Raw genomic sequence first — 54,236 nt, 5'->3', positions numbered from 1 at the left:
CTCCCCAGAGACAAGCAAGTGCATTACGCCATCTTGACTGCTGTCGGAATGAGGATCCTCTATGCACCTGGCAGCCCAGCACAGGCCTGGTAAGATTTCAGATTTCAGCAAGACAAGACTTTTAGGTCCTACTCATACTTGTATTGACATGGAGTTCTCATTCAGTCCAAGAAAGTAGTCAGTTTAATCTCCATCATACAATTTCCTTCAGAGTAAGAAAAATTCACTCTCTGCATGAGTATCTAGCTGTGTCCTTCATGAAATCAATACTTACAGGACATACAGAGTATTGTTGTCTCTGGGGATTAAAGCCAAGATTATGTTCTGGACTGGGTCACAAAGGGCAAGGATGGATTCTCAAAAAACCAAGAAAGAATAACCATACTAAACCACCAGACACTTTAATTACAGTAGATTTCATGCTCTCGGGGCAAGAAGGGAGGTTCTTTAGCCAATGAGCAAAAATAGATACAAAGAGCAGTTTGAATGATACCCAAGGATTGTAAAGATGAGACATTAGATTTAAGGAAGGTAATTTTAAAGGAGTATAAATTTTAGCATCAACTGAACTCTAAAGTAAAGGAAAACTCCAGAATATAAAGGGACTCTGACCACAAAAGCTGACATTGACTTTTTAAAATTGAATAAAACTAATTTATTTATATATACCCAAGGTCCAATACCTAAGAGGTGCTATGAGAATGCCAGAATAATATTGCTAGAGCCTTGCCATCCCTTCTCCCTCTCTGCCTCCCCTCCACTCCACACTCCCATATCGTCGCTACAGCCAAATCACCTCAAAACCCAGATCTAATCCTACTGCTCATCTGTACATAACCTTCCTTGGCTATCCAACCACAGAACAAGCCCAGCTCCTCAGCTCCCAGTGCTCTCCACCATCTTTCCCCAACCTACCTTTCCAGCCTATTTCCCACCAGATCACCTCTTCCTCTGCCCCCTCCCAGATACCTCTCCTGCAGGAATTATCACAAAGACCCTGTGCCTCTGTGCTTTCCCATCTCTAAAATGCTGTTCCTCTGTGCCTCCCCAATTCCTCTCCCTCATCATCAAAAACTTTGTCTTTAAGGATTTAGATCCAATGCCCCATCCCTCCATGCCTGTAGCCCCTCTGATTAGGCTTTTTTTTTTATCAGGACTTCTCATGTTTTGCTGTTTAATGTTTAAACTCCCTGAATGCAGAACTGTATCATACGTCTTCACAACTGTTATCCACAACGTTATGTAGCACATAGAAACCCCTTGTTTTAAGAAACTAAGTGCAAACACTATTCTGAAGTTGTAATATCCCAAGAATAGGATTGACTTTCAAGTTGTGGATTTGCTTGTCCCTCAGTGAATACTCCAAAGCTATTTCTGTCCCCTCCCTTTCCCCTCAGTCAGCCTAAGGAAAGGTAGAAGCCTGGCGGATTTAAACACAGGTTATGTTAATTGTGGGAAGACATCTCTGGACTCTACCAGTCTGGAATGTTAATCACCTTTTACCATCCAACCCATTAATACAAATGTCTCAAGAGGAAAAACATACTCACTCCTACACCAACGCTAGCTTTTTAAAAAGTTATTTCAAAGCTGCTTCTGATCACAGCTTCCCAGAGGCTTATGTTTTCAGCATGTTTGTCATTACTTTACTCTGGACAGTATTTAATTAGTTTTTTGAGTTGTAACTCTCCTTATGTGACACTTTAGAACTCAGTTATACTTCTCATATTATCTTTCCAAATGCGTCTTCTGGATACAAATTTCCTGGAACACATCCTCTTCAGTTACTGTAATAATTCTTAAATTTAGTGCTTTACTGCAGATTATATAGGAAGTTCATGTACATTTAAAGGAAATGACTATAATGTAGATCACTTTGCTTCCTAGGATGGTCTGTACAAGCATGTACACACACACACACCCCTACCCCCAGGAAAATAAGATGCAGTGGAGCAGGGGTTACACACAGCCTCTGGAGAAAGTTTCCTGGAATGGGAATTTTGCTTGAAGATTTAAGGAGTTACTAAGAACAAAAAAACATTTTTTATGTTAAAAGCAACATGAACAATATGGAGTAGTTTTTCTGAATGAATTATAAAATAAGCCTTTGGCAAAATTGTGCTTTGCAAGGGGTCTCCTCAGGCCATAGCCCCAGGCAGACCTGTGCTTCGGCAGAAACGAGAAGCCCGAGTTTAGCAGTACAGAGCATCTTCACTGAACTAAAATTGCCAGAACTTTGAGACGACATAAGATCCAAACACCAGCTTGAAAGCAGGTATGGTGTTTTTAAACCCATCTTACAGATGGGGAAACTGCCTTGCCTAGAACTGGTCATCTCGCTCTGTTTTGCAATTCTCATCATGGAAATAGTAAGGAGCACAATCGGTCAGGAAAACTGCACTTCCTAAATCCACTTTAGAGGAGGGGTCTTTCCAGGTCTGAGTCAATCTGCAGCCTGAAGTTAAGTTATGTTAGGACAAGAATCTGTTGTGTCAACTTGCCTCCTCTTCTTCTGGTGTCTCCTGCACTCCCTCAACTTTTATTTTTGGTTTAGTTGATGTGAAAATTTCCAGTCCATCTTAAAGTGGGAAAACAGTTGTGAAGTGAAATGGAGATTACGTTTTTAAGTTTGCTTTGTTACTGTCTCATCTTTTCCCACGTGGAATAATTTCTGACAAAGCTCTTTGCTTTTGCTCCTCCTTCCCCAAGCCTCATGAAGGGTTTAGGGTTTTCTTATTGTTTTTGTACTGCCACAAAGCTATAGAATCAGGGCAAGATACTTAATCTCTTTTGGTCTTTTCTTTAGAGCACTGAAGTAGATCTCAAACTCTTTCACACCAAATTTCCATACAACTGTGTATCACCGAACTTTACTGGCAGAATCACACTGATAAGTAACCTATTGTTTAAAATACATTATGTATTTTAATACCTTAAAAATAGTGTCTCATCTGTAGGTCCTATGGACTATTAAAAGAAGAAACACAGCATCTTCTAATACATTAATAAAAATGTTTATGGGAAAATGTCATCAGCTGCTTCCCTGCAAACAGACCTGCTCTTAGCAACTCAAAAGAAGCAACAAACAAAAGAGTGGTAATTGCTTTTTTCTCTAGTAAGAGTTGCTAGTACACAAAGTAAATGAGCAGAGCCAGTGACTCCAGGGAGTGTTGGCAGCAACCTACCGACCAGGTTCTAACATTTCTCTTTACTAACCAAGCCAAGCAACCCAATGCTGGTTCCATGCATTCTAGATAATTCCCAAATAGCTAAACACTTGGTCTAAGCAGCTTAAAATCACAAAATCATAAACCTGTCTTAAACAGTTATGATCTTTAACAGGAAGGAAGTTGGATGGAAGGAGTAAAGTCAATCACTAGAGAAAAGGAACGGTTAACAGATGATAAAATTATTAGTGAATACTAAGTGAGAAATAGAATCCAAAGATAGGAATGTAACCCAAGTTATACCAAAGTGCTTTCTGGGGCTTTGTCAATATTCATTCCCCTCACATCCTCCCCAGCCCCACACAATCTTCTTCCCAATTATGGTGGAGGCTCGTGATGAAATGAGGCCAACTCTACATTTTGATTTTTCAGTTATGTTAAAGGAAATCCTCTACTTTTAGGGCGCTTAATGAAGTTCAGATTGGGTTTCCCAAGTGATTTAAAGAGTTCTATTATGGTGACTACAATAAAACTACAAGTACGCATTTTCTCTACTCAGAACGATAAGGATTTAAATAACCTGTTTTATGTGAAAATCAAGATCAGTTGTCACTATAAAATATAAGCATAATGCAGGCATTTTGGCTGCTCTGCTCTAAGAAAATCTAGCAAATCAAATCAGTTATTTTATACTCAAAGATTAAACATTTCCTTTTAAAACATCTATCCAAAGTTTTAAAATACTAACCCAACAAAGGATAACAAATACATTGCACTGATCGAATAGATTAATTGGGACAATTAAGTCCTCAATTTGTTTTCTTAGAAACATAATCTCCCTCTCATGCTGTTTCTCTCTTCTTTTAGGTTCTCATTTTGCTAAACTTCGCATTCTTAAGTCATTCCATAAATGTGAAGCAAATGAGCAAAAATTTTCTTCTGTTCCTTGAGCTGTTTCAGATTGTCATGGTCTTCTGCATTCTGCCTGTGGTCCTCAGTGTGGACCACAAACTGACAGCATCAGCTTGTCATTATCTGGAAGCCTGGCTGAAGTGTAAATTATTGGGGCCCCTCTCAGACCAACTGAATCAAAACCCCTACAGATGGGATCTAGGAACTTGTCGCAATGATTCTTAGGCACACTACAGTTCTAAAACCACTGCTGTAACACATTTGCCCAGTTATCATGTTGTTTGTTATTTTGCTCATGCTTAACATAGGCAACAGAAGACATCTCTACAAGACTTGAAAGAGAATGGGTGACTTAACACTCTTCGCACTGTACCTGAGACCAGTTCCTATTCCTCTTCAAGGTACAGTTCAGATCTGGGTCTGCTGCTACTTGCTTTTCTAAAGCCTACGAAAAAGAGCCAATGACTGTGAAGGAAAAGGCTCAGCTCAATTTTCTAAAAATATTTGAACTTTGCTTTCTCTTCTGAGATTGTTAAACTGTCTATATCAGTCAAGAGAGAAGCTCTCACTTTATTTCTCTCCAGATTTGGGGATGTTAGTATGATTTTTTCAGGGATTCTGGAGGGTGGGAATAAAGATAGATAACAGAGTAAACTGCTCCTCTCTGCTCCACCCTGGTGCAGAATACACCACAGAGCTATGGGTAATTCAGCAACAATGAAGCACACGCAACTGGACCATAAGGCTCAAGAAGTAGTTTAAGGTCCCAGAGTGGTGAGACTTTAGAGATCTGAGTGCCAGCCTGGGAGGGGGAGATAGGGGCTGTTAGCACTGACTGGGTTAAGAAGCCATTAGAAAAATTACTTACTGACAACAATTTTTTCAATGTAAAATCTGTATTCCTAAATACAGTTACCATATAAAGTGCTCTAGCACAGATTTAATTCCAGAAAGGAGGCATTCCTTTCACATCAGTGTAATAAAAGTTTATTTTCACAAAGCTATAGAGGTAAGCTCCCAAACTTTACAATTCCTCATATTTCTCTCAATAGATTTTTTTTAAGTCTCAATATTAAATATCAACTCATGCTTTAAAATTTTGTACGCTATTTTTAAAAATCTAAATTAGTTAAAATTATGACAATGATAAAATGCCAACCAATCAAGTCCCCAAATTAATAACATTCAAAATAAGAATCATCATTGGGATCCTGTCATATTTTGAAAGTGGTAAAGGCTGATCAACTGTTGTTATTAATCTTAGTTCCATAAGTAAACAATGCATGTACATTTTGAAAGTATATTTATCCTGCACATTTTGATGAGGTATAAAGCCATATTTGCCACCATTTTTAAAAGTAATCTAACAAATGTCTTTCATAGCAACTATGGTAAAAACCCCAATAACATTAGCCAACCTGCTGTCATGTTCTGTGGTCCTCTAACTAATACAGTACATTTATAAACGACACAACCACACCAATTTGTAAGCAACTATGTAATAAGTTTTGAAATATTAGGAATGGAGCCACATTCCAACTTTCCCTTTTTTCATATTTTTTTATATTCACACTTCTTATTAATTTTTTCACTACTCTATTAAATCTTAGATTTAAATATGGCCAAAGATAAAATAATATTGAAATGGTTGTCAACAAAATAGTTGAGTTTTATCAGTGACCAAGCCACTTAAAACTATTCTCCAAAAGACAAGTTATTCACCCAAAGCAAACATGGCAAAGGTTAGAATTAAATCTTAGAGACTCATGGTTGGCCTGCCAGATGCATGGGAATATCCAAAGCTCAAGTTTGGAAGGTCTAAATGTCACTACTGGAATGTCTGTCACTGAAGAAAGACCCTACACACACTCAGTAGTGTGTTCAACTTGCAAAAGTTTCAGCTGGTACAAATCAAGTTAACAAGGTTTTAAGCCTTAGTCAAAGATAACAAAATATTACACTTGACTAATAACCTCTAAGTAACCTCCAGCTTAAATTGTATTGACTTTTGCCTCTGTATGATCTTAGGTTAATAGTTCTGCAGCCTTAATTGAAAGGATAAAGCATTTAATCAATTTTCTGCAGTGAATTATTAGACTAACTTCTTTTTCAGCTAGAGACTACAGTATGTTTCATCTTGAGGCTGTCACAATCATGATTATTATCAGACATGCATTTCAACAAATATTCACAGACAAATGAAGTATAAGGTTGTGCTAAGTGTCTGGTGAGTCCAGTGTTAAATTGTCTCCTAACTTTTCCTCAAGTCCCTTAACTTCCACTAACAAATCTAGACCTACCACTTTTATTCCTATAAGGAAGCTGAAGTACATTATGACTTGCTGTATGACTATTTTTCTATATTATGGTCCTATTTCTGCTAACTTACTGTTTTTATCAATTTAAATTTAAAAAAAAAACTATCTTTTTAGAACTCTGGAAAGATATTAAATTCACTGAATAAAAAACTTTTCAATTTTGTTTCTCAAATATAATAAATTCTGATATATGATGTTAGACAAGTTAAATTATTAGACAAGTGATATCCATTCACCTAATATTAATGTTGTAAAGAGGTTCAACTAAACTTTCTTTAGTGAGGCAAGTTTTAATTATCCTAATAATGGTAAATGATCTATTATTTGTGTGTGAATCTAAAGTTTATCCCCTAGGAAATTATCTGTGAGTCAAAAGCAAAAACTTAGGCAGACAACTGTTAAATATAATGTTAACAGGTACGCTGGGCAGTAAATTCAGACTTTTTATTTAGCTTACATCTGCTTAGTTTTTTATTGAGTTAAGTATAAAGGCCCAGTTAATCAATTCATTAAATTGGTCAAGGCAAGACACTTGAACTACGTAACAGGATTTAAAAAGCAGTTGGTCTTTTAGTAGTTCTCTGGTAATCACACACGCGCACACACACACACACATACACACAAACTGGTAGAGTACTCTGGATATAGGATTTACCCCCATAATCTTATATGATGCCCTGTTCACAATCTGCAGTATTTTGAAAACTATATAAATTGGATATGACCAAATTAGAGATGTCTGATAAACTCTTATAAAGTATTTGGGAACTTCAGCTACAGTCCTAAAAAGATCAATTTTAAACTATAAAAAAGGAAAATTCATATAAAATCACAACAGATTTAACAGACATCTTTGGAAAAAAAATCAAATTGCAACTCAATTTTCTACTTTTTCAAATATGGCCAAGAAAAAAAAGGTACAAGTGGTAATGTCTTCATTTTTTTAAAAACTATTAACTGAGTAGATTTGGGGAAGAAAAAAGCTATACAGTATTATTGCACTCCACGAATGTGCAGAATTCAAAAATGTGCCAGCACTGAAAGACTGTCTTGCATTGAGGTTTTCCAAGAGGTACAACGAGCCTGCCAAGAAAGCATCTGGTCTGTACTAACAGCTTGCTGTCTTCAGTACAGGCCTTCATAATGTCAGTCACGCTGCTCTTGTAAAAATCCCTTAATGTCTGAAAGATACACAGAAAAAAGGAATATTTTATTTCAAAATTCACTCTTGTAAAATCAACTCATTGATCAGAAAAGAACTGAGAACATCTCTGCTAAACAAAATTAACTTTCACCTCTCCGTGTTCATATACATTTGCTTATAAATTTTCTATCCTGAACATGTGAAAAGGATTTGCATAGTTTTAGGAACTAGTTATTGAAGGTAAGGAGAGGGTATGTATGTAGGAAGCATAATGTATGAATTCTAGCCATCAGGAGTTCACAGTCAAAAAAACTGATGTTATAGGCCCAATTATTAAGCTTTAAACTTAAAATTAATAGCATAACCTTACTTTATTTTGGCAGCTCCAAACTCTCTCTTGGTCATTCATAAATTCTTTTTTTCCCTCTTGTTTTTTTCTTTTTTTTTTTATGAGGGGGAGGTAACTGAGTTTATTTATTTACTTTTGGAGGAGGTACTGGGGATTGAACCCAGGACCTTGTGCAGGCTAAGCATGCACTCTACTGCTTCAGCTATACCTTCCCCCCATAAATTTTAATGAAGAAAATATCCGTCTGTTAAATCTTAAGTTGGAAACTCAAGTGACAAACATGTAATATCTATTATTAATATAATATATATTATGCTAATATATGTAATATCCTGTTGATTCATGAGAATTAACTGATACCTATACAAAGTTATTGTATTTTAAAACTACTTACAGGGGGAAGGGATAGCTCAGTGGTAGAGCACATGCTTAGTATGCAGGAGGTCCTGGGTTCAATCCCCAGTGCCGCCATCAAAAAATAAATAAATAAACCTAGTTACTATTCCCCTCCAAAAGGAAACAATGTAAGCTACTTACAAAAGAGTTTTCAGTGCTGATAGGTGGGGCTATGATCGATGATGTGGGATTGAATCCATATGCACATTGAGCTTCATTTCATTGTCAAGAATTTGAACAAGCTGTTGCATGGATGGAAGGTGACCAGATTCCAGCTTAGACCACACAGGAACATCTATAAAAATAAATGGTACCGCCCCCTCCAAATTAAAGACGATTCTATAATACACATTCATTCTATAAATGTCTATGCACACAGCTGGGGATATGAAAGTGAGCAAAAGAATTAAGCTTCTTGCTCTTACAAAGTTTACATTCTAGTAGGGGGAAATACAAAAAGAACTATAAAAAATAGCTACAAAATCACATTTGTATACTAAGAATAAAACCTAGAAGATGCTATGAGAGGGACATATGAGAGGCTGGAAAGGAGCCTTTGTACTTACTATTGTTAAAACTGAGAGATATTAAAATTGAGAGAGATTATTAATGTGAAAGCTGAAATACAGAAGAGTAGTACAAGAGAGGCTGGAGAAGTTGGCAGTGACTAGATCAGGGATCAACAAACAAAGGGTCAGAGAGTAAGCATTTTCAGCTCAGGAAGACATACAGTGGGTCCTGGCTACTTAACACTCATTGTAGCCTGAAAGTGGTAACAGGCAATACATAAATGAATGTGAATGATTGTGTTCCAATAAAACTTTATTTACAAAGCAGGCAACAGGGCACATGGTCCGTGAGGCTATGGTTTGCCCATGCCTAGGCTACATCATGCAGGGCCTTTTGGCCATGTTACATGTTCTTATCCTGAGAACAAAGTAAAGACATTCAATAGATTTGAGGCAGTAAAGCAATAAGAGGAAATGTGTATTTTAAAAAATTTATTTTAAATAATTCAACTGTTTGGAGCAGATGCTAGCAAATGTTTCTGTAAAAGGCCAGATGGTAAATATTTAAGGTCTTATGGACCAAGAGGCAAAATCAAGAATATTACATAGATACTTACATAACTAGAGAGATAAATTTTCACAAATTTTTCATTGATGAAACTCAAAATTTTAGGTACAAATACTGACATTGTGATTTCATATAACTTCCATATCACAAAATATTCTTCTTTTTTTAACCATTAAATGTAAAAGCCACTGTTAGTTCATAGGCTGTATTTGCCAATCTCTGGTTTAGACAATGTATTTGAGCATAACAAGATCATTCTGGCTTGGATTAGGGTGGTTAGCAATGGAGATAAATAGACGCAGAAATGTAAAAGGCAGAACTGAGAATTTGGTAATCTATTAGATATGGAGAGTAAGAGGGAAAGTGACGTTATCCTAGGTTTCTGATACGGGCAGCTGAGTAGAATGTTAACAGTGCCATTAAACAACTGAGAAATGCCAGGGAAGGAGCAAACTGGAGTATAAAAGAATTACAGGAAGCTGACATAATCAACAGTTTGGGAGTAAACACTGTTTAGGATTTCTGGGTATAGCTCCTAGAAGAGAGGACTAGAGCTCTCCAGAGCTATACATTCAAGGATCATTATACAGATGTTATTCTAAAGCCATGGAAGTAGGTGAAGACCATAGAAAGAGGTAATTTAGCATAATTATGAAAAACAGAAACATCTGATGCTTATTGTAAATCATTTAATATTTATCATAGAATGCAAACTATTCAGAACTCACCATTCAAAGTTATCTCAAATGCACCCGTTGACATACACTGGTTCTCAATCATGTTGCTCAAGAAGAAGACCATCATACATGCATAGACCTAAAAGAAAATGCAATTAAGTGCAACAGTTAAAGTCAGTTTGAAATCAAAACATGACAAGACACAATACTCTTTTAAATATATAGCCTCATTTTTATTTGGTAATTGCTCTTTTTAAATCTACCTTAAGTTTCTATACAAATTACTACTGCTATTCCATATGTTTGGATAATGTACACAGAACAAGAAAATTACAAGATTAATTCACATTTATACACATTCTGAAGAACTTACATATGTTATTCCTAATGTAAAGATAAATTTTTTAGAGATCTCATAATAGCCTTAATAAGTTAAACAGAAGAATACCAGCATAAAAAGGGTTCATTTCCACATTTTTATAACAATGTATGAATTCACAAGAGACTAGTGATGCAATAAACAGCAACTCCATGTGTTCAGTATAACCTGTCCATGTTCCAAACAAATCATTTTAAGCCAAACTTAAAAAAAGTAGTTTAGAAAGCACTAGCATATTAAGTTATATTAATTTACCTTTTGAAGGCAAATTTGTACCCTCCCAAAAGAGACTGAAAGCTCTTGTTGGACAGAAAGTTTTTAATTTAATAAAATAACCTAACTAAAAAAGCAGAATGTAGTTAGGATGTCAATTCACAACAAGCTGTTTCAGAAAAATAAATCAAAAGGCCCACAGCAGATGAGAAGGAGCTTTTCCCCAGGCCCTACTTGAGTCAAGTGGGCTCTGATTTCATAGAAGTTATCCTAGCATTTGGGAACAAAAGTCTATTTTCAAGAGAACAATACACAAGGAAGTGTCATGAAAGCTACAGCTTTCAAAGTATCCTCTTCCACAGTAGATCAACAATGTTAGATGTCTACAGAAGTAAAATGCACTAAAGATAATTTGGAATCAACAGAATTAACCAATGTAGCACAAAACATCAATAGGTACTTGCAATTCTTAATCCTATGCAAATCAGTATTTTGTTAATAGCAGGGCAGAGACACACTTCAATTAGAGGTAGCACCTGAGGAGGTTTACGTTAAGAACCCTTGCCTGTTATTGGAAATAGTGGTTCCCTAAGAAAAAGAAGTACTGCTATGTCAGGAGTCAGCTGAAGACAGTCGCAGCCTAGAACTGAAGGACAAGACCAGGTAGAGGACTCCAAGAGAGAATACTTCTTAGAAGGAAATCTAGGCAATGTCACTCGAGAGAGAGATAAAAATTAGTTCCATTTCTCAAGCAGAAAGGCAGACCCTCCAGAAAAGATGATTTTAAGTAAAATAGATGGGAGATCTAGAACATGCGCTGTAGTAAGACCCTACAAAGGAAAAAAGACATAGCACGAGACTCTTATGTATACTTATATGGATTATTTCAGGTAACTTGCTTTTTGGATCCCCCAGGAAGATTCAAAGAACAAATAATAAAAACAGTTTTGATAAAAAATAAACCAGTGGAAATCTCATTTTTAATATGAATAAAGCCATTAATACCCATATTAGTTGGTACAAAAGGCCTGCATTATGTATGTTTTACTAGATATGATTTGGCCCAAATTATATAATCAAAATTAGGTACTGAATTATTTTGTGCCCAGATAACACCTAAAGTAATACTTCCCTATCCTTCAAACAATAAAAAGATAAGACCTAACCACTCTTGATACATAAATATGGAGAATAAGACCAAGAAAGGTTAAGGGCTTTGCCCAAAGATAAAAAGTGGTTTAAGTTGAAATAATACGTGTAAACAGCAAAAAGTACTTAAAAAAAAAAAAAAAGAAAAATTCATTAAAATATTTCATTGACAAACTAAATACCTACAGCTATCAAAGCTATTAAGTTACATACCTTATTTTCTTGGCCCCACTGCCAGATGCTAGGAGCTTGCATGCCGAAGAAAGCAAAAGGATCCTTGCCAACAATTATTAAGCCTATTAATACTAGTTTGAAGACTGACAGGAAAGATGCTATGTGTCTATGAAAAGAAAAGAAATTCATCAGAAGCTGCAATTTCTCATCTATTTCAAAATTTCATAACTCAAGTGTATGTGTATAGACATTTTCCAAACACCAAATCTAAAAGTTGCTAATTATACTAGAGAAAAGACAGTTATTAAAGTTTATTGTGCAGTTTTAAAACAGAAATGTTGAACAATTTTTAAATCAAAAATTAATTTATAAACTTATACAGCATTGGCCTTGAAAATACTATTATTTTAAGAGTATAGAATTTTATACAATTGACTTTCTATAAAAACATGGGAGTTCTTAGTCTATGTCCACAATAAAAATTACATAAGAAAACACATCTTTAGAAGGGTTACCATCTCTGAAATGATCTTCCTCTTTTCCTTCTTACAGAAAAATGCTTCCATATTTGGAGCAAATAAGCATTATTTAAATTATAACCAACTGTAAATTAAACTAACTAAAGAATTATAGTAACCAAGTAAAGTTAACTGAATCATTTCACAAGTTTATTCACAAGAGTGAAAAAAATTCACTTAAAAATTTCTTGGTAAGTTACTGAAATTTCCTTACCTATATATTGGTTGAGGGAGGTAATTCTCTCCTTCAATGCGGATGTCTGGGTACCGCTGGCTAATAACCCGCATGTACTCCTCAAACACCCGCCTATAGCCTCAGGAAACACTGCCGAAAAATAAAAGTGCTTCCATTAAGTGGTTTTAGAATATGCCTAGATTTGTTTTGCAGTTGTACAAAGCCTAAAAATTATTAACAAGAGTAAAAATGAGAAAAGTCACAAATTAATGATGATTGATGCTGGATACACGGAAGTTTTTTCACAAGTTTCACATATTGAAGTTATCTTCCCTTCAAATAAATCCTTCTATTAGAAAATTAAACTTTATAGATTTGTATTACTGTTGGATAGAAAGGAAATACCTCTTCATATTTTGAGCTCTCAAATCAATTTGCCTTTTTTTTGGTATCAACAATTGTATAAATACTGAAATGAAAACAACTCTTACTTATCAGAAATAGGGACTTTCATAACTGGGGCACAGGAAGCATAAAAAGGTACCAAGGCATGATACAGGATACTTTGCTTCTTATTTCCACTCTGCCCTCAACTGGGCAAACATGCTGCTCTGTCACAGTAAAAGAAACTTAAATTCTTAGATGCTTTCTGACTCTAAAATTTGATTCTACCTTGCAAAAGGAAACAAAGATTGGGAAGATAATTTTCAGCAGTATGACAGTAATCTATGTCAGTACTCCAGAAATTAAATCAACAGCATCCAACCATATCCATTAAAATCCCTGAACAACTAAACTGTGCATATATGATACATGCTGCCCCAGCAAGAAAAGGGAGATATGCCACCACAGTGTATTTATAGAGGGAGAAAAAGTGCACTGAAAACTTTAAGACATTGATGAGAGAAACTGAAGACACAAATAAATAAAAACATCTTATGTTCATGGATTAGAAGAATTTATATTGTTTAAATGTTCATACTACCCAAAGTAATTTATAGATTCAAGGCAATCTCTGTCAAAATTCCAATAACATTTTTCACAGAAATAGAACAAATAATCCTACAATGTGTATATAACCAGAAAAGGCCCTGAATAGCCAAAGCAGTCCTGAGAAAGAAGAACAAAGCTGGAGGCACCATGCTTCCTTATTTCAAACTGTATTACAAAGATACAGTAATCAAAACAGTATGTATGTAGTGGCTTAAAGACAGACACATAGATCAATGGGACAGAATTCAGAAATAAACCCACACATATAAATATAGTCAATTAATTTACAAAAAAATGAGCCAAGAATATACAATGTGGAAAGGACAGCCTCTTTAATAAATGGTGCTGGGAAAATTGGACATGCAAAGAATGAAACTGGACCATACACAAAAATCAACTCAAAACAGACTAAAGAGTTGAAAAGACCTGAAACCATAAAATTCCTATAAGAAAACATAAGGGGTGCTTCTTGACATTGGTTCTGGCAATGAGTTTTTGGATTTGACACCAGAAACAAAGGCATCAAAAGCAAAAATAAAGAAGTGGGACTACAACAAACTAAAAAGCTTCTGCACAGCAAAAGAAAACATCAATAAAATGAAAAGGCAATCTACAGAACAGGAGAAAATATTTGCAAATATAACCTCTGATAAGGAGTTAATATCCAAAATACAAAAGAAACTCATACAACTCATAGCCAAAAAATTAATAATCTGATTTTTAAATGGGCAAAGGAACTTTAATAAACACTTTTCCAAAGACGACATACAAATGGCCAACAGGTAAATGAAAAGGCGCTCAGCATCACTAATCAACAGGTAAATGCAAGTCAAAACAACAAGTTATCACTTCATACCTGTTAGGATGTCTATCATCAAAAAGACAATATAAAACGACGAAGGTACCACTTGGTATGAAGATAGCAGTTATCAGTAATTAAGTTACAGTAGAGGGAAACCTGAGGTGCCAGCTTTGCCAATCAGTGTCATTGAGGAAAAAAATACCAACCACCACCACCCCAAGGGAACAGCATCAAGTTTATATCTGACAGGGAGAACCAGTCCAAATATTAGTAAATCTCAATGTAAGAAAACTCATTTAAAAAAAAAAAAAGAGGGAGTGAGAAATTCACCACTCTTTCTTTACAAATACCAATATACATTTAAAATGAAAATTTCACAAAAGATTAAGTCCCTAAAAAGTATGAAATTTTTGCAAAGGGAGACAAATCTCTATCAACTAAATATTTAAAAGAACTTAAGAATCTCCAGACACCTTATCCCTCTTTACTAAACATTCACCTTCTGTTGTTAGATTCATTAAGTACTAGTATTTTGCTACAACTGCTTTTTATATAAGAATTTTTTATAAGAAATGTTTAATGTTGCTTTTGTTTTGGAGATACTACAAAAATTATGTACAGCACCTATATGCCTAACTACCCTGAAACCAAGAAATGCCACCTGATTTCAATGCCTAAGTTTGCATCGGTGATTACAATGGAGTTGATTATCTAAAACGACAGTATCTAACTTTTAATGCAATATTTGAGCGCTGGAGACCTACTTGAATTGAAACTTCCTTTTTTATAGGTGAAGGAAAAAAACTGAAACCCAGACAGCTAAAGGGACTTTTCCACGGTTATACATCCAGGTATTATTAATTCACTCACTCAAATATTTACCGAGTGCCTACTACATGTCAAGCACTATATCAGGCAGTAGTTACGTAGTAGTGAGTGGCAGATATGATCCCTGCCCTTAGTCAGGGCTGAAACTAGAATATAGACTTTGTGATTTAAGATCCTAGGCCCTTCCCATTAGACCTCAATAAAATAGATGATGTAAAACGCAACCTTCCCTGTGTCCAGGAAGTAAGTTCTCTTTGTCCACAAAGCCACAATCAAGTACCCATATAGTAGCAGATATCTTGAGGTTCTTCCATGATGAAGATGTATATTCTCCCTCAGGGAGAACTAAGCCTGTGGGCCTCAAGTCTTCATATCTACTCTGGGAGTTCCCACCCTTCACCATGGGGAGTCCCGAGAAGCCCAGCTAGAGAGCTATGTCCATGTACAGGCAACACTATTGGTCAGATTCCTCCTAGTCACCCAGTTTCCTGGCTACTGTGCTCAGAAGCCTACCTCTATCCTTAGTTCTTCAGGTTCCAATTCCTCAGTTAAGTCTCAGACCTTTGCATCAAACTCCAAATAAAATCAACTCATAATCTTGAAATCTAAAAAAGACTTCAAATCTACCTTTCTTCAAATTTCCAGTTATAAAATAAGTAAGTTGAGGGAGTGTATAATGTACAGCATGGTGACTGTAGTTAATAATACTGTATTTCATATTTGAAAGTAGCTAGGAGAGCAGATCTTGAAAGTTCTTATCACAAGAAAAAAAAATATGTAACTATGTATGGTGACAGATGTTAACTGGACTTAATGTGGTAATCATTTTGCAATATATACAAATAGTAAATTACTACATTGTACACCTGGAACTAATGTTATACCTCAAAAAAAAAGTACAATTCTTACCTCTGAAAAAATGAAGTTTACCAGAGTGACACAACATATTTTTAGATAAGTTTACTTACACATAAGTTTTTCCTCCCTATATTTGCCTTCAGACTTATGAAGAAAAACCAAGTAACTTCTTTCCTATGTAATAATCTTCCCCAAATGTTCACATTATTTTGAAACAGCAATCACTACTGCTGACAGATGTTTTCCAAAATAAAACATACCTAGTGCTTATCGAGGTGGGCAAAATGTTAAATTAAAGGCATACATGGTAAGGAGCCAGCCATCATCCCACCTCTACCACCACACGCAGCTCTTTCAACTTTTTCTTTTTTTTTTTCCAACTTTTTCCATTCTTTCTGGGTCAGTAAGTAAAACTATGACTTCCAGTATACCTCCAAAAAATAAATATGTGAACATGCTAAAACTACACTGTAGCAGCGGCCTGTTTCTTCTGCCCCCGGATCAAAGGTCCTTTAGGAGTGAATCAAAACTTTGAAAAGAAATCTTAAATTTAAATCCTAATCACTTTGCAAATCTCTAGTAATGCAAAAGTATCTTACTATATGGAGTCAACTTTTGCAATTTAAATATTTTCACACAATACTTTTTTAAGAGTAATTTTCTAAAAGAAAGAACTTGTATACTAATGAGATCAACTTTCTGTAATGAAAAGAAAGGAAATTTGTCCATGTTAACTATTTCAAAAAGACTCTGTGTCTTTTCAAGTCCATCATGTTTCAGTCTCCTAATTCATGGTGCCAACCATCGCACTTTTCCCTTTTCTATACTAACATCTGCCCCTAATTGTATTCAAATGCCTACTTACATCAAACTTGAGCCTGTCACAAACCTCAACCTCTCACAACTCCTTATTAAAACAGGGCAAAATCTCAGATGTTTACTGTTATGAGATAAATATTTGTGATTTCTATTTTTAGCATCCCTTGAACTCACCTTCCTTTTTAATTTACAATAACCGCCCCTCCAATTGTCCTCTCACCCACACATAGGATTGGATCCTGTTTATACAGTAAGACCCAACCCCTTGCCAATATCTGATGTTCCAGAAATGCAAACCTGTCACAAGAAGGTTTGAGCTCCTTCTTTAAAAATGAAGAACTGGGATTTTAAAAAGACGATCTCCAGAAAGATGAACATTTAATCAGAGCTATTGTGGGTAGAGGAGAGTGGTAATCTTTCAAAGGGACTGAGGAGAGGACAGAAGTCACTCTCCAAAGAGGAAAAAAAAAACTGAAATACATTTTACTGAGAAAAGTACAGATGTGAGCAAGAGGAAAAGTGAATGAAGTCTTCTCAGATCTTCCAGTTTTCTATTTCAGCCCATCTTGGGGCACTGCTACATTCCTTCCTTTGGAATATAATACTATTCCTTTAGTAATTATAAATGCATTTCCAAATGTGTTGTTCAAACCAGTTCAAACTGGTTTCTCCACAGGCATGTTAAGAATTTCAACTAATAGTTCCCCCTTTCTGTACCCCTAATCAGGAAGATATTTTGTAAACACCTTTCTAACTGCCAACAGCACTAACCACTCCAACAGTTCAATGATCATTGAAAACTGTATTTCAATCTTTATTTTTTCTTGCTCTGTTTAGTAGACGAGGTAGTAACAGACATTTGTCTGGTGCATCACCTGCTCCCTAAGCGTTTTAAGCAATGAAATCTGAACAAGTTGCTCTATAAACCACGTAAGAACAAGATACTCAGAGAGTGAACAGACTAATCCGATAAATGCTTTTTAAAAAAGTTAAAACAGTGTTCACACACTTTCAATGAAGGTCAAAATACAGACCAGAACTGTTTTTAAAGTTGCAAAACAGCTCTGAACAGGTGTAAGATTCTCAGGTTTAGGAACTGTACTATATGAAATCAAGTGAGTTCCCATTCCAGCTGCCTCACTCTTGGAGCACTACAGTGGCCATTGTAGTGAAAACAGACACGTACAGAAAATATGCCTAACACGGCTTGTAAGATTCCCGGCTTCTTCACTGAGTTTATTCCAAAGAGTTAATAAACCTGAAATTCAATTAATGATCTGTTTTTATTCTCTTCATTCTTTGTGTCATATTCTTGAGGTCACTAGTTTCTGTATACCTTTGGCATAACATTTTAGGAAATCTTTGCTGCAGACTGTTCCACAAAGAATTTATAAACTGTGTAAGTTCCTCAGCTCTTCCTGAGAAAGGAATTTTCTCTCTTTACTCTGGAAAGCATTTCTCATTAACAGATTTATAAGGTATGTAGCCACTCAGTAAAAGTGACTTAATAAAAGCATCCAACAAATGATGACTTATCTGCAATCTGCAGGAATTTTTGTCTCATCTTAAAATATTTTATATGACTTCATGTTTTTACGATTTTCAATTCATTTTTAAAAATTGAGGTATAAATCACATTCCATAAAAGTCATCCTCAGTGCACTTTTAAAAGTTGTTAGAGAGTGATTAAAAAAATATACGTATAACATATTCTATTCTACACTAATTCACTAGCCAATCTAGAGACGTCTCTTGGCTGCTTTACTGCTTTCTTGTTTGCTTTATACTTTTACCTGTTGGTTGTGTGTAGATTGACTTCACACAACACTAGAATAAACTCAATAAAAAAAAACTAGGAATCTTAGAAAACCACCAACAGGAGTATTAAGCATGTGTCAGCGAATCAAAGCAGCAGGAAGAGGACTGGGAATAATACAATGAATTCTGAAAGTTTAGCCTCACCAGTAGGGATGGAGGCCAAGTCAAGAAGGTCACTGAGAGCAGAGTATGTTCAAAACTGAATTGCTACATATGTATGTACGTGTATGACTGAAACATTACGCTGTATACCAGAAATTGACACAACACTGTAAACTGATTATACTTCTATTTTTAAAGTTAAAAAAAAAAAAAAAACTGAAGTGTTACATGTATCATATTCTATGCCTAACAGCTAACAAATGGAAGCAGAAGCCAACCAGGTAAAAACTCGTCTGAAAGGAGTATCAGGAAACACCAATTTATATTCCATTAGGAATTTTGTTATGTCCAGGCCAAACATAGTGGACTACCACAGGATTGTACTCATTTTTTCAATAAATATTGACTGATGGTAGGTACTGTTTTAGGCTCTGGAGATAAAGCAGTAAGCAAAACAGACAAAAATCTATGCGTTTCCGGTGCTGACAACATTCTAATGAGGAAGAGAGTAAGCTGGTTAACAGTCAAGTGGAGAGGATACAGTTCACCAATTGATAATATCTGAAGCCGTTTCTCTTGTTTTGCTTGAGAAATAGGGGGAAAAAACACTTGAGGGACTACAGAAAAAAATGTAACAAATTGAAAGAGCAGAAACAGTGAATAAATGATTCAAAATAAGAGCTTATATCCAAAAATATTCTGCAAGAAGAAGAAAAGAATTATAAAAGAGATGAAGACTGTAAGAAATCTCAAAACCAAAATGCAGAATTAAAAAATATATCTTGAGGCCCTGAAGAAGAAAATTCATGGGTGGAAAAATGAATCAGTGATAGAACATAAATAATAAACAAAAATTTATGTTCCTGTATGACTGAAGCATTGTGCTGTACAACAGAAACTGACACACTGAAAACTGACTATACTTCAATAAAAATATATAAAAAAAAAAAGACAGAAGATATGAATAGTATCATTAACTAAAGATTTCATAAATACATCAGGTTTTTTTTTTCCCCTATAGAAAACACTCTGAGACCACAGAACATTTACAACAATTGACCATCTATGTCAGGTCACAAAGAAAGCCCAATCAGTATGGGGAGGAAGAATACTGCCTGCCACCTAGGTAAACAAAGAATGTTGCAGCCATCAACTACTGCAGACACCCACAAATGTGCAACATGAGGGAATTCAAGACCGAGAAAAACAGGATACTGGCCCTAGATAGTTAAGATGCTTATCAAAAGAATGATTTCAATAAGCCCAGACTCTTGCATCTTCCCATACTTAGGAAAGTTGTAAATCCATTACCTTGAGATGCCTGGTTTTCTTTAATTAACAGTAATCTTCTGATGTTCCTACTACCTGTTTTTTTTGCAAAATCTCCTATATATCCTGGCTTCTCCCTTACCTGTTCGTAACAGTCCCTCAGGGTTGAGAGGCTGTCTCCCAGGCTTAAGTCCTCCGTGCGTTCACCAAATAAAACATAACAGCTAATGACACATTCTCTAATTATAGTGCAATAAACTGAAAGAATTTTAAAACCGAATACACTTCAAGATCTTCTAGTAGGAGTATTAACCAGTTTAACTACGTCAAAATTTTAAATGTGATACCCACTGACATAATCATAATATTTTATATCTATGGATTTAATTTTTGGAAATAACTGGACAAATACACAGTCACCTTAAAGTAATTTTATGAGAAATTATGACCAACCTAAATGTTAAACAAACTAAAGATTTAGTGGCTTAAGTAAACTGCAGAATACACATCTTACAGAAAACTATGCCTGTTCAAAAAAAGCATACAACTATGAATTCATTAATATAAAATTATATAATATAGCATGTATCTGTGTAAAGAGTCAGCTTGAATGAAGTTCTTCAAAATATTATTAGAACGTTCCAAGGATTTTTCACTTTCTTCCATGTATTTTTTTTTATTATTTTTACAACAAACGTGTTATTTCATAGCCAGAAAGCTATTTTAATTTTTTTTACACTGAAAGTCAGTAAGTAAAGTTTTCAAAGGTTTATTTACTGAAGTTCCTATTACAGCATTAAAGACAATACAAATAATAAATTACGACAACTAGCACTTGATAAATGGTAGTAGCAGATACACTGTGCTAGGTGTTTTAACTGATTATCTAACTCCAGCTCTCCTCATTTCCTGTCTCCTCCCTCTCTCTGCTGAGTCAGGCTGCATTTGCATATGTTCTTCCTTTAGCTAGAAAAGCTCACTCTTTGTATCTCCTGATGGAGTTCCCCATACCCTTTAAAATTTCATTTCCTCCTCTGCAAAGCCTTCCAACTCCCTCAAATAGGTAATCTTTCTTTCCTCTGGGTTTTTAAGACCTCTTTTAGAGGTCTCAAAATAGAATGTTTTACTGTAATACTGTTTACAAGTCTGTTTCTCTCACCAGACAACTGGTTTTCAAATGTTAATGTAAAAATCAAATTCATATCTTCCTAAGAATTGGACAAAACAGGAAAACAAGTAGCAGGAGAAAAGGGGCATAAAAAACAAGGACTTGATTATCGGCAGTTCTTGCTAAACCTATGTGGCAAGATTTCTTCCTCACCAATCCCAGGCTGTGCGCCAATCAAGGTAAAGTATGTGAAAACACGGTTTCCCATTTTGGAAAGCAGGGAAGGTGACAATCAAATGAACCAGAGGGCTCCAATGATACTCTTAAGTGAGAAAGATTGAAATGAAACGCACACGCATGCTTTTACTTTTTTATTTTAAGCTTCAAGAATATTAGAGGTAATCAGAATGCAACCAACATCCTCATTTTACAGATGAAAAAATTGAGAGTTAAAAAGATTAAATAATTTCCCAAAAGTCATTCAGAAGATAAAAGGCAGATCAAATAAGAACCTAGGCCTCCAAACTGCTAGACCAGTAAATGCTCAGCTTCCCAGTAACAATACTATTCAAAATTTATGAGGTGATTTATGAGGTTTCTAAATGATACATTAAAGTTGATTTCCACCACTTATCTTAGTGACAAACTGTAAGGAAACAATGTTTCAGTTTTCTATAAGAGGGATAAACCTTTAAAACCATTCATATTTTACTTACATCTAAAAGCTTTAGACTAAAGTACTTCATTCATTATTAAGAAGAAAAACTATTTATGTGCACAGTATTCAGTTAGATACAGCAGTTATTTATTGCTTAAAATGGTTAAAAAAAAAACTAAATGGTGACTAAATTCTATGTAAACATTACAGAACTTAAAAAATCTATCAATGGCGGGGCAGCAGCCACCATTTTATTTGTTCTCTAAAGCGCTCTACTACTACTCTGCCACCTGATCAACTTCTTATTACTCTTTTATTCCACTGATTCCAAGAAGTGCATTCTTCCTATTTAGCATCTTTTTTTAAAAAAAATCACGATTTATCTTATAATTATTAGCATCACAAATTAAATGGCTGTTATTTTTTTCCTTCTGAGTGGTATATAAAATAATGGTGTATCTTACAATCCATCATATCTTAGGTTTGGAGAAATAGAACTGTTATTTAAGTTTTTAGTTACAGTTATTGTGGCTATTTTGGGGAGATGAAAATCTCTTTCTAGGATTTTCCCCTGACTGCTGTGTTTTCAGTTTTAAAAATTCAGGATTCCTTCTCCTCCCTCTCACCAAAAAAAAAAAAAAAAAAAATTAATAAAAATTGTCTCCTTTAATTCTTTACCACTACAGTGAAAGGTACAGTACCGCTCCAGAACTCAGAAGTCATCTTTGACACCTCTCACTCCACACCACCTCTCTGTCCCCTCAAATATGTAATCACCAACAAAAACAGCTAAATTTATCTCCTAAGGATCTCTTAAACCTGTCCTTTTACTTCTGCCACGACCTTCCTATTCCAAGTGCCACTGTCTCTTGCCTGGGCAATTCCAAGAGTCCCCCTAAATGGTCTCCCCACTTCTATTCTTTGTCCCCTGTAATGTCTTTTCCACAGTGACACTGATTTTTCCTTAACATAGCCAGCCACACCTTCCAGGCTTTATGCCACCTTCTCTTTGGTCTTTGAGGGCAAGCCTTGGCCTCAAAAAATTATGCTCTCTCCTACTACAAGGCCACTAAATAAATCTTATCCTTCAAATCTCAGTTCAAAGTTCATTTCCTCAAGGAAACCATCCCTGAGCCCCTGACTTGGTCTCTCTCATGCCATATTACTTTCCAACAGCACTAAACACAACTGTAATTTCATGTGTTGTCCATGGATTAACAACTGCTTTCCACTCTTGCCTTTAACATCCACGAGAGCACTGAATTGAATTCCCAGCACCAGGCAAAGCACCTGCACAGAGCTGGTGCTCAAAAATTTGTTGAATATACAAATATTATCTAAGTAACTAACATGATCTCTATAACTTACAATTTCTCGGATTTCTCCAATTCAACATTTTACTAATCCTGATCAGTACCAGATCTTTATTTTCTTGCCTCCATATCATGAAAGTAAAGGCTAAACTGGTATAAATTTAAATAAAAATCTGTTCTTCTAGTAGTTGCTTCATTTACCTTTTAAAACTGCATTTAGAAATTGGTTGTCCTAAGATTATAGTAGTGGATTCTTAAGTTAGCAAAAATTGGAAAATCCTGCTATACTCTGCTTACATGTTGAAACCCTAACTTTATTTAATCTACTATTCTAAGTAAATCAATTGTCAAATGTTCAAATAAGTATTAATCATAAAGAGCTGTAGCCAGTAATCTCTTTACACTGCAACAAATGATGAAATGCTACAGGCCTGATTACATGTCAAATCACATATATGGGGAAAATCATGCATACAGATATGTCAAACAGTATCTGTCAGAATATATTTACACATAAAAATCACAAGAAAGAAAAATGTGACAAGTGAATTTTATTTTAAGATCTGATTAGAGAACTTCATTTTTTATGCTCAATGCTTAAACGTCCAAATAAGTAGTATAAACTTTCCCCCAAATATGCAATCAGTATCGTCAAACTTATCTAACTCAATTGCTCAATCAACTGACATAATAAACTGAACACTCAGGTACATAAAGTAATACTGTGCATCTCTGTAGGCTTTGCGGGGAGCCGTATCTGTCTTCTTCACCATGGTATCTTTTTTTTTTTTTTTTTTTGAGCAAAGGTAATTTAATATTTTTTTTGAGTAAAGGCTATATGAGTGCTGACTGTTTCAGAAGGCAAGAGAAAGGCCACGAGGTGTGGGGTTTGAGTGCTCAGGTTAAAGTAAAAGTAGATACACACTCCATAGACAGAGTGTGGGCCGTCTGTGAAGACGAGGGAGTGAGAGCCGCCTTTACCACGATATCTTTAGCTCTGGGCACAAGCAGGTATTGAGTGAGTATTTACTGAAAAAATACATGAATGCAGAATAGGAAAGTTTGTTTTACTCTATTTTGTATACTTGATCTCTATCCCTTCAGTTCCATATATGTGTTGTGTTATTTTATTTTATTAGCAATAACAAAAGTGGCACAATTAACAGATAATATCTTGACATAAAGTTAAAAAAAGACTACTCATAATAAATACAAAATAATAACGGACAAAAGCAATTGAAAGGAAAGTAAAAATAGTTCTCTCCTTTGTTAACGTTGGTAGTTAATGAAAAGTCGCAGGAGGATTACTACAGCTTAGTGGTAGAGCACATGTTTAAGATGCACAAGGTCCTGGGTTCAATCCCCAGTAGCTCCATTAAAATAAATAAATAAACCTAATTATCTCCCCCTCAAAATTAAAAAAAATTAAAAGAAAAGTTGCATTTTTTAAGCACTTAGATTTCAAATGGAATAAAAAGAGTTTTCACATATTTATCTTCAATTGTCTTAGCTTCCTCTCCTTTCCCAAACTTGTAAATGAATGCCCAAGAGATTCTACCAAAACCAGAAACCAAATATTCACTTTACTATGTACCAATTAATCTCTGGGGGGAAAAGCAACAAACAAAAGCTAAATGTACCTGTATTTGGTAGGGCATAGGGCATGTTTCCCATCTACAGAGGGAAAAAAAACAGTGAAGCACTTTTGTATGTAACATGCTCAGCGTGACTAAAAGAGAATACTTTTAAGACTTTTGGGACAAGTTTGTACTTTTGCACTTAAAAAAAACAAAAACCAAGTATCAAAAAAGTTCAACTGACGTACTTAAGACTTTTTCAAAAGTTTTATTTGAAGGACTGAATGCCTTTCCCTATAACTGTTAACACATTTTCTGAATTTTGTTAATGTACCTCAGATAAGGTACATTTGTTACATTATAGTGACAAGTATTCCAATACAAGCAACCGTAAAAGAAGAATATTTTGGAAAAGCACAAGTGAAACCATAGGAAATAGAAAATTACATAACTTGAGAAATGCAGTCTTTTTTTTTTTTTTTAACTATTTAAACCCAAAAGTATCACACTTAATCTAACATTATTTACAGGTTGGTAAAATGACTGTCACTTTCTAATGGAAAAAATATATATATGGGGAAAAAAGTCAGAATGGTCAAGCTATAACTTCCATTTACAGTATCATATGAAAGATGACATACCATGATATAATGCCGGCACACACAAACAGTACAGGGAGCTTTTTTTTTAATCAGAAAGTAATTGCAAGGTTTTTATTTTCTCTACTCAAAAACAAATACTTGCCATCTTATTTTCTGACTCTCTTTAAACATTACTTAAATTGATTTAATTTTAAAGCTTTGCTCAGTCCTTAAGAATTAAGCAAAAAACTGGTTGAGTAAGCAAAAAAATCTAAACTTTAGTACACATAGCAATACAAGAAGTTTGAAAAAGCTGATTTTAAACGCATTATGGCGAACAGCAATATTCCAAAGTATCCGGACTCTTAAGATTTACTAATCTGACCATCCTATCCTGAACAAACGTCATCTTTCGAGATACAGAATTCTAATTTCCACAATTTTACAATTTTGGTTTCTTGTGGGGCTTTACTGCTCTGCTTCTAACACTTAACTAGGTAACAACAAAATCACTTACAGAACATTGTCGGAAACTGTCGGGTTTAGGGGGAAGGGTAATAGTTTTTCTCTACTTCTCTGAATGCAGAAGAGAGTTGAAAGGCAGAAAGAGATGCCAGGACAGGGAACTCCAAGGAGGCGGGTGTAAGGGTAATGGGGGAGAAGAATCAGTCGTCTGGGAGCGAACGGTTGTCAGAAGAGCAATGTGCTCCTTTTCAAAGACATTTAGGAAATTGCAAACGGAAAATCATCCTCCCCGGACCTATCCACGCCTATCAGCTATCAGAATCCCTACTCCCTCACTCAACAGTCACCCCCGCAGGTCCTGGAGAAAAAGGCGTCTGTCCTTCGCGGCCCTCCAACGACCCGAGTTAACCTCCACCTAGCCCGCCAGCGAGGCCGCCGGGCATAAACCGCGGAAGGCGGAAGGAAAAGTGAACTGAGTGACAAACGCTGGGGCTCCTCCGCCGACACTGCGCCGACTCATGCCCACCTCCGCAGGCAGCCGGGTGGCCATGGCGTGCCGCCGCCGACCGGTCCTCCGTACTGACAAGTGTCCCCACGTCTTCGCCTTTCAGTATTAACCTTCTCCTGCTCTCCTTCCCCATTCCCTCCATTCTAGGAACCAAAAAAGATGTGGGCGGTTGTGCTTGGAGGCAAGGAGGGCGGCCTGGCCGACCCCGGGAAGAGCCGCGGAAAAGGCAGGCAGCAAAAGGCCGCGGACACCGTTCTTCCGGGCCAAGGAAGGTTCAGCCTTCTAGGCCGCGAAGCCAGGGCCTCGCGTACTGAGAGGTGCCGAGGAGAGGCGCCGTGGGGCGGCCCGGGCCCGGCGAACATACTTACCAAATCTGGAACTTGAGCAGCGGCCCCGTGGCGTACTGCATCTTTAATCTCTTGCTAGGCACGCCGCCCAGGTTGGCCGAGGCATCGCTCCGGACCACCGCCGACGCCGCCACCAGGAGAAGTAGCAGAAGTCTCATCTTAAACGAGCCAGCCACTTCGGCCGCCCTCACACTGAGACTGCAGTCAGCCCAAGGCCGAATGGGAGCCGCGAGCCGCTCCCTACCGCGCAGGCGCGATCTGCCAAGGTCGGGCGGGGAAGCAGGAATGCGCCTGCGCTTCCCGGCGCCAGCGCACGCTCCGGGAGAGCTGACCCTGTTACGCGGTCCTGACCCACCATCTTGGATGTGTGAGGAGTCTCTGGGATGGAGTGAGATGAGCAGGGAGGAAACGAAACAGCTGGTGGGATGTTAGACGAGCCTGTTAATTATAGCTCCTGGTACACTTGGGTTGTACATACAATTTCATGTAATTCAGACACTTAGCTCCTTGAGCCATTTAGGAATACCTATTTAACAGCTTTGATTCAGGTGTGGGGATAAAAGAGAAAGCCCCTGCCTTCCAAACAGTAATGCTTCACTGTTGGGAGGGGCGCGCTCTGGCCTTTTCTTTGAACTTGCAATAGTGCTCTCTCCTAAAAGAATATTTTTTTAAAAGCCTTTTGGAAAATTTCAATCATATAGAGGAACGGAATAATGACCTTACTCATTAATGACCTTTAACAAGTATTGGTATTTTGACAATCTTGACCGTAAATAGTATAAGCTCTAATCACTTCTCCCCCAGGGAAGAGAATGTCAGACGTATCACTTCATCTATAGATTTTTAAGCATGTAGCTTTAAAAAAATAACTAATCTTTGAGGGAAAGAAAAACTGACCTTGCCATTATCCCGCTTGAAAAAAAATTATTGCTTAATACCGAAATATCTGGTGTTCAAATTTCTCTGGTCTTAATAAATATTTTTGTATTGTTCATTTGTCCAAATCAGGACCAAAATAAAATTAAATCATTGCCATTGGTTGATATGTCTTTCAGGTCCCAACAATGTCTTTAAGGTCAAGAATATAATAGGAATTGAAAAAGTTTCATTTATTATTTATTGCAGCTATGCAGAACACAGACCACAGGGAATCAGTGGGAGTCTCAGTAATTATAGTATCTGAGCCTTGAGTGATTTATGATTTGGGGAAAAGTATTGGGGGTTGCAATGGAAAATTTAACCATTTTTTAAAATAAAGCCTCAGAATTAATAAATATTGGTCATTCTGGATCACTGAACACAAGTATTGCAATTATGAAATACTTCAGCTATGAGTTCAAGAAACATTTGAAAACGAAGTTCTCAGTAAGTGTGTATGCCCATAGTTCCTCATACCCAATAGCTTGAGTGCAGTGCATGATCACAAATTGTTTCCTAATTTAAGGAACATTTTACAATAGTTTTTAGCTCACTTAAACTTTAAGTGACTAAAACAAATCTATATCTTAGGACAGAAGAACTGCAAAACCAAAATCTTAAAAATGTTTTCAGTAGTCACATTGATTTTTATTTTGTTTGTATTATTATTTGAAACAAATTCCCCTAAAAAACTGAGTTCTTCTGCCAAGGTTCTGAGTAACCTCTCTATCCAAAACTGTATTCCCTTTCTTGTTCCACCCCTGTACCCTTGAGGATTGCGAAGTATCAAAGAAAATCAGGAATTAAAACTTAGCAGAAGCCTGCAGGGCCTTTCCAGGTACAAAAGCCCATCCATGTACACTATTTCTTGTTTGTAGAAAAAAGGCTTTAGTCTCCTAGGCCTTCCCCAAGTTCCAAAGGGCAGACTCAAGGAGTTACTAATTAGAGAAGTGAGGGAATGCAGAAACAAAGGAAATCAGTCAAGCAAGAAAAATAATACCTTAAACTGTAGAGTCACAGGACTCCTAGTTCTTCCTGAAGGGACATACATAACAATCTGATGTATATCTCTGTGTTATCCTGCAGAAACTCAGACCCCTCCCAACCAGGTGGAGGACGGTGACTACATGCTGATCACTAGTACATGGACCCCAGACAGGTTGGAACCAGAAGGTTGATGATTAAGATTCCCAAAACATCACCCTGACAACCAACCAACCAGAAGAAAGTCCACAAGCTGATGACGCACCCTGCAACCCTCATGGCTAATGCTGCCTTTAAAAATCCTTTCCTGAAAGCTGTCAGAGAGTTCAGGTTTTTTGAGCATTAGCTGCCTATTCTCCTTGCTTGGAGGCCTGCAGTGCACACTGTACTTTCCATCACCACAACCTGTTGTCAGTGGGTTGGCTTTGCTGTGCATGGGGCTAGTGGAACCCAATTTGGCTCAGTAACATACTCTAAGACTGTTGCATGTAATGTGAAATAAAGCAAATAATTGATTATATTGGCATCGATAGGAATGGAACTTTTTGGAGTAGAAGGAAACAGTTTTAAGTTAGTGTATTAAAAAATACATCATGACAGAGCATTTTTTAATTAAAAAAACTATTAGAAATTCTTTGCAACAATGAATTAGAAATGTGATTATTTCAATAGAATTTGATACAATTTACTTCATTAATTTCTCAACAAACTTAGACGGAAATTTCTTTAACCTGATAAAAGGCATCTAACAAAAAGTGCAAACATCATATTTAACTTGAAACATTAAATTCTGAGGAAATTCCCGTTTCAGTCAGGAACAAGTTAAGCATTCTGACTCTCACTGCTCATATTCAGCATTGTGCCAGATTGTATAACTGTGCACTAGTGAATTTAGTAAAACATGAAGAAGAATTAAAATGGGTAAGTACTACAAAGAAACAAAACTACAGCTGTTTGCAAACAATATGATTATATACGTAGAAAACCAAAAAGAATCAATTGAGAAATTTTGAGTATAGCAAGGTTGTTGGATACATCACAGTTTACAAAAATCAATAATTATCCTTTATCAACAATTTAAAAATGTAATTTTTAAGAAGGTACCCCTTGTGTTCGCAGCCGCCGCCGCGCCGCCACCGCTCTCCAACTCCAGGACCGCCTCTAGCTTGCCGAGCTCCAGCCGAAGGAGAAGGGGAATAAGTAAAGAGGTCGCTATACCGTGGCTCAGACAAAGCAGACCGCCCGAAAATAGACCGGTGGTAAAGCACCGAGGAAGCAACTGGCTACAAAAGCGGCTCGCAAGAGTGCTCCCTCTACTGGAGGGGTGAAGAAACCGCATCGTCACAGGCCTGGTACCGTGGCACTCCGGGAAATTAGACGTTATCAGAAGTCCGCTGAACTTCTGATTCGCAAACCTCCCTTCTAGCGTCTGGTGCGGGAAATTGCTCAGGACTTCAAAACAGATCTGTGCTTCCAGAGTGCAGCTATTGGTGCTTTGCAGGAGGCAAGTGAGGCCTATCTGGTTAGCCTTTTTGAAGACCCCAACCTGTGTGCTATCCATGCCAAATGTGTAACAATTATGACAAAAGACATCCAGCTAGCACACCACATATGTGGAGAACGTGCTTAAGAATCCAGTATGATGGGAAACATTTCATTCTTTAAAACAATCAAACAAACAAACCTCTTCTTCCTGTTATTGGTAGTTCTGAACGTTAGATATTTTTTTCCAATGGGGTCAAAAGGTACCTAAGTATATGGTTGCAGGTGGAAAAATGGGGACTGAAATCAGGTATTGGCAGTTTTTCCATTTTCATTTGTGTGTGAATTTTTAATATAAATGTGGGGACATAAAGCATTAATGCAAGTCAAAATGTTTCAGTGAACAAGTTTCAGCAGCTCAACTCTACCCATTCTTCAAAGCCAACTCACTGTATGTTCAGTGAAGTCTATCTTCAGTGCTTCCTGCTCTCTGCCCCTGAAGCACTCAGCACTGACCGCCTACTTATTATATTTTGTTGTAATCAGTTATTACTACGTGAGACTCTTCTCCTTTTAGCTGAGCCTGGCAAGGGCAAGGACTGTCATTCTTCCTTGTAGTCCCAGTGATCATGGATTTCTTGAAATAATAACAATAAGATGAGAACAAATAGTATCAGCTACTGTCTATCGAGTGCCTACTATATACAAGGTGCTATTAAGGGCTTTACCTATGTTAATTTATTAATTACCAACACAGAGAAAATAATGTTTGAATGTGTGCATGTCATGGATGGTTAAGATTTTAAACAGTGAAGAAGAAAAGAGAAAATAAACAAAAGCCAAGAGAGGGGTCACTGCATGACTGCTGTGCTGAAGGGGAGTTCCACTAGGGGATGAATGGGAAACCAGGGGAATGTAAGTGAGGTAGATTGTGGAAGACCTTGAATGCCAGGCTAAGCAGTTTAAACCTTTTTCCTATAGAAAGTGGGAGCTATTGAAGATTGGCAGCCTTATCAAAGCATTTGTCTTAGGAAGACTGATACAGTAACTGTGTGCATAATGATTGAAGTAAGGAGTATCTCAAGGTAGGAAGTCATATATAACAGGAGACAGTAACTGCAGAACAATCATTACAAACCACCTGACAGGAGCACAAAACAGGGCACAAGGAATAATTAGACTTGGTGAGTTTTTGAGGAAAGTCTTCTTCAAGAAGATCACTGCAGGGTAAGAAATATCTCAACTGGGAACAATAAGATGTGCAAAAGTAGGCAAGTGGAGAATCTCATTAATCCTAGGTTTCCACTGCTGGGGCTCAGACGTGGGGGGTCTGGCTGGCAGACAGACAGATGTGTATCTGGATGTGGGTGGGGGGACATGGAATGCATCCTTCTGGGAAATGGTGCATTTTGAGAGAAGAAGGAGCCAAACAACAAGAGCCCAGGCAGCAACGGAGCGCAGGTCTCTGGGAGAAAGATGATTCCAACACCAGCATAAGGACAGTCACTCAGATTGTATCCCCATCCCAGCCCAAATAGATTTAAAAAAATGACAGGTCTAAAAGTCTAAAAATTCAGCACAACATTGGAACCCCAGAAGTATAGTTTTTAACAACTCTCCCCCTGAAGAATACAATGCAAAGGGGAGAGAGACATTCTCCATCTTATCCACGGACATAAATTATGGCGTGATGCTCTAGCACATCAGGACCGTGATACACTAAATGTGTCCAGATATTGAAAGAGATCCCAGTGCCTAGTGGAGCAACCCTAGTTGCCAGCAGAGGGCGGGTATCCAACAGCGCAGAGGTAGCTCTCATCAGACCTATGGTGTAACAGGGGCAGTGGCAGGCACTACAAGTTCTTGAGCAGAGAAAAAAGTGCTACAGATTTCTGAGGAAGGTGATTTTGGAGACTGAGTGCAAGATGGCCTGGAAAAAAGAGACAATAGAGATAGTAGAGCATAGGAGTGATGATCACTGGTTTTAAAGTCTGATCCTTTTCTCTCTTGCTAGCTGTGTAACTGAGTCTCCTCACAGAGTTTTAACAAGGATTAGAACCAAAAAATGTCATATGTAAAAAGTTTAGCCTGGTGCCTCAGTAACTGACAGTTATTATTGCTTGTCTAAAGTAGTATGGGATGATAACTGTAAAGAAAAAGGAAGAGACAAAGCTAAGAGAGATGTTTCCAGAGGAAACATGGTGGTTGTTGATGGGTGGTCTATAGAGTGAATGTTTGTGTTCTTCCCCAAATTTCTACATTGAAGCTCTGACCTCCAGTGTGATGGGATTTGGAGGTGGGGCCTTTGGGAGATGATTAGGTTTAGATTTGGTCATGAGGGTGGGACCCACATGCTCACAAAGACAAGGTCACGTGAACACACATCAAGACAGCAGCCATCTGCTAGCCAGGAAGAGAGCCCTCGCCAAGAACCGAGCTGGCCAGCACCTTGATCTTACACTCCCCAGCCCCCAGAACTGTGCGAAATAAATGTCTAAGCCACACAGTGTATGGTACGTCGTTGTAGCAGCCTGAGCTAAGACTGTAAACAATCAAGAATCCTGTCTCTTGCTCAGGTGTTCTTCTGATTTAAGGCAGAGGACGGGGTCTGGGCATCTATGTATTTGTTTCCTCAGACTGTGCAGCCAAGTCTAGTGCGCTAGATCTGAGGTCTCTTAGGATACAGACTGAGGTCTTATTTGTCTTCAAATCTCCAGAGCACCCAGCCAATTGGGATGAACATGGAAGTTACTTGCACTTTTACTACAGTGAATGGTACATTTCAACTTTTGACTGGATAGTCAAGTAGACTTATGCTGGAGATAACTGGTAATACAGTACTAGAAGGAGACAGAATGTACACATCTGTATTTGAGAATAATTTAAGTGCATGTGGTGGCTACAATTATGAAGGAACATTCATACATAGTGAACACATAATATTCTTGAGGCCTCAGAAGCATCTAATACAAAATAAATTAATATAATCAGCTTAAGTGGAATTTAAAAGCAGGATCTGGAGGACATAGCCTGTATTGAAAAACATTATTTCAACCAAATGAATGCATTTCAAGATCAAAGGTAAGTAGGAAATTAAGAACTCTGTACAAAATTTGATTGATCAGCAAGTTATCTTGTGGGGGTTTCTTCATAATATTAATAAAGTGTGCATTGTTAAAATGTGCCCCAGCATTGACGACTCCTCTTCTGGTGATAGCACTTCAGTTTCTCTTTGGAGGATTGGCCAGAACTCATTGCACACAATCTTGGTGGGACTGTCAATTAAGATGCCCAAATCTTTCCCAGCCAGAGCTGTGCCTATGTCCAAAGTGAAAAACTATTAAAGCCAACTAATTCTGGTAGAAACCTTGAGGAGTGTTCTAGACTCTAAACTACTCTGGCTCCTGTCATCTCCAGGGCCTCACTGTTTATCTTTTCATTTGAATCTGTGAGCTGTAACATATTTTGCCACTACTCTTTGCCCCTTAAGTTAGAGAGACTCCATTTTGTTGCTTGCAAACCAAGAACCCTAACTTAAAGCCATGTATCTTCTTTCTTTCCTTAAGCCTACCTTAGGCTTTTAAACTGTTACCACTCCATGTCCAACTATTAAACATGGAATTATAGACAGACACTACTTGGAAGTTCAGATAGTAGATTGTCAGTGTCTAGGAGGCCATGGCACAGATGGGATAATCCTGGCCAGCAAGCTGTTTAGGCTAGCAAGCTCAGAATCAAGGCCAGACCTCAGTGCCAGGAAGGACCTGGAGCAAGAAGCTTAGGATTAAAGGCTTATGATAAAAACTATGTTCATATGAAAACCTGCATGTGGGTATTTACAGCAGCTTTATTCAAAACTGTCAAAACTTGGAAGCAACCAAGATGTCTTTCAGTAGGTAAATAGATAAAATGTGGTCCACCCAGACAATGGAACACTATTCAGTGCTAAAAAGAAATGAGTCATCAGCCATGAAAAGACATGAAGAAAATTTAAATGCATATTATTAAGTGAAAAAAAAAAACCAATCTGAAAAGGCTGCATATGGTATAATTCCAACTATATGACATACTGGAAAAGGCAAAAGTATAGAAACAGTTAAGATCAGTGGTTGCCAGGGGAAAGGTAGGGAGATGAATAGGAGGAATACAGAAGATTTTCAGATCAGTGAAACTACTATTTGATACTATAATGGTGGATATATGTCATTATACATTTGTCCAAACCCATAGAATGTACACCACCAAGAGTGAACGTTAAACTATGGACTTTGGGTGATTAGGATACGTCAAGGCAGGTTCACCAATTATAACAAATGTACCACTCTGCTGAGGGATGCTGATAATGAGAGAGGCTGTGCATGTGTGGAAGAAGGGAGTGTATGGGAAATCTTCAGCTCAATTTTGTTGTGAACCTAAAATTCCTCTGGAAAAAAAAAATCTTCCTTTCCTTTGCAGCAGTCAATCACTAGGTCAACCACTATCTATTTCTCCTCCAGAGAACAGGGGGATGTCCAGAAACAAAGACTCTTCCTTCAGATCAGAGGGAGTTCAGATTCTAGCATCTTCTGTGCAGGTTGGCTTCATGGCTGTGTGAACCTGTGCAGTTGTACAGGGCCCAGCACTTAAAAGCACCTGCACTTGGTTTAATGCTTGCTGTCACTGCCTTGAAATTCTTAATTTTTGAACAATGAACTCCATATTTTGCCCTGGATCCAGCTGCTTCTATGCCCAAGGCTGATCACTTCTCTGCTCTGGTCAATATTACCAAACTATCAAAAAATAAGTGCTAAGACAGAAACTTAAAAGAGTGTCCTTGCTGGGAAGAAGAGGGGAAGAGGACACAAAAACAAAGTAGGCTGGACACAATGAAAGGTTCTCTCTGGTGATACCACAATTCTAGGATTTCACCTGTTTAGCTTCAGTTGAACATAAGACAAATAACCAAAACTGAGCCCAGAAGTAATTTTGCCTGAGGATGTGAATGCAAGAAGTTCTGCTTTGTCAGATATTTTAAAGCTTTAAAAATACAGCTGACTTTTCTTTTAGAAGGAACTTAATTCCTAAGAGATTTGTGGAGGTATTCCCAAGTCACACAGTGCCCGATTTGCAACTACCCCTGGGTTACACAGTACCTATTTCCTCTTCCAAGAGTGCTCACATCCCTCCCAGCTCAAGTGATAACCTGAGATGGCAACCTGGCTGTGACCGTTCCACCCCAATTCCAGCGTCTCTCTGCTTCACTTCTCCCTTGCTTCCCCTCTTTCTCTGTCTGTCTCATGGATATCTTTTTCTCTGTAATGCCTTTTTCTCTTTCCTTTCTGCTTCTGTTTTTTGTTTAGTGATCTTAGGAAAATTTCTCTTCTTTCTTTCCCTCTCTTCATTTCATTTATATACACCAAATGACCTCAACTGTGGTTAAATGTAATAGTGAAAATTTGTATCCAGGGAAAGAGAAGTTTATATGTATGTAGCAAAAAACAAACAAACAAAAAACAAAAAAACCCCCCAAAACAGTAACTAAAGCACACAAAAATGACCAAGAGCATCTGCAGGACTCTCCCAAAATTACCTTCTACTTTTTCCTTCATCTAAATCTGCTTTATTAAAAAGAAAGTTAGCATTCCAACTTTCAAAATGAATTCTTATTCTATAAGAATAAGCTTTTCTTGTTTTAGTGAATCTATACCCAGTTCTTCCATTTAAGGTTTTTATGGGCTCCCCTCAGCACCCATAATCACTTGTATTACTACCTCTATGGAGAAACACATTCCATTTTGCAAACATTTGACCTACAAACTCTTGAGACATGATTTGCTACAAGAGGCGATCACTGGGAGAACTCAGGGGAAAAACAGGAATAAGTCTAATGGTAAGAGGACAGAGGATTAATCCAAGGAGCTTGGCAATATAAAAAGAAAGGGCAGCAACCCAGGATATTAAATTTGTAACTTTTAAGTGAGTGAATATATTTTCCAGATATGTTCTATAATTTCTATCTCCTTAATGTCCCAGTACTCTGATCTTTGAACCCCTCTAGCGGCCATCTCAGGAGTTGCATTTTGGTTGAAATGAATATAAAATGCTTTTAATTTTCAAATTCATTTAAAATATAAAGATATGATATTATAAAATATAAAAACCCTTTAGAAGTGTGCTTTTCTGACTTCCACTTAAACACAGCAAAATAAGCATACACATTTGCCTCTCTCCTTTCTCAGGATCTCAGAGAAATGACAGTAGAGTGGTACAAGCTATAAACCCATGGCAACACTGGAAAGAAGGCAGTGGTCTAGAAACCGTAAAAACTCTAGAATAAACAGAAAGCAGATATGGAAGCGCAGTTCTTCCACATGACCTGGAGGTGAGAACAATAAATACTCTTAACCACAGTAATATCACCCATCTTTTTATGTCAATATACATTGAACACTTGTTTATAATTTATTTGCCTAGGTGCTATAGACTGAATGTGTGTGTCCCTTAAAAATTCGTATGTTGAACCTAGTCCCCAGTCTGACAGTGTTTGGAAGTGAGGCCTCTGGGAACTGCCTCAGTTCAAATCTCGCATCCTAGCTTTGTAATGTTGGCAAATTTCTTAATTCTATAGCCTTAGGGGCATATATATTATTACATTATATATTATAGAAAGATCATACAGATACCCATTAATAATAAAAATAATGTAAGTGAATCAATTAGTATGTGAAGTAGGGTTTTTGTATTAGGTAATAGGTCAGGATAAAAGATGGAATCCCCTTACTAGGCATTTATAAGAGAACACAGCAGATTTTCCAAGTCCACTTGTCAAAATTCCTTAAAAGATAAACAAGTTTATACTGTAAAGCACAGGGAACTATATTCAATATCTTGTAGTAACTTATGGTGAAAAAGAATATGAAAACAAATACATGTATGTTCCTATATGACTGAAGTGTTGTGCTGTACACCAGAAATGGACACACTGTAAACTGACTATACTTCAATAAAAATAATAAATAAATAAATAAGTAAATGAATGAAAGAGAGAAAGAATGGCCAAAAAAAAATTCTTTAAAGGAAAAAAAAAATCAGAGGCATTTTTACAGACATTTACCTACCTCTCATGCTGCCTCAGTTATTAGGTGATGTATTTCCAAGAGCAAATGAATTCCACCCAATATCCATAACATCAAGTCCTTACCTTAGATATTAGAGGTATATAAAATTGAACTGGAAGAAGACAATTTCCTATTCTGAAGCCTAGATTATGATTTTTAAACTGTACAAAACTATTCTTCTTTACATATAAAAAAGTTAAACATTACAAATAAACCTGAAGTTCTTTTTGACCACTCTCAACCCTAGTAGTCAGTGCCATCAGTTTAGTGTGTACCCTCATCAAACTTTTTTCTGGAAGTTTACAGACTTCAATGTTTCCATAAAAAAATATAGTATTGTTTTGAAAATATGCTGTATTATTTTATTTGGCAACATATATAAGCAGGTTTTGACATAAATTATACCTCTATTTCTTTTCTAAGAGAATTTCCTTTTTGGGGGGTATGATAGTTGGGTTTTGTTTTTCTCCTCCCTCCCTGAGAACCTTGCTTAACTCATGAAAGAGCCTTTGTGCCTACTGATTTGCCTTATACAAGCTTATATGATGTTATTCACGGACGCTTATGACAAATGCCAAATACACTTCTGACATGATTAAGGAAAGATTTTTACATTGCACTTTTCTTTTTTTCTTGTAAGTGGAGGTACTAGGGATAAAACCCAGGACCTCATGCATGCTAAGCATGCGCTCTGCCACTGAGCTATATACCCTCACCCCCAATCCCCCAAGAAAAGGAGGTTTTTATGAGAATCCAGGATTTACAGGTTTTCCTTTATAATGAATACAGCAATGTATTTAAAATTTCATTTTCAAGCAGACTTTCATCACTTTACACTTTTTTTTTCTATCGCCATTCTCTTACTTCCAGAGAATAACATATTTAAAATAAAAATCAAATAAAATATGTAAAGAACACCTCAGTAATTTTTGCATCGATATTTGACCAGAATTAAAACATTTCTTTGGAAAAAATTAAATGGATTAAATGATTAGAAAAATGAAAATAATTCTAAAAAATGAGTCTAAGCAATCTAAGAGTTTTGGTAGAAAGTCACCTTGGAGCAATTAAAAAGCATCTGACTAAAACAAAAGGTTCAATGATACCACCTCTGAGACAAACATTTTTTAAATGATTAATATGTTTACTGTAAACTGTGCTATAAATGATAATTAATCTAAAAAAAAATTCTTTGGCTGTCAGGCCAAAAAACATTACACTGTCTCAGGATGCATTACTTAACATTTTATTAGAAAAACAATCTTTTAAGTAATATATTATAAAAGTAATCAAGCTGCCTAAGTTTCTATTGTCAGAAATTAATTAATGTTGAAAGCAATTTTATGTACATGCGTGTGTGTGAGTGTGTATGTGTCTGCCTGTGTGTCCACACTTACTCCACACACAAAACATTTAAAATATCATTAAAATCTTAATTTATTTAGTCTTTACCAAATATTATTAGCAGCTTTGGGGCATCAATAAACTTAACTATCTGTGGTTATCTCTCAAAGTATTTCTAGGCTCTTTCCTTTTACTTATCAGTTTAAATATTAGCTCTGGAAAATGAAAACCTGTATCAATGAAAATGAAATAAAAACAACTTCAACTGTAAAACTGATGAAAAAATTGTAATAGACTCTGAAACCGAATATAAATTAGTTTTGATAGCTGAGTGTCTTGGATCATCAGTACATCTTTTTTTAATCATATGAGTGAACAAGCAAAACAATCAAGACTCGACTATAGCAAAATAATCATAGTTCACGTTTTCAGCAGCAAAGGCATAGTTCAACATTAAATTATTAGGTTTATTATTTGAAATCTCAAAATAAAATGTTTTACTATTTTCTATTTTTAAAGTCTATATTTACTTTAGAACTAGTTAGAAAAACTTTACTTCAAGTACTACAAATAATATAAACAATATATTTAGTGCAACCTGATTTTAAGGCTTTTCTTTAAAGTTTGACAATATAATGTTTTAGAATCAAGGAAGCCATATTATATATTCAAAAGAAAAATTTCCCAAATATGCCTTATAAATTAATAAAGGACTTGTTAATTAGGAACTTATAACAAAGCCAACAATGACTAAATGCAAAATGTCTTTATTTGTTTATATGGTAAATACTGTCCCTTACCAAAAAAACAGTGACACTGGTCTTTCAATCTGTCAAGCTTAACTAAAAAAACCATGTGTCTCTTTTCTATATCATGGGTTGACATAATATAGAATGCAAGATGTAAAAATCAACTTAATAGACATTATTAAATAATTTCACACATATGCAGAATCTTGGATAAATGGTTAAAATTGTAAATGAACATTAAATGTGAGCACATGGATATTCCATGTACACCAGTTTAACAGAAAATGTGTTTGTACTGATTTATGGTAACCAACTTGCTTTCTGTGAATCTTTAAATACCCAGTTCCAAATCTTCCAGCTCCTGGAGAAGGGCTTTCTCTTTCTGAATCTTCTCCAACTAAAAAAGTTTAAAACAATACAGTTATTAAATAAGAAATGAAATAATTATTGGATCTATAGCTATACAGCAAAGGAGAAAAAAATTTAGAGAAAGTATTTCTGAGACTTTATCAGATCTACTGGTAAACACAGATTAAAAAAATACAGTTTACAAACAAGTTCTAATTTGTTATTTGGTATGAATCAGGGGGCAAAAAACAGAGCTGTCTTAATGCATCCCTTTAGGTCTAATAAATTTTTCACTCTACACTTGGGCTTCAAAGTGCTGAGGAAAGGAGGCAGGAAAGGGGCAAACAGGACAGTGTAACCAGATACAGGAAGAGAATCTTCTATTTGTCTATCATAATAAACTGCCTTTATTTTCAGCAGCAAAGGCATTAGTATGCCTCACAGGAAATAGGCACTCCCTTGTTCACCATGACCCATATCATGTCTTCCCCATCCTCCCCTGCTAAGAGTAAAAATGTTAAAAAAAAAAAAAAAAAAAATGGCGTATGATCTTCAAAAGAAGTTTTAAAATCAATACGCTATTTACCTGATTAAACAATTGCTTATAATAAAAAGGGGAAAGGTGGTAGTGACCATGAGCCCAAACAAAAAATGCAGAAAAGACCTGATTTTTTTCTAGCTGTTTTCCAGTTGCTGCTTGTTCTTTCAGTTGTTCGATTGCTTTCAGTTTCTGCAAACATCAAATATGAGTCAAAAGGAAGGAAGAATAAGTAATTTTAGAATGCAAATTTTCTTATTAACATAACAATTCAATCATATAAATGTGAAACCTGAATAAGGAAAATCAATTATCTTACATTTGTATCAAGAATACACTGTTAAAATGCTAAGGTAAAGCTACGTTTTAAAATTAAACGTAAAATTGGGTATGTTAAGAACATGGACTCTGGCAAAGTATTTTTCAAGATTTTAATTATCATATATGTAAATCTATGTGTATGTACACGAATATATATATGTAACTATATCACCAATTTCACCATCTCACTGTACCTGACTGGTGTCTTTGGGCTTTAAGAGAAACTCCATAATGAAGCCTGGAGAGGGCTCTAGAAACCTAGATTTTTACCTCCAAGGCTACCATCATGAACTAATTACAATTTGACAATCAACTGAAATTCCTTTTGTTTCTGTTTCTTCATCTTTAAAACTGGGATAAATATCTGTCCCTATCTGTCTCACAAATGTCTAATGAAATAGTGAGTATAAAAGTGCTGGCATATTTCTGTACAAATGTAACATTATTTCTTATTACTCCAAAAATCAATATAAAAACTCTAAAATCCTTTAGCCATCTGTGAAGAGAACCAAAATCAGTGCCATTGCTGTTACAGTATTTCACAGTGAGAGAGCAACCATGAGAACTGCTACAAACTTCTCAGATTCCCATCTTTAGGCAGCTAGGCATTGTTTTCTTTATGTAATTCTCATGTATTTCTCTCAGTAAACACATCTGCTTTTCACTTAAGCTTCCCACCTTCTTTAGGTTCTTGATTTTTTTGTCTATCTCAGGGTCTCCAGAAGTTGACTGAGAGAAAGTATTTCGTGGTGTGCTCTGTGGGGCGGGAGTAGGTGCCATGTCTGGACTTTTGTCATTTCTTGCTTCCTGCAGGAAATATTTTCAAAAATTAAATTTTCTAAAATGAAATCATCAAAGGATTTCAACCAACATAACCTTGGTATACAAAATTCAGAAACCAAAATATGATTTTATCTTTATATAAAATGTAAAGAAAGGATTACCCAAAAAAAAAAATTCACTTTTGACATCAGATAAAAAATTTTTAAATTTAGTTGTTTGTAACCAACTGAGAATATTAATTTTTCTAGGAAGATTAATGTCATAAATGTGAACAACTATTAAAGTTAAGTGAAATATGACATAATTTTCCTCCATATTTAAAAAAACCAAGAATAAGTTAAAATGTCTGTTATTATACTTAAATTCTGGTCATTCTCTGGAAGGTCGTATATGGTAAGATTAAATTTTGTTTCAATTATTTTTGGTAAAGTTGATAAGCTTACAAAATCATCACATTTTAAAAAGTACCTGGTTAAGTAATATACATCCGACTCCTTTATCTTTGGTTCCTTAATTCACAGTCAGGGATAAGAAGCTCTGATCAAGGTGAGATCCTGTCATAGATTATTTACCTTTGTTCTAGCACACAGTCATAACTTATACTAACTCTACCCAGCTGTCTCAAAAATGCAAATTTAAAGGATTATCTTGCAAGTAGAAAACTCTTTGCCATCACTGGGAAACACGCAAAGAGCAACTCCATAATGACAGATTAGTGCTATCATCTTCAGTAAATAACATGCTCCTGTGGGTGATTATATGGTCGTAAGAGGTGGGGTAGGGTAGGGGAGTTGTTTTTTTAATTATTATGTTTTACATTAATAGCACTGATTGCCTTTTCAAAAGAGCTAGAGGGCTATCTTCAAGAAAGTCAAAATATTTTAATATTGATTTTTCTCAATAAGATATACTGATTCTATGACCCTCCTCCCAAAATTTTATGTGCTCAAATACCAGAAAAACACACAAAATAAACAACTAATATTTTATTACAAAGCGATCTTAGCTCAGTATCAGTAATGGGCATATTAAAAATATCTTCTGATAAAGAGGAAGAAATATCACTTATAAAAATAGGATTCTAAGTTGAGTGGGTTTCAGAAGGCCTTTAAATCTCAATTAGAAAGAAACTTATACAGCCAGTATATAAAAGAGTATGGAGGTTCCTCAAGAAACTAAAAATAGAGCTACCATACGATCCAGTAATCTCACTTCTGGTTATATATCCAAAGGAAATAAAATCATTATCCCAAAGAGGTATCTGTGCTCCCATGTAAATTGTGACATTATTTATTGTAGCCAAGATATGGAAACAACCTAAGTGTCCATTAATGAATGAATGGATATAGAAAAATGTGATATATATACATACATATGTATACACACAGTGTAGAATATTATCTAGCCATGAAAAAGTAAATCCTACCATTTGCAACAAGATGCGTGAAACTGGAGGGCATTATGCTAAGTGAAATAAGCCAGAAAGATAAATACTGCATGGTATCACTTATATGTGGAAGCAAACAAACAAACAAAATCAAACTCATAGAAACAGAGTTGAATGCTGGCTACCAGCAGCTAGTAGGGTGGGAAAAATGGGGGAGAGGTTGGTAAAATGGTATAAACTTTCAGTTGTAAGATGAATAAGGTCTGAGTATCTCACGTATAACATGGTGACTATAGTTGATAATACTATATTGTATTAAATACAGTAACTGAAATTTGCTAAGAAAGTAGAATTTTAAGTGCTCTCATCCCCAAAAGTAAATAGGTAAGGTGATGAATGTGTTAATTAACTTGATTGTAGGAATCCTTTCACAATGTATACCTGTATTATATCATGTTGAACACTGTAAAATTTTTGTCAGTTATACCTGAAATTATTAGCTGAAAAAACGACGACGACAAAAAAAGGACTCTTGGCTACCAATAGTTATAAGGATACTACCAACCTGTAATATTCAGGGCCAGCAGAGGTCTCCACTCACTCTGATGAAAGGCTTCTGCTTTTATACTATAACGTCTAATACACGGACTGGATCATTTTACCTGGAATGACCTAGGCCTAGGCTATTTAAAGATATTTCTGGAGATGAGATATATTAACTACAGAAGAGCACACTGATTTTTAAGCCCAGATTTTAGCAGAATATGGTTGCATAATGAAATTCTATACCTTAAAATAGTAACTGCCTACCAAAACACATAAGTAACCTAGAACTGTCACAATTCAAGCATTAACAGGCAAGACCAAATTGTCTGACTCTCAAAAATGTGGTTACCACAACTTTACTAACCAGGTATTTCCAGCCTAGCTGGTATCACTAGCACCATAAGCCACACACCATAACACTTGTCAATTATTATGCTGGTGTGTAGTTTACCAACTACCAAATCATATAAAAAATTATTTTAGAACAATTCCATTGTTTGGGTACTTCTGGTGTTTAGATTCCCAGCTGAATAATTTCCTCTAGTAAAATGGCTTTACAGTCATGTAATTTCTGGTCTCTTAACAAATAACATACTTTCAAGAAAGCAAACTATACAGCTTCACACAGGTTCCCCAAAAAGGGTCTGTTGCAAGTAACATACTACATAATCCCATTAGGGTTTCAGGTTTTAAGGTCAGTTCCACTTTCCTAAGTCCCATGTTATATATATGGGACTACTTAGAAATTCACAGGCAAATACAAAAGAGATGTTCTGTCTATTTAAATCTAATCCAACTACATTTTATAACATAACAATCAAGTAAGTTTTTAGGACTACAACTCTTTAAACTTTAAGGCATAGTACTAATTTAACTGGTTTTGTCTGTTTTGTTTTGAAGAAGTGCCCCAAGTACCTGCTTTGCAGCTTTCTTAGCTTCATGCTTCCTTTGATTTTTAAGGGCTGTTTTTGATAACGGCTTCTCATTTCCTGGTTGTGGTTTCATATTCTGAGGTAGCTCCTCCTCATGCTATGGAAAATGCAATAAATGATTTTGAAATGGAATTCATGTTTTTAAAAACATATACAATAAATTACACAATTTTGCTAGTACAGGATAAACTTTCATTAAATTTATGTTAAGTTCACCAGCAAAGAATATTTCAAAACTTTTTATAGTAGGCACACTTCAACTGTCAAGATGGATATAATAAGGATCTTCCTATTAGTTGATATGTGGTAACTTTCAGTTATATAAGAGCTGGCAAAATTCACTTTAGTTTTGTTTAAACAGTGGAATTTTTGTGGTGCTGCTACTAACACATGATTCTTATGAAATTAAATATTAACAATAGCTTCTTCTGCAGTCTTTATGGATCCTTTTTGGACTACTGCCAACAGAAACCCAGTTGCCTCATCTGTTTTCTTTGCACAAAGAATCATTTGCTAGATCCTTACTTGCAAAATCAGAGATTAGAAGGTTAAAAATAAAAGCAACTGGAAAAACAAAAACAGACAATGAGGAAATAAATCAAATAGGAAGTAACTACATAGTTATAAATCCAGAATTAACATAATGAAGGGGCCTTCAAAAAACTAAATGACTTGTCAGACTATACAATTAAAACAGACAATCATTTCATCATTGGATATTTATATAACTATCAACTACATTCAACAACAGAAAGAGAGTGAATTACATACGGGATCAAGAAGGATCTAATGTAAAACACAGTGACTATATTTGATTAACACTCTACTGTAAACTGTATAACTGAAGAGAGAGTAGAATTTAAATGTTCTTACCAAAATAAATAAATAAATATGATGATGAACGTATTAATTAACTAGATGAGGGGAAACCTTTTTACAATGTATATATATGTCAAATCACCATGATGTACACTTTAAATATTTTATAATTTTGTATGTCAATTATGTTTCAATAAAGCTGAAAAAAAAAAGGTACTTCCAGACAACATACAGTATAAGTAATGGCACTACAACTTATTATCAGATTCCTTTACTTATTTATTGCTCTTCACATTGCTATTGTCTTAATGTTAATTGTCTTACACTATGATACTCAGCACGTCAGAAGGACCAGATCTCCATGAAGTTTCTTGAGTTCTAGATCTCAGATCTGTATTGTACTTATAAGTGTCAAACGGGCAGGGCTCAAACATTTAAGATATAGAGGAGTAAGAAACCATAAAATGACTTTATCTTAGCAGCTGCATTAACTATTGCAGGCATCCAAGTTCTATATGTGGACATACCCTACTTGAAACCCACATCTGTAGAACAGACAAATTTGGATGGCAAGCTTATTTCACTTTTTTATCCTCACTGCACACAATGTTAGTTAAGATATACTAATATTTGCTGAACATTTGTTTTATACATCAAAATTCTTTTAATAGTGGGCTCTTCTACAGTACTTTGCTTTGGCTGAAAAGGTTTCTACTCATGAGAACTTAAGAAAAAATGACAAAGCAATTAAGAATGATGCAAAAGAGGATGAGTTACAAGTGTCTTCTACACTATGAGCATCATGTAGCCACTGACAAGCTTTCACTTCAGATGGAAAAAAACCACACAGCGACCATGGATCTGAGCTTCTCTGGCCTCAGTTCTATGTGTCTACTGTACCCAATTTCATCCTTCTTAATAAAGTTTGTTTTTTCAACTATATTAATTATTATGAGATTGTTTTAATGAACACATTATAAAAGTAAAGTTTTTCTGGAAAGCCAAGAAATACTTTTAAAAATATAATTTATACATGCATTTTTTACTTATAAAAAAAGTAAGTTTTTTCTCCAGGAGGAAAAAAACAAGCATCTTTTTTATCCCTCCTTCTGCTATGTAACCCTACTCATCTGTGAAGTTATCGACCAGGCTATCTTTGTTTCTAGTAATTTCTTGACACTGTTTTCTTTGCCATTTAGCTCTTTTCTGGAATTAGATACGAACAAAATTTTCTCACTCACAGGCATGTAGTTTCTCCAACTAAAATGATTTGATAGAATCACATAATCACCATGTTACATACAAAAGCAAAAATTTATGGCAATATTAAATGGTGAAAAATTTTGGTTTTAAGTTCTTACTTAGTTTTTTCACCATTTTCAAAATATTATCTTTCTATATTAGTTTCCTCCTCCTACCAAAACAAACTAGTTGTATGGATCAAAGAATAAAAATACACACTAATTCAGAATGTCTTCCTCTTGTGCCAACTTACACAGATTTGGAAAATAGAATGGGTTAAGGTCACTTCTGTGTTTTATCTTAGGTAAGGAAAATTTCAATAAAGAGATAGAACAAATCCTAAAACTACAATATCCTTTATTTTTTATCTAAATACAAAAATCATAAATAGAGCTTAATTTGTTATATAAGCTTTTATATATTTTTAATGCATATAAAACAACAAAGATATTTAAACAGAACATTTCAATGAAATCAATGCAATCAAAATGCTACATTCTGTGGAGGAAGAAGAGGTGCTCTTTTGTTTCTGTTTTTGAGAGGGTTAAGAGTGGCACAAGGGAGGCACAGGAATATCTATCCTTTGAAAAAATATCTACTTCCCTGAGTGCCTAATAATTAAGTGATGATATGTCCCCATTTACTTGGAACAGTCCCAGTTTACAACTATTGTGTGATCATCCTTCTATTAATACCATGGATATTGTTCATTCTTAGAGCAACTTTCTTTATTCTTAACCATCATCACAGAAACTCAGGTCATTAATAAATGCTCTCCCCTAAGCTCTGAAATGCTAATATTTTAAAGCAGATTAGAATCTCACCAAGACTCTAGTCATAACTTTACAATAGAGGTGAGGAACTGATGGCCGAAGGATAACAAATGTTTTCCGCTTGACCAGCAGTGTTTTAAAAACATAAGCATTCAGACTTATTTAGTCCTGAAAAACCAAACATTTTTCCAAACTGGGCCTAAAATCTCCTTTGGAAATAATCAGCTACTGCTGCGTAGTTGCTACGGCCTTTAAAGAGGGCACATTCTGTTCCTTTCACCATTCTCTCCTCCTCACCACTGCCTTACACTGTCAGCCCAGCCTGACAGGCATTTAAATTTCAGCCCACAATCCACAACGAGTAAGTCATATCCAGTTATCTTTCCCAGAGATTTTACATTAACTACTTTGTCAATTTAACATTGTGAGCCGTTCATCAGCTTCAGCAGTAGGTCCTCCATGATTTCTACTCTACAGTTTATATACTATCAAATACAAAGTTACACAAGAACATGCATGAGAAAAAGGTCTAGAGAACTCTACACATTGAAACACCTTTCCTACCAAAGTAGTAAATCGTTACGTACCAGTTTGGAATTGGTGACTGGTTTATTTCTTAAAGCTGGGGGTCTATAAGCTGTTGCAACTTTAGGTTCTTCATTGGGTACGTCACTTGGAACTGCTTGGTAAGTTATTGCTTTTGCTGGAAATGTTCCATCTAAAAATGGCTGCCAAGAAACCTGCCATAATTCTGCATTTGATGGCACATCATACTTGTGCAAGATTGAGCCGGTATAATGCCAAATCTTGTACCCGTTATTAACACGTAATCTGGGAGCACACGTGGCTGTTAAAATATGCTCGCCATCTGGGCACCAAGCAAAATAAGTAGAATCAGAGGCCACTGGCTTAGAAATAAGTTTGTAGTTTTTAACATCCCACACTTCCATTTGTCCCCTCAGATTTCCAAATCCAGCCAGTACTAAGATATGTCCATGAGGGCTGTAGTAGGCTGCATTACGAGGACCAGTTCCAAAGTCAAACACAGGATCACACTTCAAGTTGAAAATGGTCGCTTTGGCAGGCATGAAACCATAAACAGCACAAAACTCAGTGGAACTAGAATTCCAAACTACATCATAAATGGGACCATTTTTTGCTAGAAAAAAAAAATAAAATCCAAATTAGCAATAAACAATTACATATAGGAATATAACATTTATCAGCACAAGTTATAATCATATAACACTTGAACATGTCAAACAGTAAAAAAAAAAAAAAAAAACCCAAAAATTTCAAAGTATGTTAAAATTAAAATATTTGTACATGAGGTACTATGGGGATTAATGTATAATCATAAATTTATTTAAGAATCCCTAATGAATCTTAATTTCTTTTAAACATTTTGGCAATGTGGGCTCATAGAAGCATAGGTTATTATTATTAATAAATTTTTTTATTGGAAGAGTTAATATATGCATATAATAATAAAAATACAAACTATATAGGAAAACATGCCACAAAAATAATCCCTCTACACAAAAGCAACCCTGTTATATTTTTTGTATATCCTTTTAGAATATTTTTGTTGAAATTAAGCATCTCCCTTTTAAACACACACACACACACACACACACACACACACACACAAAACAAAGTTCTAAACCTTGTTTGTTTCATTTAATACTCTATCTTGGAAATTTTTCCACATAAGCACATTGAGCTCTGCCTCATTCTTTTCCAGTTGCACCACATTCCATTACAAACTTTGCCGCTTATTCTCCACTGCTGAGTGTACACAAATACATCTATAGGAGAAACACTGCCTGGTCAAAGGGCACATACAATTACTTGATAATGTGCCACCAAAATGCCCTTTGAAGTTGTGCCAATTTATACTACCAATAGTTTTTGATAGCACAGATTTTCCCCTCACACTCACTCATACTGTATAGTTTCATATTTTTATCTTTGTCAATCTACTAAGTGAAAATTTGTACCTTGTTTTCTTTTATTATAAGCTAAGCACCTTTTAATATATTTTTACATAATTTCATTTATTTTTCAGTGCACTATTTTTTACTGTCCCATACCTATTTTTCTCTCTAGTTATTAGTCTTTTATTGATACACTTGGTATATTAACAGAATATACTCATACTCATCCCATCTGTCTAAAAAAAGCTAAATAACAATTGGGGGGAAATTAATTTATGGACTCTTTTCTTCCTCCAGTGTAGAAATCTATAACTGTATATATTAAAATTGACCTCTTTTCCTTTATGACTTCTGCTTGGTTTAGAAAGTCTTTTCCTACTTTAGAAAAATATTCTCTCATGTTTTCTTCTAGTTCTGTAGTTTTAGGTATAATTTTTGGCCCAATTGGTAAATAAATAGCAATAATAACATTTTGTTCCAAATAGCTAGCCAATTATCCTCAAATCATATATTAAATGATCACTATTTTCCCCCACTGATTCAAATGCTGACTTTATTATATGTCAATGGCTATGGAAGTATGGATCTATTTCTGAATTCTGTTGTGTTCCACTAATTTACCTGAATATCCATAAGCCAGAACCAAATTACCTTAATTACAATTGCCTTATATTTTAATATTTAATAGTATCAGAATTCCCTCTTCCTTACTCTTTTTTTGCAAAGCTTTCAAAACATACTTGGCATGTTTATTTTTCAATATCAACCTTAAAACCAGATTAGATTATCTAGTTATAAAAAAGAAAATATCCTGGCATTTTAATTTAATTTTTAAATTAATTTGGAGAGAAATGACATCTTTGTAAAATTCTTATTAAAGGTCATAGTTTGCACCTCAGAAGTTTTAAAGTTTTCTTCTCATCAGTCATATACCCATCAGCCATATATATTTCTTGGTTTTTGCTGCTGTATATGGGATCTTTCCTTCTATTATGCTTTTTAAGAGGCTGCTTATACTATGACTTCATCTTTATGAGCAGAGATGGGATTCTGTTTTCTCCTTTCAAAAGGGTATATGTATTCTTTTGATCAGTTACATTGACTAGGTCTTTCAGAATATCAAATAGTGGAATGCAGAGTCATCCTTGTTTTGTTTCTGATGGGAATACACAGTTTTTCAAAGAAGGGTTATCTTACACTTATGTATTCAATTCAAAATTTTAAAATTATGGAGTTGCCAGAATTTTAAAACTGTATTATTTTAGTTAATTCATCAAAACAAAAGATGAAGTGGTAACATTCCTCAGTCTTGAAGATAGTGCTAAACTCAGTAGAACTATTTGCTGTCATAATTAGTTAAATAGTCCCCAAAGAGCTACTACAATGGAATTACCTCACTTAGCAAGTTCCCTGCAAAAATGCAACTAATTGGATTCTGTCAAAATATGGTATGATGTTTAGAACGATTTTAAGTTTCTTAATTAAGAGGGATTTTATTTTAAAGGTGATTAAAATAGATGAGTTCTATCACCTGATCAAATATTTAGACTGTATCATCTTTATGGCAGTCTTACTTACTACATCGATTTCACCAAAGACCGCTGGAATACTCACGTAATTGCACCACAGCACTCTCTCCGTTTGTGGCGATGTAGTGCAGCGTTTGTTCCCCATAGTAGGAAGCTCCTGTCTTGTCAACATCTGTACTAGCTATTACCAACACAGCAGTAGCTGGAGGAGTAAAAACTTCAATTAGATTTAAAACACAAATTAACCTCATGGTGATGAGAAAAATATTTAAAAATGCAACAAAGCACATGTGAAGTTTCATTAAATAAGCATTGACACTTTTTTCTATACATACAGGAATATATATCTAAATTAATACTTGATAAACAAAGTGGGAGATAAAATATATTTATCATACCTTTTTTATTCCACAGCATTGTAACCTTATCAGCCTTAAAGAAACTTTTATTGGCCAAAGCTGCATGAGGTCCGTCAAAGTTAGGGTACTGATATAATCTAACAAATGATGGTGCACCCTTACTTCCTGGAACATAGACAGCCACCTGAGACACACAGACATGAATCAGTACTAGTTTTTTTGAAGCATATAAAGTAAGAGGGACATATTTTTAGAGTCACTATAAACTAGGAAAAAGCATGATATCATAATAATCCACAGAAACAAAAACACTAGCAAGTTACCTTGTATGGCTGGGGTCCAGGTGATAACACAAAATCATTAATTTTTTTCAAATGTAATTTATTTGCAATTGTGTCTAAAAAAAGTAAAATGGTTTTAAATTAATAATAGAAATAATACTGTTATTATCAATAATTTCTAATAGAAATATGTAAAATTCTGAATGCATTACAAAAGGTTAATATAACTATACATGAATACTGCTCATTATGGTCCCATGTAGGTAAGGCAGAGCAACATAGTGGAAAAAGCATGGAGTGGGAGCAAGACAGACTTATGCTTGAACTCCTATTCAGTAACTACTGTGTGACCTTGGGCAAGTAATGGCATTATATACCTAACTCCTATTGCACAGTACCAGGCACACAGCAGGTATTCAATAAATGTCATTTCTCTTCCCTACAATCTCTGAAATAGTCTTAGAGCCCATTTGATGGGACAGATGATCCTAGCCTGCTACTGTAGAATGTGGGTATGAAAATTCCATTAACTAATGTGACAAATAGATCCATAACAATGGTATCACAACAATAGTAACAATGGGTGATATTTACCGAGTGCTTACTCTGTGCCAGGCAATCAGAACCCATGTTTTGAACAATTCTGCTCCCCTGGTTAATGGGATCAACAATTACTCTTTGTTCAAATTCAGAAATCAACAGCTGTTCAAAAATAATATGCCAAGCTGCCAACCTGGCAGCCCCCTTCTTTTGGCATATTCATGAAGAGGCAAGTAAGAAAAGCCAGCGAGGACCCCAAAACAGTGGGGCAGAAAAAAGTCTCAAAAGCATGAAAATGTAGTGTACAGCTATAATGATTGTCTGGATGGTGCTCAAAATCAGCCTGCATGCCACCTTTGGTACGTGTGAACAGTTACCAATCTGATCTTCCTCGGCTTATTGATGGGGTTATATCCCAATAAGTTGAAAATATTGTAAGCTGAAAATGCGTTTCATACATCTAATCTAGTGAACATCACTGTTCAGCCTCGCCTACCTTCAATGGCTCTGGAAATTTACATTAGTCTATAGTTGAGCGAAACTACTTAACACAAAGCCTATTTTATAATAAAGTGTTGAGTATCTCATGTAATTTATTGAATACTGTACTGAAAAACATAATGGCTTTATGGGACCAGAATGATTATAAGCAAATCAATTGTTGACCCTTGTGATCACATGACTGACTAGGAGCTGAGGCTCACTGCTGCTGCCAGCATCACAAAAGTGTATCATACTGCACGTCCCTAGCCCAGGAAATCATCAAAAATCAAAGTACAGTATGTACTGAATACCTATCAATTTCACACCACCATAAAGTTGAAAAATCATAAGTCTAACCATCATTAAGTTGGGGACCATCTGAACTGAAAAGTGTACTGTCACTAATGAAATACTCTAAGGACAAAAGCAACTGCAAAACTTTCTTCTTTAAATTATTTTTAGTAATCATGATATTGGTGTTACTGTTGGTATTGCTATTCTAAGAATACTATGTGGTCAATGTAGAACAAAGTAAATGAGTAATTATGTGAATGTGATGGTCTCAAATTATCACCCCTGGTATCTCAGAAAACCAGATTCTTGGTGCTGGCAAAAGGCAATACAAATATATAAGATAAGAAAGGGGAAAAAAAAGGCCTGATCAAAACAGTAGCAATGAGAACCCCCTACACCCAGAATGTGGTCTCTAAATACCATTTTCCACTAAAAGGGAGCAGAGTATTTTGAAGAACTGGCTGATTCTAGGTGTACAGCAAGAAACATACAAGCTAATGCTAGAACAACTTGTTTTACCATATGGCAAAGAAGTCACTAAAGACTAACTGACCAATGATGGGACAATTTAAGCATCAATAAGAGTAATAATTAAAATGGATTGAAACACATCATGTATGTTTAAATTCATAGTTCATAAGATTGGGGGGGTACTAATTACTTGCAATAAAGATTGCTAGAGAAAGAATTCATTTTATTAAAAGTGATAAAGGGGAAGAATATCTTGCCTTTCCCATATAAATGGTATCACTAGGTAACCAAATAGCAGATGCGGGAATTTCTCTCTGTAGAGGTAGCAGAGCTAATAAATGAGAGGAGGAGGAGGAAAACTATGTTAATCACCATTTACAACACTCATGAAATAATGGATCTAAGCATGAAACATTAATGCCAGCTAGCCATATAAAATTAAAAATAATAGAAATTATGTGCTTCCTCATCTCCCCACCACTGCCAAAAAAGAAAACAAAACAAAACCTTAAAGCTGACCAACTCTAGATCCAAAGAGCTATTTATAGGAGGGAAATGAACATGTTAAATTACAGAATGGGATAGAATTATAGAATAGCAAAATTCAAACTACGGTAAAATATATAAGACAAGTAATCTTGTCTCTTAAATAATAAATTGCAAAGGGGGAAAAATGGAGAGGAAATCTATAGCTTAAAGAAACTTAAAAGATATATAAATCAATTAAAACGTGAAGGACCTCATCTGGATCCTGAGTTTAAAAATATATATAGGTAACAACTGCAATTATTAGAAATTTGAACACTGACCAGATATTTTATAACCTGTGATAATGGAATTGTGGCCAAGTTTGTTTTTTTTTAAATTAAGAGCCCTAACCTTCAGAGATACATACTGAAATATTTCCAGATAAAATTATATGATGTCTATCATTTGCTTCAGCAGGGAAGAGATGGTAGGTGGCTAGATGTGAGGATGAGGTAGAACTGGCAATGCGCTGATGATTATTGGGACTAGGTATGTACTTTTGTGTCTGAAATTCTACACAATAAAATATTTTAAAATTTGTATCTCAGAATTTCAGTAGACTAAACTCAGAAAGAGGTATTCAAATGTCTTAATTTAACAGTAGTTATTAGACAGCAAACAGTTATTATAAAAGAAAATCTTTGTGTTACAATATTTTACTAGCATTTAGACTTAGTTACTTAAATGAATTATTGTAACAGCAATTATTAATATATTAACAGTATTTAGGAGAACCATATGATGCCATAAAAAGCAATAAAAACTGGACATATTTATAGTAAATAATAAAATTATTTCATAACTCTTTCCATACTAAAATTGTTGTTTTCAAAGAAATGAACTTCATTGTTAACATT

At 35.6% G+C, this 54,236-nt stretch overlaps 2 protein-coding genes across 2 annotated transcripts in view; both read right to left on the bottom strand.

Moving 5' to 3' along the window:
* Window positions 1-6,826: 6,826 nt before the first annotated feature.
* SELENOT (selenoprotein T) lies at window positions 6,827-26,955 on the bottom strand. The gene is made up of 6 exons (XM_010986839.3): window positions 26,716-26,955; window positions 12,688-12,798; window positions 11,995-12,121; window positions 10,092-10,179; window positions 8,428-8,581; window positions 6,827-7,578 (listed from the first exon to the last, which is right to left on the bottom strand). Exons 2-5 carry the CDS (start codon window positions 12,759-12,761, stop codon window positions 8,457-8,459), a joined length of 414 nt encoding a protein of 137 aa, XP_010985141.3. The 5' UTR covers window positions 12,762-12,798; window positions 26,716-26,955; the 3' UTR covers window positions 6,827-7,578; window positions 8,428-8,456.
* Window positions 26,956-38,594: 11,639 nt separating this feature from the next.
* Window positions 38,595-54,236, bottom strand: part of EIF2A (eukaryotic translation initiation factor 2A) — a 40,424-nt gene continuing 24,782 nt past the window's right edge. The window contains exons 7-15 of the mRNA XM_010986848.3: window positions 54,194-54,236; window positions 51,106-51,179; window positions 50,822-50,966; window positions 50,509-50,625; window positions 47,545-48,116; window positions 44,107-44,220; window positions 41,154-41,282; window positions 40,281-40,346; window positions 38,595-39,665 (exon numbers count right to left, since the gene is read on the bottom strand). Coding sequence (XP_010985150.1) covers window positions 39,600-39,665; window positions 40,281-40,346; window positions 41,154-41,282; window positions 44,107-44,220; window positions 47,545-48,116; window positions 50,509-50,625; window positions 50,822-50,966; window positions 51,106-51,179; window positions 54,194-54,236 — 1,326 coding nt within the window. The 3' untranslated portion in view covers window positions 38,595-39,599. The remainder of the gene's footprint in view (window positions 39,666-40,280; window positions 40,347-41,153; window positions 41,283-44,106; window positions 44,221-47,544; window positions 48,117-50,508; window positions 50,626-50,821; window positions 50,967-51,105; window positions 51,180-54,193) is intronic.

This window comes from Camelus dromedarius, chromosome 2 (assembly GCF_036321535.1).
Source record: "Camelus dromedarius isolate mCamDro1 chromosome 2, mCamDro1.pat, whole genome shotgun sequence".
NCBI lineage: Eukaryota > Metazoa > Chordata > Mammalia > Artiodactyla > Camelidae > Camelus > Camelus dromedarius.
Note: the sequence above shows the minus strand (reverse complement) of the source record. Positions and strands in the feature narration are given on the sequence as shown.

What these genes read in the sequence shown, in the direction of transcription:
- SELENOT (XM_010986839.3), bottom strand. Translation starts at nt 12,761, where the DNA reads ATGCGGGTTATTAGCCAGCGGTACCCAGACATCCGCATTGAAGGAGAG. An exon ending in AGTGGGGCCAAGAAAATAAG is followed by an intron (nt 10,180 to 11,994) that starts GTATGTAACTTA and finishes ATTTTCTTTTAG; the next exon opens with GTCTATGCATGTATGATGGT. An exon ending in ATTTGAGATAACTTTGAATG is followed by an intron (nt 8,582 to 10,091) that starts GTGAGTTCTGAA and finishes TTATTTTTATAG; the next exon opens with ATGTTCCTGTGTGGTCTAAG.